The sequence below is a fragment of the Megalobrama amblycephala genome, linkage group LG16 (genome assembly GCF_018812025.1).
Source record: "Megalobrama amblycephala isolate DHTTF-2021 linkage group LG16, ASM1881202v1, whole genome shotgun sequence".
Classification (NCBI taxonomy): Eukaryota; Metazoa; Chordata; class Actinopteri; order Cypriniformes; family Xenocyprididae; genus Megalobrama; species Megalobrama amblycephala.
The window spans coordinates 792566-853513 of NC_063059.1; the positions used below are offsets into that span (position 1 = coordinate 792566).

Sequence of the window (60948 nt, forward strand, 5' to 3'; positions counted from 1 at the left end):
AACAACCAATCAGAGCCAGGAGGAGTGTCTTAGCAGTGTCAATCAATCAAGCTCGCGTGCGCGCTGATCACACTCATAGACAGTAAAAGAAATGGACACAGCGACCCCATTGGAACTCAATTGAGACAAGTGAAGCCCATTTTTAGCGATTTTTAGCACTTCCGTTTCTGACGCGCAGACTCAAACTAAGCTTGATGACGTCAGCAACCTGTCTGACAGATGTAAATCTTCTAGTAGCTGTGCGTGCAAACTGCCATCGTTAATCTTGCAGAGACGGCGAGCTTGAGCGGGGAGTTCTTTGGCGTGAGTGAGCAGGAGTAAGTATTCTGATTAATTATTTTGTATAGTATTTTAAAATGTAACGCCAGTACGCCATATTAAGTTAATGCATACTATTGCCTGCGAGCTTTTCCTCCTGTCTCTACGGTAATTTCTCTACTGTGCGACAGAGAGTCGAGTGGTTATGACGCAATCGTTAGCCTATTTTTACAAAAACTGTTTCTACGGGGCCATAATGTAACATAGAAGGTAATGGAGCCCTTTATACATTGTCGTGTATCTTTAGAAATAAATAATGGACAAATTGAGTCTTTAAACGCCTCAGATGTAAAGTTATTTGCTGTCAAAGTGACGCCAAAATGAATGGGAGTCAATGGGATGCTAACGCAAGTGAAGTTCTGCTACAAGATGGCGGCACGCGGCCGACTTCAACTTCCGGTCGACTTCCTTGGGCACTGATCACACTCCTCTCATGCACAGTGTACAGGCGTCAAATTCAAGATTACCGGTGTGCCGCAGCTTTGCTTATGGCGAAATAAAACGATGTTATATGCAAAGGACCACCCTGAAATCTACAAGAAACCATGCCATACATAATTTGTCAGTCCTGTTTTGAAATTATCTTAGTTGTGTAGTTCTTAAAAAATTAAACAAATCAAGCAGGGATACTTACTTGTCAAGCAGAAATGTGGCTGACTCTGCATCGGTTTTTAATCCGTTCAGGACACGTAGCTCCCTCCACCTCGGAAAAGCCGCTCCGATATTTACCCTCGTTTTATTTCGGGCTCTATCTAATTCTTTCTTTTTGGCATTTTTATCATCGTCATCTGTCTTTTTCCGTTTACCCGTCTTTATTTTATGAGCAGGTGCCACTCGAGGAATTGGCAGTTTGGATTGTTTTTCCGCCATAAGCAAAGCTGCGGCACACCGGTAATCTTGAAGCCTGTATGCGCTGGCGCTGTGCATGGGAGGGGTGAGATCACGTCCCCCCCACATTTCAAAATCTAAGTTTTGTCCCCCTCACTATTTCCCAATGTCAGATTTTGTTTTGCATTGCCTGCCTATCTCTGCCGATTTCAGAGTCTCCAAATTAATCCATTCTGCAACTTTTAAATGCATAATTAAATTTTTAAAAAACGAAATTATAGGCTTAAGTGCAGGTTCCGAAAGTTGGTCGTTTTTTGTCGCTATGGTTACACACACACGCACGCACCGTAAATTGCGCTCTTTTATATAGCAAAAGTGGGAGACAGAGAGCAAAATAAGTAGACTAGCACCAATTAAGTTTTCGTGCACTATATTCAAAGTCATCTGAAGCCATTCCATGGCTTCATGTGAGGGACAGAAGAAATATACATCGATAAGTTCACGGTCAGAAACTCGTCTTCCCTCCGCTACAGCTGTCAATCATGCAGCACTCACACAGCGCGTCGCGTTCGGTAACGACAGTCAGGTAAAACGGTAAAACTCTCCAATATGATATATTCCCATTATAATACTTGATATGTAGATAAAGGGCTGTGGATTTGCATAAAATGACTTTATCTTGCTGGAGTTTATTGCTGTTTCTGAACGATGTCAATCATCATACTGGCTACAGGATGTCTGTTAGATCGCACAACACAAGGACTATGAATTCGTGTCACACGCACAATAACTGGAATTTAAAAATGAAAGAAACATATGATTAATAAACTGTTAGATACAGTCAGATGTACACAGGGATTCTCTTTGTACCGTGAAGTTTTCAATGCGCAGCACAACTGCGCGCTCTGACTCAATATTGCTTCAAGCGCATCATTCTGCACCCGGGATGTGCATTAGCGGTTTTTTGCTGTTGTTTTGAAGCGTTTCATATTATCATGGTTTTGCACACTGAAAGATTATTAATAGCCTATTTTGTTCTGTCGTATCTATCTTGTTGCCCCATTAAAAAGCTGCACAATACATTTAAAATAAGCGTCTTTTAATGTTACATTAAATACATATAATTATTTACATATAAATCTAATTTCATAATACAAATAGTAATTTTAAACTTTTTATTAACATTTGGATTTATAAAATTACTGTGCAAAGTTTTTAGGCTAGAATATTTTTTGCTGCTGAATTATATACTCGCCTAGTTTACTTATTTATTTATTGGTCAGCTTATGAATATATTTGTATTCATTTGTTATTTTTCTCTATAATGAGATGTTGTGTTTAGTGCATTCTGGATTGGTTAACAAATCAAAGATACAGGCTCCCACAAATAAATTAATTCAACAAAGGTAACCTCTTTTGCTACATATTTTTAATGGTTTAAATGTGTACTCTACATGTTTGACCACTTATGAACTATCATTTAGCCTACTATATGTTGTGTACATGACTAATGTGCCCAACCATCACCAATAAATAAATTAGCCTACTTTTAGAGCACAAAATTGTTTACAAGAGAACAAATTTCTTTATTGATCTAGTCACATAATTTTGCTCTCAGAATACACCAGATTTATGCATTTAAATTTAAAATGTACAAAATTTTCCTTCGGGGGCATGCCCCCGGACCCCCCTAGAGGAACCGATGTCTACCCACCACAGTCTCACAAAATCCTGTGGGAAACACTGCAATCCGTTCCCAAAAGTCATTAGAAATTAGCATTTAAGTGCTTATATATATATATATATATATATATATATATATATATATATGATTATAATGTTATATATAATCATATATATATATATATATATATATATATATATATATATATATATGAATGATTATAACGGGGAATTTCCCGGATCCCCCCCCCGGCATTTACTGTCCCCCCCAGGTTCAAAATCGCTCCTACGCCCCTGGGTTTAACAAATATGTTACCTACAGCAGCTTTAAATATCTTGATCAAAAGATGGAGCACAAGTAGGCTATAGGTCAAATATCTACTTTGATTTCTGATTTCTGTCATTATAAGTCAACTGTAAAATAAACCATTCTGTTTAAATCATGTGGTCAGAAATGTCCATCCCTTAACAGTGCTGTCAGAAAGATCAAACCATTACTTTATATTCTGTTAGTCTGATAGTCATGAGGAACACGGTACACAGATTACACTTCCTGAGAAAGATCCATGTAGTAGCAAACTCTTGATGTCATTTGTGAATATCACAGAAAATGTGGAATTGGCAATTCAGAGCCCTGATGCCTTCAATTTCACCACTAGAGGGAAGTGTTTATAATTCACAAGCAGCAGTCTGAAGGGGTATTACTTGAGATGTTCAAACTCTACTTAAACACAACACTGTTTAATGGCAGAAAGCTTTATTTACAATAAATTATTGTTGCTGTTTTTAATTAACCATAACCAATTAACATACTCCATTCAAACATTGCTGGACCAGGAAAAGTCATGTTAATGTGTAAACATCCTCATCCTTAATCCCACTGTACAGAAATTCTCCATAAAATTCAATAGTGTTTTATTAAACTAATAAGCATTAGGGACTTAGTGACTAGAATATGATGCCCTACTGCTGTAAAGCATCCATGCGGCAGGTGACGTCACAGAGTACCGTACTGCGGCTGCAGCATCATTACCGCAGAGAGAGAGAGAGAGAGAGAGAGAGAGGAAAAGACAAGCAGCATTACAATGCGTTTGCCATTCTAGTCCTTTACACTCCCTCTCTCTCTCACACACACACAGGTGAGAGTAAATACGATAAGTGGGAGTGGTGCGTGTGTTTAACTGGCAGAGCAGCTTTGCAGAGACCGTCACATCATCATCACACACACACACACACACACACACACTCCTCACTGCAGCGTTACGCCGAGGTGAGTGACTTTACATGACTCTCATCACACCTGACAACACATTTATGATCCAGCTTTTGAAAACAAACTCTAATGCTGTTATTACGCGTTATTAACTATTATTACAACTATTGCTACAAGTCACAGCAACAACAACTATGACACAGAGTGATTATGTCTGAAAGAGAAGTTTAATAACGGCGTAGATAAGTCTTAACACGATAATGTTGCGAGTATTTTCCTCTCGTGCACGTTTGAACTGTTATTACACGTGTGCGCGTTCACATTTTTTGGTAAAAAGCAGTGCATCAAAAGGGTCCAGATGAAATGATGTTTAATGTTTCTGCTGTTGCCTGGATATGGCTTTAAAGTTGACATTACTGTTATTGTTCTCATCAGATGACTGTTGTTAAGGAATGTCAGTTTTGTTTATGGTTTCTTTGTGTCATCTTGGCTTCACACTGTAGATGAAACTTATTATATTCAATATGCATGCATACTAGTCCTGTAAATTGATTTACCAGGTATCCTAATAACATCTTTTATTTAAGACTGAATATGACTGAATAGATCTGAGTAAAAAAATAAAATCATGGTGTTATTTGTAATCTTTCACTTTATACAGTGAGACTATATAGTCTTTTTATGCGATTAATAATTGACCATAATGATAACATTTTAAGGCAACCCAGTTGTTGTATTAGTTTCCATGTTATGAGCAGGAGTGTGAATGTTTTCCATGCTGCTGACACGAGTTAGTGAGCGATCAGTCGTGTTGAACCTGTGTGCGGGACGTGCTCCAGATTGTTCCCTCGGGGCATTACTGCTTCACATGCTGGAGTTTACCTTTACTTGCCCTTGAGCTTCACATTATCACTCAGCACACTGAAGCATGGTTCGTTTCATCCTATAGCACTCTCTTCACGCACAGTTTCCCTTACAGAGGTCAGGTGACCCCTGATGTGAATACTGCCAGGGAACAATAAACTTCTGATGATTTAATATGGTAACACAAAAGACTGATTTAAATAATATAAGGGCCATTCTACAGAATTGGTTCAAATTCAGAGTTGGGAAATATTGTAAGTTCTGGAATATTTTTCCTCCCCTCAAATTTGTCACTACCGAAACACAATAATAAATCATTTAATAAGAAGATTTATTAAGATTTTGTTCACATCTACCTTGTAAATATATTTTTTTGCTATCTTTTTAAAAAAAGTTTTCACAGGTAAATCAATAACAATTGTAACAATATTTCAAGTGTAATTTCTGAGATTTGTTGTATTTTGAATCCAATCTTTCTTTGTAAAACTCATAAAGTTTATCAAACTGATTTCAAAGTGAAGTATTTATTAGTTTGAATAAACATTGAACCAAACACTATAATAACATCTTATACTTTATTTCTGACAAAACATCCCATGTTTCGGTAGTGACAGTAATGTGTTGGTAGTGACACATCACATTACAAATACTAATACTATATACTAATGATTTACATGACTGTAGTAAAATTTTGTTTATTTCCACCCAAAAAATGATTATATGTTCCCTTTTGTCACTACTGAAACAATGAGGACATGTTTCGGTTGTGACTGTTTCGGTAGTGACAATTTTAGATATTTTAGATATTTTTAGATTTTAGATAATTTTAGATATTTTATTTATTACTAGCACAGTTCTGAACAGTTGAACACACGTAAAAACTAAATTTTATGGAATAGCACCCAAAAAAGTTTGTTTAATTGCAGAAAAAGGTGTTTGGCAGTTCCTTAAAGTTGCACACAGATTTTAAGACTTTTGAACACATTTAACTTAATTTAAGAATGATGATCTATCTACTATAAAAGAGAGGCGATGAGAGGAATATTTCCTGATCAGAAATGTAGAAGTGTGTTAAAGTGTTAGTTCACCCAAAAATGAAAATTATGTCATTATTGACTCACCCTCATGTTGATCCACACCCGTAAGACCTCCGTTCATCTTCGGAACACAGTTTAAGATATTTTAGATTTAGTCCGAGAGCTTTCTGTCCCTCCAATTAAAATGTATGTACGGTATACTGTCCATGTCCAGAAAGGTGATAAAAACATCATCAAAGTAGTACATGTGACATCAGTTAGAAGTTTTTGAAGCATCGAAAATACATTTTGGTCCAAAAATAACAAAAACTACGACTTTATTCAGCATTGAATTCTCTTCCGGAATCCTTTCCATTGAATTGATTCCATTGAACTGATTCCATTGAACTGATTCCATTGAATTGATTCCATTGAATTGATTCCATTGAATTGATTCCATTGAATCCTTTCATCTGTCGGCGTTGGTAATGCACTTTTACGTCGCCGTGGTTGTTTTTGGCGATTAGGACATCCGCGACATTTTGAAGCATCGAAAATACATTTTGGTCCAAAAATAACAAAAACTGCGACTTTATTCAGCATTGTATTCTCTTCTGTTGTCAATCTGCATTCACGACTCCGCATCTTCTTCTTTCCTGTTTTACGGCGGTTGGCATCCAGCTTATTGGTGCATTACCGCCCCCTTCTGCTCCGGAGTGTGGTTCACGACTCCGCAGTGACGCTGCTGATGTAAGACGCTGCTGACGTGTTATCCGGTGCGCCCGAGCTTCGTTTCCAGTCTGAGGGAGACGCACGCTGTATTCAAGCTATTCTACATTGTTTGTATTTTGGTATTGCTATATTTTTTTAAATGGTGCGTAAGTGTGCATGTCGCGGATGTCCTAATCGCCAAAAACAACCACGGCGACGTAAAAGTGCATTACCAACGGCAACAGATGAAAGGATTCAATGGAATCAGTTCAATAGAATCAATTCAATGGAATCAATTCAATGGAATCAATTCAATTGAAAGGATTCCGGAAGAGAAGAAAATGCTGAATAAAGTCGTAGTTTTTGTTATTTTTGATGCTTCAAAAAATTCTAACTGACCCACTGATGTGTTCTGAAGATGAACGAAGGTCTTACGGGTTTGGAACGACATGAGAGTGAGTCATTAATGACACAATTTTCATTTTTTGGGTGAACTAACCCTTTAACATCAGTCTCAGACAATGGACTCAAACACACACTGTTTCGGTAGTGACATGAACATGCGGGACACTTTTTTTTTTACATAAAGTTTCATGATTTAAAAATATATATATTTTTAAACTTCACTTTAAAAACAAAAAACAAAAATATATTTTTAAAAACAACAATGAAAAAAAATGCAAAAATAATTTCAGTATCATTTTCAAAAAAATGTAGGGGTTTGGGACAGCCACCTCTAAATTGAAAGTACCCAATAAATTATGATTTTTTATATATTAAGCTTACTGATGTTTTAAATATTGTTGGATTCAATAGATAATAGTAGAATCTTAATAAACATCTAAAATCTGAATACTTCTAAATGTGTTTTTTAGATAATTTTAGATATTTTATTTATTACTAGCACAGTTCTGAACAGTTGAACACACGTAAAAACTAAATTTTATGGAATAGCACCCAAAAAAGTTTGTTTAATTGCAGAAAAAGGTGTTTGGCAGTTCCTTAAAGTTGCACACAGATTTTAAGACTTTTGAACACATTTAACTTAATTTAAGAATGATGATCTATCTACTATAAAAGAGAGGCGATGAGAGGAATATTTCCTGATCAGAAATGTAGAAGTGTGTTAAAGTGTTAGTTCACCCAAAAATGAAAATTATGTCATTATTGACTCACCCTCATGTTGATCCACACCCGTAAGACCTCCGTTCATCTTCGGAACACAGTTTAAGATATTTTAGATTTAGTCCGAGAGCTTTCTGTCCCTCCAATTAAAATGTATGTACGGTATACTGTCCATGTCCAGAAAGGTGATAAAAACATCATCAAAGTAGTACATGTGACATCAGTGGGTCAGTTAGAAGTTTTTGAAGCATCGAAAATACATTTTGGTCCAAAAATAACAAAAACTACGACTTTATTCAGCATTGAATTCTCTTCCGGAATCCTTTCCATTGAATTGATTCCATTGAACTGATTCCATTGAACTGATTCCATTGAATTGATTCCATTGAACTGATTCCATTGAATTGATTCCATTGAACTGATTCCATTGAACTGATTCCATTGAATTGATTCCATTGAATCCTTTCATCTGTTGGCGTTGGTAATGCACTTTTACGTCGCCGTGGTTGTTTTTGGCGATTAGGACATCCGCGACATTTTGAAGCATCGAAAATACATTTTGGTCCAAAAATAACAAAAACTGCGACTTTATTCAGCATTGTATTCTCTTCTGTTGTCAATCTGCATTCACGACTCCGCATCTTCTTCTTTCCTGTTTTACGGCGGTTGGCATCCAGCTTATTGGTGCATTACCGCCCCCTTCTGCTCCGGAGTGTGGTTCACGACTCCGCAGTGACGCTGCTGATGTAAGACGCTGCTGACGTGTTATCCGGTGCGCCCGAGCTTCGTTTACAGTCTGAGGGAGACGCACGCTGTATTCAAGCTATTCTACATTGTTTGTATTTTGGTATTGCTATATTTTTTTAAATGGTGCGTAAGTGTGCATGTCGCGGATGTCCTAATCGCCAAAAACAACCACGGCGACGTAAAAGTGCATTACCAACGCCAACAGATGAAAGGATTCAATGGAATCAGTTCAATAGAATCAATTCAATGGAATCAATTCAATGGAATCAATTCAATTGAAAGGATTCCGGAAGAGAAGAAAATGCTGAATAAAGTCGTAGTTTTTGTTATTTTTGATGCTTCAAAAAATTCTAACTGACCCACTGATGTGTTCTGAAGATGAATGAAGGTCTTACGGGTTTGGAACGACATGAGAGTGAGTCATTAATGACACAATTTTCATTTTTTGGGTGAACTAACCCTTTAACATCAGTCTCAGACAATGGACTCAAACACACACTGTTTCGGTAGTGACATGAACATGCGGGACACTTTTTTTTTTACATAAAGTTTCATGATTTAAAAATATATATATTTTTAAACTTCACTTTAAAAACAAAAAACAAAAATATATTTTTAAAAACAACAATGAAAAAAAATGCAAAAATAATTTCAGTATCATTTTCAAAAAAATGTAGGGGTTTGGGACAGCCACCTCTAAATTGAAAGTACCCAATAAATTATGATTTTTTATATATTAAGCTTACTGATGTTTTAAATATTGTTGGATTCAATAGATAATAGTAGAATCTTAATAAACATCTAAAATCTGAATACTTCTAAATGTGTTTTTTAGATAATTTTAGATATTAATAGATATTTTTGGTTGTGGGACAGCAGTTTGCATCAGTTCTGCAGAACGGCCCATATCTGTCAGATCTCATGCTCACATCTGCCCAGCTGTCATTACTGGACATGAGAATCACAGAGGTAGTTATTAAAACGCCAGTGTGTATCATTCATGTTTATTTGGTTTCACATGATGAAATTGTTATCAATAGTATCACATTACAGTCCCAAAAATTAACAATGGAATACACACGTCACCAAATCCAGCGCCGCGGAGCCATACATTCCTGTGGCGTTATTTGATAGGCCCTTTAAAGACACAGGCCAGCATTATCATGCATCATTTGATCTGTTGTTGTGTGTCCATTGTGCTCCGTCAGTGTGTAAGGAAGCACCTCACCCTGTTGTCTTCCCCCAGCAGCTCATAGCGAGGCTGTGTGGCCCTCCGCATGGATATGAAGAGTATGAGAGAGTATATGGGCTGGTTGTACTACCAGTACCTGCTGATCACAGGCATCTATGTGCTGGAGCCGTGGGAACAGTCCATCTTCAACACGGTCCTCTTTACTATGGTGGCCATGGTCATTTACACCTCCTATGTGTTTGTGCCGATTCACGTGCGGCTGGCGCTGGAGTTCTTCTTTGAGCTGGTGCGAGGGCAACCGGAGAGCACAGTGGCCCTCATGAACCAAAGATGAAGGAAAGACCTTTTCATTGATCTGCTGTGTCACTCTTGTTTATTTTTCTACTCAGGAACAAACAAGCCAGATGAAATGAGAAGGTGTTGGCTAAAGCCATGTTCAACGCCTTCGAGTCTTCCGTATCGGATTCCTGGACTCCTGCCCCGTCATGAGAATAATGTATGCAAAGTTTTGGATGGATTGCCAGTACTGAGGCTTTGCATGATATCACCCGCCACATAAGGACACTTTGGCCCTACTTTGCGATTAATGTTTATGATATAATATGGAAATCATCATTTTGACTCTATATTTGGCGTCCCTGATTGGACTGAGATTATTTGCCCCAGTGCAAATTAAATGTTGTTGAATCCCCCAACCCCCCCCCAAAAAAAAACATTTATTATTGCATATTTTATATTCTGAAAATTTTGTAATCACCTATGCAATGTGAATGCTTTACATGAAGGTATATGCAGGTTTATTTTTAAATGCACTTGATCAGGAATCAGTGGAGGGCATTAGTGCACTCTTGTGTTGATCAGTCCTTTGCTCTGGTGGTGGGATTGTCTTCCATCATTTCTACAGTCTCTGCCGCTGATGCAGAAATGCATGATATGCACATTAATGTTTGCATGGAATCTGTGGCCCGCAGGTCTGGAATAACCGGCATTCACACATTTATAGGCACTTGAACGATCATTTATTAAATACTTTTGGTTAATAAGTTACAGTTTATATTAGGTGTCTTTAACTACTATGTACTGAGGTAAAAAAAAAAAATGTTAGGTAAAATGTGCTTATTGTGTTGATGTATTGCAAAACACGTATTAAGGTTAGGACATGTTTGGTAAGTTTAAGGGTTAAGGTTTAAGGGAAGGTCAACAGTAGATGTAATTACAGAAATTAATTACAGCTGTAACTTCATGCAGGTATTGTAAAAATGAGTGCAACATATCAGATGATCCATTTAAATGTTAGTACATAGTAGTGAAAGACACTTAGGCCCCGTTTACACTAGTGCGTTTTAGATTTAAAAAACAAAAGTTTTGCTACAGTTACGCCTGGATAATGGAGACTTTTGAAAACGATGGCATGGCTGCTCACATTCACTCCGAATATCCTTGACGAACGTGTAAACAATAACATGGAGACTGAACTGCAATCTTTGCTGGCTTTGTTGTCATTTTTAGAAGCTATTGTGCAGTTAAAGGGTTAGTTCACCCAAAAATGAAAATAATGTCATTTATTATTCACCCTCATGTCGTTCCACACCCGTAAGACCTTTGTTAATCTTCAGAACACAAATTAAGATATTTTTGATGAAATCCGATGACTCAGTGAGGCCTCTATTGACAGCAAGATAATTAACACTTTCAGATGCACAGAAAGCAACTAAAGACATATTTAAAACAGATCATGTGACTGCAGTGGTTCAACCTTAATGTTATGAAGCGACGAGAATACTTTCTGTGTGCCAAAAAAAACAACTTTATTCAACAATATCTAGTGATTTCAAAACACTGCTTCATGTAGTTTTAAGAATCTTTTGTTTCAAATCAGTGGTTCAGAGCATGTATCAAACTGCCAAAGTCACGCCCCCCAGTGGTGAACCATTGAAATTTAGAAACAATTATGATGTAACAAAGCCTCATTTACTGAAATCACGTGACTTAGGCACTCTGAATTCAAAACAAAAGATTCGTAAAGCTTCAAAGCTTCCTAAAGCAGTGTTTTGAAATCGCCCTATCGTTATTTTGTTTTTTGGCGCACAAAAAGTATTCTTGTCGCTTCATAACATTAAAGTTGAACCACTGTAGTCACATGAACTATCTTTCTGTGCATCTGAAAGTGTTAATTATCTTGCTGTCAATAGAGGCCTCACTGAGCCATCGGATTTCATCAAAAATATCTTAATTTGTGTTCTGAAGATTAATGAAGGTCTTACAGGTGTGGAACGACATGAGGGAGAGTAATTAATGACTGAATTTTCATTTTTGGGTGAACTAACCCTTTAACTCTGCAGTTTTTTAATACCGCAGCTGCCTACATGCACAAGAGGCAACTGTTTACACTTGTACGCTCATGCCCAGTGTGCATGATCAGTCATGTGTTTTCGGCCATGTTGTGTAGATGGAGATTGTTAGTGTCAATGGGGCCTTAAAGGATTAGTTCACTTTCAAATAAAATTTCCTGATAATTTACTCACCCTCATGTCATCCAAGATGTTCATGTCTTTCTTCAGTGGAAAAGAAATGAAGGTTTTTGATGAAATCATTCCAGGATTTTTCTCCATATAGTGGACTTCACTGGCCTCCAAACAGTTGAAGGTCCAAATGTCAGTTTCAGTGCAGCTTCAAAGGGCTTTAAACGACACCAGACGAGGAATAAGGGTCTTATCTAGCGGAACGATTGGTTATTTTCGCATTTGTATATGCTTTATAAACACAAATGATCACCTCGCACGTGCTTCCATTTTCCGTATTCTTCAGAAAGTTTACGCTGTATGTCCTACGCCTTCCCTATTCTACTTACGGAATGAACGCGGCGCCAGTTTAGGTTTTTTTCCGTATCACAATATTGGATGAAATGGGGGTGAGTAAATTATCAGGAAAATTTTATTTGAAAGTGAACTAATCCTATAATATAAAGTGTGAGCGGTTAATGTTTTCAGCAGCACATAAGAATGTTGTTCTCTCAGCTCTGCTTAAAAACACATATTACCATGTTTAAATTCATCCCACCTACTTATCCTTAAATCTAGCACAGAAAAATTATGCCTAATTATGCCTTCAGTTACCAAAATACATTTTTACTTAATTTGTGTCTTATTTTGATACTATATGTTCACTAGTTAACTTTAAGTGACGTTTTTGTATTCTTAACTGTATTGTGTCAATGTGATGTCTTAACATGTCTCTGAAATAATGACAATGAAATAGTGTTGAGTGACACATTTTATATCAGTATGTATTTTTCAGGAATAAACAAATTTCACAAAATATCCGTCCCTGTAATACTTTTACGATGTAAAACTTCCTTGGCAAAAAAGGGGGCATTTGTTTATATATATTTATAATAGTAAAGCATGGAAGGAGCCAAACTGGTTTTCCAAGTCTAACGTTATGGGTGCCCTGAAGGCTTATCTAATATCACTCCAACAATCCGGTTTTCCCACCTGGCTTTCTAAAGACTCCAGCACACCTGACAGCCGGATCTGAACTCTCTCCAAGGCATTCTAGGACACGCTTTTCTTTTTGCAGCGAGATCTTCACTGTGTGAATCAGCAAATATCATATATCCACCAACACCTTTGTGTTAAACTGAGGATGAATTACTGGTAACGTTTGAGGACAGGCAGCAGAGAATGACTATTACTACTAATCAGTTTTCTCTCTTCTCTTTAACTGTTCTTTCCTTCTTCACTTCTCTACTTCTACACCTGCATCTGCGTTTCTTCTAGGATGTTGCAATAGTCTTTTTCTAACAGAGCTGGTGTCATAACACATGTAAGCTTTCACAAAAAGCATGATTAATAACAAAACGATGATAGATAATAATACAATAATGGTAACACTTTACTTAAAGCCTTTATGGATAATGCATTACTAAAGTTATTCATAATGTACGTTATAATGCATTATCACTGCAAAATAGACTACTAACTTTAACAACAATTATACATATATCCAACTTTGTCCGTATACATATACATAAAGCAAAATATACTAATAGCAAATTGTCATCAAATGTAAAATTATCCTATCGCCCAGCTCCAAACTGCTCAATGTTTGGCATTGAGATATACATTAACAATATAAACAGTGTTGTGAAAAGTGCTATACAAATAAATTGACCTGAACAAGACTGAAAGACTATTTTAGTGAATTGTTAACTGATGATTTCAGCCCTCAACACAAGACTAGCAACCTGAACATTGCATGTGTTGCTTATGACTTTATGACCTTATGATCTGATTATGGCATCTCACTGAGCATTTTATATTGCAATTTATATAGTCGCTGACGAATCAGATGGAGACGGTGGGCGCTGCCACATCCCTCAGCAGGGAGACATTAACAGCCTATATTGTTATCCAGGATAATAGTGTTTGTTCTAGGCTTCACATTGTTAAATGACTAATGAAATAACACAGAGAACAGCCTATGTTTGCTGAATATAATTCTTTCTCACTGTGCTTGGACATATAGTGCATTCAGACCGCTTTCATTTTTCATATTTTGTTATGTTGTAACCATATGCTAAAATGCTTACATTATTTCACATCAGTCTACACTTTAAAACCCAAAATGACAAAAGCAAAATCAGATGTGTGATAACGGCACGTGGTGTTTTAATCGGTCTCTTTTGTCCACATTCAACCACTTCTGTCCTGATTTCTGCTTGAAAAGTGGACAAGCTCAAAACTTTTTACACCCTGTTTACACCTGTATTTAGCGTTGTCTACATGTGATCTGATCTACCAAAATGCATCTTAATACCAGGTGTAAACAGGGCCGATATTGTGCCAGAACGCCCACCACACACCAGCTGATTGGTGGAGAGGAAACCAATCAGTATATGGGGATGATTAGGAGGCCATGATGATGGACAGAGGCTAATGGACAAGTTTGGCAAGGATGCCGGGGCTACACCCCTTCTCTTTCCAAAAGACATCCTGGGATTTTTAATGACCACAGACAGTCAGGACCTCGGTTTAACATCTCATTCGAAGGATGATGCTTTTTTTTTAAAGGTGCCGTAGAACGTCTTTTCAAAAGATGTAATATAAGTCTAAGGTGTCCCTGAATGTGTCTGTGAAGTTTCAGCTCAAAATACCCCATAGATTTTTTTTAATTACTTTTTTTAACTGCCTATTTTGGGGCATCATTAACTATGCACCGATTCAGGCTGCGGCCCCTTTAAATCTCGCACTCCGTGCCCTCCCGAGCTCTCGACTATAATACAGTACATAAACAAAGTTCACACAGCTAATATAACCCTCAAAGGGATCTTTACAAGATGTTCATCATGCATACTGCATGCATACATCGGATCATGTGAGTATTGTATTTATTTGGATGTTTACATTTGATTCTGAATGAGTTTGATAGTGCTCCGTGGCTAAAGCTAACATTACACACTGTTGGAGAGATTTATAAAGAATGAAGTTGTGTTTATGAATTATACAGACTGCAAGTGTTTAAAAATGAAAATAGCGACGGCTCTTGTCTCCGTGAATACAGTAATAAACGATGGTAACTTTAACCACATTTAACAGTACATTAGCAACATGCTAACAAAACATTTAGAAAGACAATTTACAAATATCACTAAAAATATCATGTTATCATGGATCATGTCAGTTATTATCGCTCCATCTGCCATTTTTCGCTGTTGTTCTTGCTTGCTTACCTAGTCTGATGATTCAGCTGTGCACAGATCCAGACGTTAATACTGGCTGCCCTTGTGTAATGCCTTGAACATGAGCTGGCATATGCAAATATTGGGGGCGTACATATTAATGATCCCGACTGTTACGTAACAGTCTGTGTTATGTTGAGATTTGAGATGAGATTTATATAAGAAGGAGGAAACAATGAAGTTTGAAACTCAATGTATGTCATTTCCATGTACTGAACTCTTGTTATTCAACTATGCCGAGGTAAATTCAATTTTTGATTCTAGGGCACCGTTAACAGTACCAAGGTGTTAGGACCCACACAGACCACAGGGTGTGCCTCGCTAACACCTCTTCCAGCAGCAAACTAGTTTTCCCAGGATCTATCCAGATACTGACCCAGCTCAACCCTGTTAAGCTTCATTGGGTGACCAGTCTTGGGCTACAGAGTGATAGCTGCTTGCAAAGGTTGCACATGTATAAAGACAGCCTAGTCACCAACACTGGCAGGGAGTTCTTAGCATACTCAACCTACACCAACTCCAAGAAGAGGGCTTATAGGAGGTCAAGCATTGGACCATTCCCTTGAGATCCTGGTTCGCATCCTCAATCTGGTTGTTGGGCTATGGGTGGAATCCTGATGACAGACTAGCACCAATCTACCAACAGATTTTCCTCCAGAAATGAGACTGGGGTCCCAGATGGCAGGTCAGTCTGGAGGAATGGCCCCATTGAAGGAGTGCTTATAATCATGAGGGGATTTTCAGAAAGAACCGCTCTGATATCCTTCTCTACCATGAACGGTCAAACCAGATCAGGCATAGCAAGGATAGGAGCAAAGGTAATATGGGACTGTAACTTTTCGAAAGCAGTCTGGTGGCTGCAGACAAGCAAAAAAACATTGTCAGCCAGAACCATAACACTTAATATTCAAAGGGGGCAGGGGTAGCTCTTCTTAAAGGTTATGTCACTGAGCCCTTGATAATTGATGAAGGGAAGCAAGGAGCCATCCTTCTTTTCCAAGAAGAAGAACCCCGCCACGGAAGGACGAATGATGCCGACTGCTAAGACTCTGAGAACAGGCTATTTTCATCTGAAAAATTATTAGCAGCTGCACTGAACGATTTTAAACAAATATAAACCCTACTTGATTAAACAGACCCAAACACTAATGTACTGTTCTTTCCTGTTGTAAATGAAATTACAATGAGCTGAATTCAGACGTGCCCTGAACTCTATTCATCTGACCGTCTACAGGGAATAAAAACACAGCATTCCCACCCACTCTGTTCCTCGTTCAGTGTTGACTCAAGGCAAACCTTTGAAAGAATGTGTTTAATGAGTAAAACACTGAAGGGTTTGGAGCAGACCAGAATAACAAATAGGTGCTTTAAGGCCACCAGGTAGATTTATCTGTATATAACTAAATTTTGTTTTCCATTTGATGAATTAAATTTTAGACTCATCTGAGGTGCTTCATCATTCTCATCTTTCATACAGTAATCCAGAAGCTAAAAAATTAAGCTACAAACTTTCAGATTGTAGCAGACTGGTGAACAGATGTAATAGTTATCAATTACATGTTCTCAGTGTGATAAATAACCCTGTAAAATCCATCAAACAAAGGTGTTTGTTGCATAAGATAAATCTCGACAATTCATTATGTCCTGCAGAGAAGGAATTTGAATGTGTAGGGAGTGGCATTATCCGACCACAATAAACTAAAACCTGGTTAATAAAAATCCATATCTGACATGAGAACATGCTTCACTGCAGCTGAGTCACAGCTGTCAACGTCTTCAGAGGTGAGCAAACAGACGTCACAGAAGTCACATAAATCAGTTCCACACACATCCCACTACAAAGACGTGTATCTGTTCCCTGAATTACCAAAAACAAAGATCATTTAGAATAAAATGTCACAATCAGCTTAAAGGGAAATATATATAATTGATTATGATTAATTATCATCTGTTGGTATGATTACAATCATCTGTTCATCCAGCTAACATTCAGTGTAATCATCTATCAATCGTTCTTATCCTGGCCGTGGAAAATAACTTTCTTACAGTACTATCAGTATTAGAGGCTGTGTCGCGCTGTGGATGCTATTAAGAGCTCACGACGCAGGAGAATTCAGAATCACGGTCTTTAATAAATCCATGTCAGAGAAACACAAGGAGAACACGCAAACACATCCACTAACAATGACGAGACCTGACAAAGAACTGAATCAAACAGCGAATATATAAATAGAACAAATGAGGGAACTAATGAGCTAATTAATTAGCAACAGGTGACCTGCATGAGAAAGACACAGACTTGAAAACTAGGTCACGAGAACAGAAACAAACACAAAGAAGTGAACACAGAACGCAGGTGAATGTACACAAAAGTTTGTCCATTGTTTAAAGGGAGAGAATTCAATCCTATAGAGTCTAGTCTTTCCTGTGGCATGTTTTGCATGTTATGTGGCCCATGGCATCCCTTTGATGTAACCAGTTTCCTAATGTCAACTGGGGAGTGCAACTTAATGTTGCAACAGAAACTATGGACTCTCTCTTTTCTAGCACTTTAGACACAGTTGCTCCTTTATGTCTCTAGGCTGTGTCTCAGTCTCCACCAGGCTAGAGTAAATAAAAACATGGTTACAAGGTGAGTATAATTTAAGTTAATTTTTTAAATACCTCCTGACCAATCAGCCAAACTAATAGCAGCTGCTGCTCAGTTTGCATACTGCTGCTCTCCTACTCTGTCCTGAACTCTTTCCTTGCTGCATTAAAGCACGTCCCCCACACCCGAAGCTACAATGGCAGGCACAAGGCGTTCAAGACTGATGTCTAGTGTGGCGGATCCATCTACAGCACGAGCAGTTGGCATGCCTAGTTCAGCACTCTCAAGCTCAGCAGCTTTTGCACTCCCTGTGATGGCAGTTGCCATTTTTGTTTGGGCTGCACACACGTCGCCTGTTTCTCCCAAGCTCCCAAGGCGGTGGCAGCATTCTCCTCTGAACTGTTTTCCCTGACACCTCTGTTATGGCTACGGAGACAGTTTCTGAATTCACTGTTACCTGACAGCTATGTTATGGCCACGAAGGCCGACCCTTAACTTTCTGTTTGCCCGGAAATGACCGCGGAGATCTTCCCTGAACTCCCTTCATGCACTGTTATGACCACAGAGGCCATTACTGAACTCTGTCCTGGTCACCTGTTTCACCCTGGCAGCCCACTCTGCCCTGGATACCTGCTCCTCCCTTTCTGCCCTGGTCACCTGCTCCACCCTGGCTGCCCGCTCTGCCCTGGTCACCTGCTCCACCCTGGCCGCCCACTCTGCCTTGGTCACCTGCTCTGGCTGCCCACTCCACCCTGGTCACCTGCTCCACCCTTTCCGCCCACTCTGCCTGCTCCACCCTGGCCGCCCGCTCTGGCCACTCGCTCTGGCCACCTGCTTCTCACTGGCCACCTATTCTGCCTGCTCCACACTGGCTGCACGCTCTGCCTTTGTCACCTGCTCTGGCTGCCCACTCCACCATGATCACCTGCTCCACCCTGGCTGCCCTCTCTGCCTGCTCCGCCCTGGTCACCTGCTCCACCCTGTTTGCCTGCTCCACCCTGGCCGCCCGCTCTGGCCACTCGCTCTGGCCACCTGCTTCTCACTGGCCACCTATTCTGCCTGCTCCACACTGGCTGCACGCTCTGCCTTTGTCACCTGCTCTGGCTGCCCACTCCACCATGATCACCTGCTCCACCCTGGCTGCCCTCTCTGCCTGCTCCGCCCTGGTCACCTGCTCCACCCTGTTTGCCTGCTCCACCCTGGCCGCCCACTCTGGCCACCTGCTTCACACTGGCCACCTACTCTGCCTGCTCCACCCTGTTCGCCCGCCCTGCTCGCCTGCTCCACCCGCCCGCTCTTCCTGCTCCACCCTGGCCGCCCGCTCTGCCCTGTTCGTCCGCTCCACCCTGACCGCCCGCTCTACCCTGGTCACCTGCTCCACCCTGTTAGCCTGCTCCACCCTGGTCACCCGCTCCACCCTGTTAGCCTGCTCCACCCTGGTCACCCGCTCCACCCTGTTAGCCTGATCCACCCTGGCCGCCCACTCTGCCTTGGTCACCTGCTCTGGCTGCCCACTCCACCCTGGTCACCTGCTCCACCCTTTCCGCCCACTCTGCCTGCTCCACCCTGGCCGCCCGCTCTGGCCACTCGCTCTGGCCACCTGCTTCTCACTGGCCACCTATTCTGCCTGCTCCACACTGGCTGCACGCTCTGCCTTTGTCACCTGCTCTGGCTGCCCACTCCACCATGATCACCTGCTCCACCCTGGCTGCCCTCTCTGCCTGCTCCGCCCTGGTCACCTGCTCCACCCTGTTTGCCTGCTCCACCCTGGCCGCCCGCTCTGGCCACTCGCTCTGGCCACCTGCTTCTCACTGGCCACCTATTCTGCCTGCTCCACACTGGCTGCACGCTCTGCCTTTGTCACCTGCTCTGGCTGCCCACTCCACCATGATCACCTGCTCCACCCTGGCTGCCCTCTCTGCCTGCTCCGCCCTGGTCACCTGCTCCACCCTGTTTGCCTGCTCCACCCTGGCCGCCCGCTCTGGCCACTCGCTCTGGCCACCTGCTTCTCACTGGCCACCTATTCTGCCTGCTCCACACTGGCTGCACGCTCTGCCTTTGTCACCTGCTCTGGCTGCCCACTCCACCATGATCACCTGCTCCACCCTGGCTGCCCTCTCTGCCTGCTCCGCCCTGGTCACCTGCTCCACCCTGTTTGCCTGCTCCACCCTGGCCGCCCACTCTGGCCACCTGCTTCACACTGGCCACCTACTCTGCCTGCTCCACCCTGTTCGCCCGCCCTGCTCGCCTGCTCCACCCGCCCGCTCTGCCTGCTCCACCTGCTCCACCCTGGCCGCCCGCTCTGCCCTGTTCGTCTGCTCCACCCTGACCGCCCGCTCTACCCTGGTCACCTGCTCCACCCTGTTAGCCTGCTCCACCCTGGTCACCCGCTCCACCCTGTTAGCCTGCTCCACCCTGGTCACCCGCTCCACCCTGTTAGCCTGATCCACCCTGGTCACCTGCTCCACCCTGTTTGCCCGCTCCATCCTGGCCGCCGCTCTGCCCTGGTCACCTGCTCTACCCTGGCCACCCGCCCACTCTGCCTGCTCGACCCTGGCCACCCGCTCTGCCCTGGTCACCTGCTCCACTCTGTTCGCCCGCTCCACCCTGGCCGCCTGCTCCACCCTGGTCACCTACTCTGCCCACCTGCTCTGCCTGCTCCACCCTGGCTGCCCGCTCTGCCCTGGTGCCCTGCTCAACCTGTGTCTCCTGGTCCACTTACTCTCACATACAGTTCTTTGTAGTTTTCCCCTTGATTTCCCCAATTGTGTTTCGTTACCTCACCTCATTATCTTGTTAAGCTTGTTTGCCCCTGTGTATAGCCCTTGTGTTACTCTTGTGCTTGGTCAGTCGATGTTTGGAGTTTCATGTATTTGGATGTTCCTGTGTTTGGGGTTCCTTATGTTTCCCTATTTTGGACTTGTTTTAGTTTGTTTATTGAATATTCTCTTTTGCACTTAGATCCTCGCCTTTGCCTGCTCACTCTGAACGTTACAGTGAGGGCCAGATGTACAACATATGAGATGGCATCTGCAGAGGATCAATTCCCCCTGTATTCATACTGATGGGGGTCAATGCTGTTATCGAATTTCCTTTTTATTTGGTCCATCATCAACCTCTCAAAGCAATTCATGACAATCTGAATTAGTGCTACAGGGTGACAGTCATCCAGGCTAAGGTCTCTGGAACAAGGATAATTGTGGCAGATTTAAAGCATGATACCTTTGCTTGGGAGAGCAGGATGTTGAGTTAATAACTCTGGGAGCTGGTGTGCACACTCGCAGTCTCTCATAACCCGGACTGGGGTGTTGTCTGGCCTGCAGCCTTGTGGGGTTTGTCCTGTGTGGCTCCGTTAGGAGGCTGCTCACCCAATTAAATGAATCATATATTTTATTTTTTCAGTTTAATTTAGAGTTAAATTAAAAATAAAACTAGAAAACTTTAGAATCAAATCTATGCATATATCAAATCAAAATTCATATCAAAACAAGTATTTCAAAATATTCCCACCCCTATTAAGATGTTAAGATGAAAACTCAAAATACGGAATCTAAGACTGACTGTGGTCAACAAAATAAATGTTTGTTCCTGGTCTTACTTTTCTTTCCCCTCCTGTTTCTCACCAGGATTTGGTTGTGGGAGGATCCTGCTCTGAAGGAAATCTTTTCTGCCACATTGTTCCCTGAGGAGCCTGAGTGCAGCAAAGGGCTGTACTGTTGAGGATGAGGATCTGTGGCTTCCTGGTGGTGAAGTACCTTCGGGTAAGGCCTGCATTCAGGTAGTTGTGCCAACACCTCTTCAAAATACTGTCTTAATCACTGCACATGTAGAAGTATCTGGTCGTTTTGGGGTTAACAAAACAATTTTTATTGGCCTCAGAAAAATAAATAAAAGGAATTGCATTAAACATGTAGGACAAGCCAAAACATCTATTCTTAGCTGGTCAAATGGCTAAAGAACATTTCTGAACAAAAGAAAATGAAGTGTTTGATAGAAACAGGTTCTTGCTTTTTGTCCAGGTGATTAGAATTGGGTCTGTTGCCTCTTCCCAATTATCCTTTCTGTACAAAATTTCCAGGTCCATATACTGTAGTACACCAGTTTTCTGACCAAAATTACCTGATTTCAACTCCTGAGTGGAAAAGACTCACCCAGCTGTGTCATGTTGAAATGTTAAAATCTTTCTACGCTCACTCCGCTGTGGTCGGAGAAGACTCCAGTAACCGTTTCTGTGGCTTCTTCTGTGACAGAAGTTGAAGATGTTATAGCTCCTGAGGATTGTATTTTGAAGCCTTGTCTTAACTCTGAAACACTCAATTTTGTACAGCATTTGCCAACTCAAGTTGAACTGCTAGATTTCATTTCAGATTCCTCTTTACACACTCATTTGATATAGATGTTGGCTATGTAAAACCTATGCGGCAGTGATTTTACCATGTTTCTTTGGATAAACAATGCCACCTTGAGTCTGAAAATATATATATATATGGTTGAAAACAACAAAAACCTTCATTTTCAAGCTGGGCTTTGTCTTGTTTACTAATGGGAAACATGTAATTTTGTACTGACTATTGAAAAGTGAATAACGTAAAAAAAAAATAAAACTGCCTACCACTACTGTGCAATTCCCTAAATATTGTGTTATCATGAAAACCCATTACAGCACTTGATAATGTTCAAGTGAAAATGGTCATCAAATTGCAAGCATTTGTTTTTTCTTGGCAATCTTGTGTGTTTAAGTCAGTCACTTTGTTTAATGAATATTCACAGGGTGAATTCAATCTACTTTTCTCTTGCAGCATAAAAGAAGTCATTAGGTTTTGAATGACAAAGTAAATGACAGCATTTTTGTTTTTGTTCAACCACCTGTCATATATAGACAGCAGCTGGGTTCAAATATTTTATTCTCTCTGTGGATCTGCATCAGCTTATCAGGCAATACAATTCTCTTAAGACACAGAGTAAAGACCTCGATAATTCATCCTGTATGTGTGGCTACTTTCATCCTTTACAATCATCTGACACCTGATGCTAGTTCATAAGTTCACGAATCAGTCATCATATCGGCCCCCTCTCCACCGGTGGCGTCATTCAGGCTCAGATCCTCCAACATCTCGGCCAGAGAGATCCTGGGAGCGGCATCATCATCCGTGTCACTTTCCACAGGGATCTTTGAGGCATCTGTACAGGGAACATGATTCTGATAAGAGTACAGTGAGAATATGAATTCAAGAGATGTACGGTCAGGGCTGGTGTGTTTCATCACCTCTGAAGATGTTGACGTTCTTCCTCAGAAGCTCATCTTCCTCCAGGTCCTCCAGGAACTCATTGTATTGTCTATAAAAACAATCATCACCATCAAACAGGCAACAAAAGCTGATTCAGGAAGAATAATGATTGATTTCCATTCTGACACAAACATGGCGTTTCAATTATATTTGAAGTTTTGTTATACCTCATATAAATATTCTTGATCATTTCAACACCACAGGAAAAACTCATTCTCATTACTGTAATGTGTCCAAGTTCAATTCAAATTAAATTCTCCTCACTGCAATATTTTCATGTATTGTTGTAGAGAGTTTGTCAACTTTTGTAGTAGATCAGCATTTAACAACTACAACCATGATTTATTAAAGCTTCATTAAATGTGTTCAGGCGTCACTGACCTCTCGTCGTCGGTGTCGGCAGCGTCTCTCTCGCGCTCCAGCTCCCTCAGCTTCCACACTCTGTTCCTCGCTCTCCTCATGCGGTCGTAACTCTTCTTGATCAGCACCTGAACACCAGCAGCTCACGGTTAACACTCCTGCTAGCAACATCACGCTCAAGAATTACAAGAGTTGATGTAGATCTTTGGGTAAAAGAGTGATAAAATGATTGAAAAATTCTGCCCTAACGTATACTGATTCTTGAGATAAGGGACAAAACATGTCCTATACACAAAAGCCCTCTTTATGTTAAAAATAAATAAATTCATCAAAATGAAAATACTTAATGTTACATCTAAAGGAAATCTGGATACTCAGGACTTTCATTGCTTTCATTTTTTAAATAATTTTGTTTGTATTATTTTAAATACATGCTCTATACTTGGAAACACATGTAATTTAACCTGTCCCCAGCATGAGGTCACAATGTAAAATTGCCAAACAGTGTGTTTAAAAATGCAACAAATTCAAAAATATACATTTAAATTGAAAGGAAGAGATCTGTATTATATCAAACAATACAAAAAGTAAGTCTTGAATTATATTTTCCATTAAAAATGCCTATCAAAGTTGTGTCCTCACTTTGCATCAACTCCATCAGGATTTTTTATAATTGTGAATAAATCAGGCAATGTCATGGTCATCTTTAACTCTGAGGACCCCGTTCCTTTGCCCTGCTCATTGATGATCTCACAGTAGGACACACAGTGCTGGAAGTTTTAAACTTTTTTATATTTTATACAAACAATGTTGAAGTCTCTGCGGTCACAGCTTTAACATGTCAACTCCGTCATCCTGGTGTAATAGTTTGTGTAAATGGTTGTGGGATAAATCTTGGCATTTCTGATTGGCATTTATTGCTCCACTGAACACCACATGGTTAAGGTGGAAAAATATCTGTTTTGTCAGCTCCGTCAGGTTTAATGTCTGATGCTTGATAAGTGCTCTCAACAAGTCTATATAATGTGATTTAATATGCATTTTGCATATGGGGAATTCTTCTAATGTTGTTTATTTACATATAGTATATTTTGCCCCAGCTGGACCTGTGTCAACACCATCAGTATTTGTCAGTATGTGTCGACACCGTCAGGTGAAGGTTTTTGTTAATGAATGAAAAAAAGAATAAGACATTTCTTTCAAAATTGTGTTAAAATATTAAAAGATCAACTGAACTACGTGATATAATGTCTGATTTACCGAAGAACATTGGTTATATACGTTTAATATTAAAAGGTTAGAGAATTAAGGAATTTGAAACAAATTAGTTCTGAAGTGAATAAATGTGCATTTTTAGAAAAAAAACATTTTCAGAAAAACCTGTTCCCTTACATGGATCATTAGTTGAGACCGTAGTCCACAAATATATCCGTTTAAAAATAATGTATAAATAAAAACTAACTTCTCAAACATGTTTTGTCCCTTATCTTAAGCATCAGTGGTATGTGTTATGTTCAAATATCAAGGATGAAGTTTTTTGAATATTTTTCAGCACATACAGTCGAGGTTTCACTTCTGCTCACCAGTGCTGCATTTATTTGATCAAAAATATGGCAAAAATTGTGAAATATTATTACAATGTAAAATAACTGTTTTCTATGTGAATATATTATAAACTATAATTTATATCCTGTGATCAAAGCTGAATTTTCAGCATCATTACTCCAGTCTTCAGTGTCACATGATCCTTCAGAAATCATTCTGATATGATGATTTGATGCTCAAGAATCATTTATAATTATTATCAAAGTTGAAAACAGTTGTGCTGCTTCCTATTATTGTGGAAATTTATTTTCCAGGATTTTTTGATAAATAGAAAAGTTAAAAAGAACAGCATTTATTTGAAATAAAAATAATTTTAAATGTCTTTACTAGCTGTGTTTCCATTACCCTTTAAATTGCGCAAATTAAAATTGCAAATTGGAAATACGCTAAAAAACACGTCAATTTCACAAAAACTCAAAATATAATCGCAAAAAAGTTTTATGCTCACATGAGATGGTTTTTCAGGCAATTCAAAATAGGATTATTTCGAAAACTGCAATGGAAACAGTTTTTTCCGCATTTACAGGTCACCTGACATATGTAGAAGTGGATCATTCTTTAAAGAGGGTGCGGTATATTTGGACAGAAGACGAGAGTTCTTCATTAAACTCATAAAAGACAAAAGTATTACGAGAATACTACATTCTAAACAACAAAGAAATGCCACAATTTGATTTGATCAAGAACTCGAAGCAGATAGGAGGGAGAAACACCCAGAAACTCCTCATACGTGGTTGATATCTGTAATGGAAACGCAGCTATTGTCACTTGATTAATTTAAAGTATTAATTTCTTTCTGACCCCCAAATGCCTGAGAGTGATGTTGTCTCATTTAATCAATGCCATTAAGAACGGTTTAAAACACTTTCTTAGGCTGCTGTATTTGTACTGGCCCTGCAGAGCACATGTGCATGTGATGAAGAGTGATGATGAAGATCTTACCACATCAGGAACATGGTGAGGGTTCATTTTATTGAGGAACTCATCATTGATATTGGCATTGGCGAAATCAAAGCTGAGGTACAGAAACAAAAGCGTGTTACGATCAATGTATCTGGATGTTTTGTGTATCGGTTCAGTGAAGAGAAGCATGTAAACTGACCCCATCACCAGGTCTCCGATGTTCAGCAGGTGACCCAGGAACGTCCTGCAGTGATACTGATGACTGGAGTCCATCTCTGACGTCTTCTGAACCCAAACCTCAGCCAGCGTGTGCTGCAAACACACACATCACTGCGTCTTCAGGCATTTTTAAGTCCATTCACTAACCCAAGTCCCTAAATCATGGTTGTTTTTATATGTGAAATACTTTTAGTTCACTGAGCTGAATCGATAACTTGTAGTAACAGAGAATGGGCCGCAGTTGCTGCAGGAAAGCACTGGACAGGTGTGTGTTGGAGATTCTCACTCCGATATCTACACAAGCTTACCTTATTGGACGTGAGACCAGCGCCCGCTCCTAACCTCTGGCCTCTGATAATGTCGATGTCCATGATGATGAACTCTTCTAGCTGACGCGGGCTGCACAGGCTGTTGAACGGGTGACGCCAGTATGTGTTTCCATCCACCTCAGCAACTGGAAGCCAATAAATACAGCGTCTCGGTTACTCCATCCTCTACAGTCAAAGAACTGGCCATTATGCTTGACAGAAAAGTATTATTCCTGTCTTCCTGTCTTTATAGTTGGGCAGTAACTCACCCTGCAGGGTGTTGGGGTCTATCAGGTGTATGGAGCTGGTGACCCGGACGCAGACGCACACCTGACCCATGTTGCCCAGACTCTGAGCGAGCCGAGGAGACAGACAAACCACGTTGTCCTGCAAGACACACGCTCACAGTGAGAGGATGAAGAGACACAAACAGGAAACATAAATTATAAATTAATTACTGCATAAATTATAAATTAAACATAAGCCTTATTAAAGCAATTGTCTCTGTTGCCTGTGTTCTTTGATGAACACTAATGACAGACATCACAGTAACTGGTTTATTAGGCTACTGTCACTTTAAGAGCTGCCGCTGCCGAACAAGACGCGGCAAGACGCATATCTCATTTTTTCACAACTCTTTAAGTTCATTTAAAGTTGTTATTTAACTCATTTAAGGCTACTCTTAAAACTCAACAAAATAGGCATAATCTCTGTGTTATTGTTTGTTCAAGAGTGAAAGGAAACTTGATATTGGTGCGCATCTTTCTGTCTTTTCTTTTCTGTGAGTCGTGTGTGTCAAATGCAGTGCACTTTATTAAAAAGTAATTAGTTATAGTTACTAGTTATTTCTCACAAATAGAAACTGAGTTAATAGCTGATTTACATTATTGTAAAAGTAACTAATTACCAGGTAAAGTAACTATTGTTTTACTTAAAAATAAAAAATAAAAATAAAAAGTCAAAATAACTTGGATGCCCCATTTCTCTGTACTGTAGCCTACATGTTGGTAGCCATTAAAGAAAACGTATTTAGTTTAATACATGTTTAAATAAGCCTTTTATCATGTTTTTAAAATTTAATCTGTTTGATTATGAAAAGTGAACAGCATGAGTAAGATGCATCATAAGATGCCCCATATATCAGGAGACATGCAGTGGGTCAGACATGATTTTGACCACTTCATTAAGTTTTGTTTTGTAGAAAGCCTCTCTTTAAAGTGAATTTCGTTTTGTAAAAATTGTATCTTAATTTTAATCAATGTTTCATCAACCAATTGCCTGTATTTAATAAATAAGAAGCAAATATAGCAGACAATATTATCATGACATGGAGGCGCCGGCGCGATCACTTGCGCGTGAACTGGAGCTCGTCTTAAATGAACCGAAACTCAGTGGCTGCTTGCCTCACAGTCACAGAAATGAGAAATATATCTATAGAAAGCTTGAAATATCTACTTACATTACAGGACAGAAGGCGGCATCTTGCTTTTAAAATACTCCTTCTGATGATTATACTGTACTTCCTGACTGTGCTACATTAAAGACTACACATATATATATATTTATGAAGACGCACTCATATTACGTATGAATGGGAAAAACCACAACACGCAATATGGCAGAATAGATCCCGCCTTCTAAATAAAAGAGCCAATCGCTGATTGATTAATTGCCGAGTGAACAGACTTTCCTTGAAAGAGACTTTGGCTACATACATTCAGTCTCTTCAAACAACAAATCATTCCAGGTTTGTTCTAAATCACTGAGCGTCTCTCTGACACAAAACTAGGTCCGGCACCTTCATATGGGTGGAGATGGGATTCATAGATGTACGGTTAAATTATGGATGGTGTATACATGGAGGAGGAAATTGCACTTCATTTTTATATTTTGCTAGTATGTTTGTATAGTGTCATTTAGAGAATGAGTTCACATCCCTGTGGACTCACTGACCAACAGTGAGCAGAGCGAGCTCTCCTGACCTTCACACTGTCCATGTCTGGATCTCACCTTACACACAGGAACGATCTCCACCGAGAAGGTGCTTTTGTAGTTATAGGTGTTGGAGTGAACATCATGAGAGATCAGCCGCTGAGACGCCTTCGACCTTCAGAAACAACATCCACTGTCAGTTCAACAGATCAAAAGAACCTCACAAGCCATCAGCTCTCTCTCTCAACTCCCATAATGCTTCACTTCAATTCTGACACACTGATTCTGTCGAGTGAACCGCTCGTTTGGAATTCAAGTGTGCTTAAAATCTTCTGTGAATTTAAATCACTAAACTGAAAAGGCGTGAGTTATAAGAATTATAGGAACTGTAGAATATTTCTTGAGTATGACTGTGAATTGTGTTGGACTCAGACCTGCAGGGAACGGTGCACTGCAGGAAGTCCACCATCTTCTGCGCATGCTGCTTAGAGCCGTAGTAGAAATCAATGCCCTCTGAAAACACACACAGGAAAGATGAAGAAGGGTTAAATAACAGACACATGACTGGCCCAGAAACTCTTCATGCAGCACTGAGGATGATGGGAAACACACCATGAATCTCTTTGATGCGCACGGTGTTCTGATGCAGCTTGTGCTTCAAAATCAGCTGCTCCAGGTAGTAGAACGTCTTCTTGTGGACAGTCTGAAGGAAAAAACAAGATAAACAATAATGAAGACGGATTAAATAATAAACAGAAGACACTGATGGAGAGACTCAGGAAGAAGTTACAACTTTTGGACGTTTCTGAATGGTTAGTGGATAAATTGATGTAGTTGCTGTGGAGTTGATTCAACTCATCCACTAGCATGTGCCGTCATGTTCATCTTTTGTGTTGAATTGACCCTCGTTTGTGAAGCAGTCCGGCGTAAAATGACGGCATGTCAACAACACTCTACTACAACAACTCTTCCTCTTCTCTAAAGCAGCCCAACATGGCCCCGCCCCCTTTGTTGCGTGTTCCCGGGGGCGGGGTTTATGTAAATTTTAGGGTTTGTGATGTCACTAACCCAGGAAAAAGCGTGTTGTAGTCCCTACCAGCCGTTTAAAAAGCAATTTCTGCAAAAGAAAATATCTCCTTTGCATTGAACTTTGAGTGTCGTAACTTTGCAGATGTTGTTTATGATCAAACAGCAACATTACACACTAACTAAAGTTAAAAAAGTCAAATCATAATCGAGGACCCCTTCAATGTTGTATTAAATATTTCAGGACAGTTTGATGTTGTCAAAATAAAAGTCCTGCCTCCAACTCTGCTAATAACTAAAAATGGTTATATCAGTGGATATTAATCCTGTGTTGCATCCCTCACGTACCTTTTGCTTGTTAGTTTTATAATATATTTTCATGGCGAGAAAAATTTATGGTAACGATACCAGGTTTTTATAATTTATTTTTGCTAAAAACTCAAACTATATTTGGTTTGACTTTGTTAAAAATCTCTTCAAAACAAGTTTCTCACAGGGTTAAAACCAGCACGATGTAATAAAACATGCTTCAATGATAAAGAGTTTTGACAGAAAGAACATGTTGGTGGATCTTCTCCTAGTATTAAGAACTAGTGTGTCACTCTGGAATGGCCTAACGGGTACAAACAATCTGCTCCCATCGGTCTGAGAGCTGACGGAAACCTCGCTCACCTTCTGCCTGACTTGCACCACTGCCTTCCAGAAGTCTTTGGCTTCCACTCGATGGCAGTCGTCACACATCTGAGCCTGAATGACGAACTCCACCACGAACACCTGCTGCAGGATGGCTCCGTTCAGGACCTGCGGGCACACGGGTCTCAGTGAAACACAGCTCTGACTGGAGACCTGGATTGACCGCAGACTCCTACAGTACCTCTTTCTGGATGGTCAGCTTCACCTTGATTCTTTTAGAGTGGGGTTCTGTCCATAGGAAGCCAGCATCGATGAGCCTCACCTGCATGGGAACGAATCAAACGCAGTGTGAACTCAGCGTCACCTGCAGCTGTCCCTGATCAGGTGACTGTGTAAGTTACCAACCTTTGTCATGGAAGCCTTCAGTTTCTTGAGGCACAGAGCCAGAAGCTCCCTGGACTCCAGAGCGCACTGAACCCACGTGCCCGGAGGCTGCAGGTACCTGCCGAACACAAGAAAACCTCATCCAGACATGATCTCACAGTCAGACCCAGCGCTCAGGGCTTCAGTGTCATCTTCTCAATCCATAATCAGCTCCAAAAAAAGATTGAGGAACAACGCTTCAATCTGCCGCTACGAGTCTCAAACGTTTTTTCACGAACAAATGACAAGTAACACGCTCCTCTTTTGCACCAGGGTCATTCTGTGTCAAATCAACCAAATTTCAGAAACTTCCCCAGCTCAAAGTTTTGATTTTGTTAAAAAAATTTCTGTAGAAAGACAAACATAAATAGTGATGAAAGCCAACATATTAAACATCACAGATGTATATTTACTGAGTAATGCACTAGAGGAGGGTCAAAATGACCATTTTCACCTGAAGCCAATTTACAGGTGTGTTAAAATGACTTTATAAAGACAGCAGCATCATTATTTTATTTTTTACACAGAGATTGGTAGATCTATAAGTGAAATCTGTTGACTTTATCAATCTGTGTTTCATTATACGCCAACAGTGACAGTTCAAAAATGGGAAAAAAGCACTTCTTGTGTCATTTTCCTCAAGTTTGCATGTCTGTAACTCAAGAAGTATTAAAGATATCTTAATATCCTTTTAGATTCTGGTTCTTAACAAACTTTCCTTTTGGTGTCTTAATTTTAAAGGCCCTCTAGTCAAAGATTCAATGACACATTCATAAACAACTGCCTCATTCTTGAATGAATCGTCCGTTTGAATGAATCGTTTGAATGAATGACTCGCTCATTAAGACAGTCACCTGCCGCCACCTACTGGCAGTTTAGTGTCATGTTTAAAAGCATCAACATTTCTTATTTGTATATTAAAAAAAAAGAAATCAATCTCATAACATTATTTCATGCAGTTGTAATTTTTCAGTGTAAATTATTTAATTTGACTGGTCACAGCCCTATAGTATCTTATTACACATTTAATTTACTGAACAAATTTAAGAGTTTGAAGAATCATAACATTAGGGGGGAAAGCCCTTTATAAAAGGTAAAAAGAAAAATGGGGTAAATATCACAAATATGCAGATTTAAAGTCAAAGCCGAGTGAACACTGAGGAGAATATTGATTCACAATTATACTTACAACACAAAAATCCTATTTTTGCAGGACAAGCAACTTTTTTACTCGGATGAGTGAATGACAAGGCTTTTTAGTTTTTGTGCTCCTAAATTTTTGCTGGTGCTCCTGACTTTTTCCTAACCAGTGCTATTTCAAACTGTGTAAAAATAAAATAATGATGCTGCCATCTTTATGAAGTCATTTTTACACCCCTCTGATTTGGCTCCAGGTGAAAACGGTCATTTTGACCACTATTTTTGTTTGTCTTTCTACAGAAAAAAATGTGAACAAAAATCAACAATTTGAGAAGAGGACCTCTGATTAAGTTGACACGGAATGACCCGCCATACTGTGTGAAAAGTGGAGTGAAAGTGGTTTGTGCACCTATAGAGGCAAGGGCGGCACTGTTCTGAGATCAGAGAATTTCGGCCAATCAGGAGAGCTTATTTGAGCATCCAAACAATGGGGCGGGGCGACACATGTGCAATGTGAACGATCAATGCTGTTTGGCTACTCTCACGTGACAGTATCACAGAAATATTAAGTGCTAGATCTAGTACAGTACTGTTCCTTCACCTGCTTTTAATGATGTAAATTCTGCCTAATCTAATGTCCCCCACACTTTGACATTCATCAGTTGAGAGTGTATTTCTCAGGTGAGCTCCTCGAGAGGGTCACAGTTGTGAGGCGTACCGTTCACACTGCCTGCAGAAGTGGATTGAGACCTGTTTGGGGATCCCTTCAGAGATGTCCACTTGAGTCCTCAGGCAGGACACACACATGTTGGCGGGGTTTGGAGGGATGGGAACACCGCACGTGCAGCAGAGACTGCAGAGAAATGAGACACACATCTCCAGTAAACAGCACTATTTGGGCTGTCACTACTATAAGGAGTCAGGAGAATCAGTGTAATGATACTCACATGTTGCCGTGGCTGCTGGAGGGCGGCTCCTGCATGTACTCCATGACTACAACAACAGAGAAAACACTTTAACAGACCAAACTCTAAGCTGTCATCAATACAGATGACGATATCACGCCTGATTATATTGAGACTGTCAGTATAAACACACACACACACTAGCTCAATACTCACTGTGGCGGAGGATCAGCGATAACCGATTCAATCACATCAATATTTCCTCACATGCACATGTGTCTGCGCTGATGTCCCCTGCTGATGACGCCACGACACGCTGTCAGAATGACAGGACCCCTGATTGCTGCCCGACATACGCCTGAATGTAAGTGCGAGTGTGATCATTTTCACCGCAGAATCACACAGAGTTCACATTAAACACCAGTAAAGCAGAAACACAGGTAATTATCGGGAAATGTCATTCAATCAAGCCTGGAGATAGTGATGAAGGCGATTTATACAATGAAAACAATCGTGGAAATGAAACTTTAGAGTGTCAGGATTCATAACAGGTTATTTAGTGTTTTAATGGGAATCTTAAAATTAAAAAAAGCATCCAAATGCATTGTTGTACAGCAAAAACAATAATATTATGAAATATTATTACAATTCAAAATAGCTGTTTTCTATGTGAATATTTGAAGACTTCAGATGCAAAAGTGCCGTCTGAAATTTTCTTCTAAAATGAGCATTTTAATCAAGCTTGTATGTTTATGTTCGGTTATTTCACTTTAATGGCAATGAAAAGGACCTATTAATTGCCATTAAAGTGAAATTACTGAACCTAAACATACGAGCTTGATAAAAATACTCATTTTAGGAGAAAATTTCAGACGGCACTTAGAGGCTTTTGCATTTATTCCTGTGATCAAAGCTGAATTTTCAGCATCATTACTCCAGTCTTCAGTGTCACGTGATCTTTCAGAAATCATTCTAATGATGATTTATTATCAATGTTGGAAACAGTTGTGCTATTTTATAACCTGTGATACTTTATCAGGATTCTTTGATGAATAAAAAGTTTATTCAAAATATAGTAATATAGGCAGTAATTTTTTTTCTTTCTTTTTTGTGAAAGAAATTAATACGTTTATTCAGCACGGATGTGTTAAATTGATAAAAAGTGATAGTAAATATTTATTTTGTTAGAAAATATTTATATTTTAAATAAATGCTGTTCTTTTTAGCCTTTTATATTCATCAATGAATCCTGAAAAAAGTATTACAGGTTATAAAATAATATTAAGCAGCACAACTGTGTCCAACATTGATAATAAATCATCATATCAGAATGATTTCTGAAGGATCATGTGACACTGAAGACTGGAGTAATGATGCTGGAATAAATTACATTTTAAAGTATATTAAAATAGAAAACCAAAATTATAAATTGTAATAATATTTCATAATATTATTGTTTTTTCTGTATTTATTATGAAATATCTATATTATAAAACCTGTAAGTTGCTTTGGATAAAAGCGTCTGCCAAATGAATAAATGTAAATGAAATAAAAGCAGCCTTAATGAGCATAAGAGACTTCTTTCAAAAACATTAAAAAAAACAAATTTTTGACAGGAAGTGTATATATAGAGAGAGTAATTGAGCATGCATTGCACAGTGACTTACTTTAAATTATACTCCATTTGCAAGTAATTGTTCACTTACTTAAAATTGTACTTCCACACCCCTAGTATATTTTCGAGTAACTGCACATGCAATTCCAGTGAATTACTGAGAATTACACCTGCACACCCCTATAGTGTATTTTCAGGTAATTATGTGTGTAACTACAGTGACTTACTTAAACTTACAGCCTCACTCCCCCAGTAAAATTTGCAGTAATTTTTACAGTGACTTACTTAAAGTTATATTCAAATGAAGCCTCCAGTGGGAGGGAACTCATGTGATCAGTCCTGCGTTCACAGAGTTTGACACAACACTCTTGTTCCTGATCCCAGCGGAGAACTTTCCAGTGTTTCCTGCAGAGATGCCAGTGGGATTGTGCCCTCTTTGCCTCCGCATGTATGCCAGGCCTAGCCAGCACCTGGTGGTGTGGCACCACGTCAAAAATAAGGAGGAAAGAAAGCTTTTGCTTTCGCTGGAGTCTGGACGTGTGAACGTGCGTGAGGGCCCTGTCCCCTGCCGGGCTGCGGGAAACTAACGAGTCGTTTGGACCGACACATTCAAACCCACAGCGACCTTTCCATGATGGCCAGGATGGATGTGGTGTTGAGCTGCAAGCGTAAAAAGGTCTTATCGCAGCTGAGTGCACTGAGGGCATCTAACCCTGACGTACCCATGGTCTCCAGTCTCGATTTGGAGGAAGACCTCAAGTTGGAAGACACTTCGATGTCTTTGGAGGAAGAGGAAAGTGAAGAGGAGCAGTGTGTCAATGCTGCGTGTACGAGCCAGACAGATCAGCTGAAATCACAGATTTCTGACCTGAATCTCCAGCTGGACACGCTGACAGAAGCCCTGCAAAATGTCACCCGCCGGTACCTCCGGCTGAAGAGGCGGTCAGCTGGCAACAGTTCGACGAGAATTAAGCAGGAAACCCAAAGACTCCTCTTGTCTCCCGGGCCGGAGGAAGAGAGGGACGAAACTTCTGCCCCTGCAAGAGCCCCGAGCGAACCGTACGAGGAGCTCTCCGTCAGCCGGGGGAGGAAATCACGCGTCACGCTGAGCCTCTGAGTGAGTATGAGGGTTCGACTCTTTCAACTTGGTGTTTAGTTGGCAGTGTTGGGGTAACGCATTACAAGTAACTTAAGTTACGCAATCAGATTACTTTCTCAAGTAACTAATAAAGTAACACATTACTTTTTCAATTTACAACAAAAGTAAATTGAAAAAAGTTGGTTATGTGATAAAATAAGTGACACAAGTTACTTTTCCTCATGTATTGACTAACAGCTCTGCTGTCCTCATGTAGAGAGGAATAAAAGTCAGAGGTGTGTGTCGCTGTGTGAACGTGATGTTATTGCAGTTCTAGATCAGGGCTTTATGGATTTAATCTCACTTTATTAATCAATGTTTTTGCTGCTGACCTTCAATGATCCAATTCAACCATACTAATTATCAAAAATGACTTTAGATTAGATTTAGAAATGTATCCATTCTTCTTTAATCAGCTGAAAGGTTTGTTTGAGCTGCGCCCTCTCCTGTACAGGAGTAAATATGCATTTCCTTCAGCCTGAGGCTGATTCATTTCACTTTTAGTGTGAGAGTCTTAACATTTGACAAAAATATATAAATTTTTTTGTTGTTATTAAAAAATAAACAAGCAAGCCCAGTCCAGATGAAAAAAGTGACGCAAAAGTAATGTAACGCATTACTTTCATAAAATATACCCCTAGTATATTTTCGAGTAATTGCACGTGCAATTCCAGTGAATTACTGAGAATTACACCTGCTCACCCCTACTAGTGTATTTTCAAGTAATTATGTGTGTAACTACAGTGACTTAAACTTACAGCCTCACTCCCATAGTAAACTTTGCAGTATTTTTTACAGTGAAGTTATATTCAAATTAAAGATAAAGTCATTTTAATGTAATGCATTACTTTTCCAAAAAAATAACTAAGTAACGCAATTAGTTACTTTTTTTTTTGGGAGTAATGCAATATTGTAATGCATTACTTTTAAAAGTAACTTTCCTAACACTGACCGCTGGTATCAGGAGGACCTGACCTTTCCAACAAGCTGAAATTGATATGTTGGATTTACTTTACTTTTTTATGTCATCAGGTTCCACATAACTGGGTTATGTTGCGTTTAATTAACATTATTTATTATTTATAATTTTGTTACATAAGGTTAATTTAATGCCATTTAGTTTAGTCTGGTTAGCATTCTTAATTTTGTCCAAAACTATAAAGCTCAATTATCCTAAAATTAATATCAAACAAAAATTAAAACAAGTAACCCAGTTTAATTGATTAGTTTGTTTAGTGAATGCATTCAAGAACAATATTACAAATGTAATCTAACCAGAATAACTTTTACAGAACTCTAAAGACTCTTATTTTTAGGTGTTAGGTCCATGGCATGCCCAAAATAGTTTTTATTATTATTATTATTATTATTATTATTATTAATAAAGGGGTCCTATAACGCCCCTTCCTCAAGATGTAATATAAGTCTCTGATGTCTCCAGAATGTGTCTGTGAAGTTTCAAAATCCCTCACAGATCATTTATTATAGCTTGTCAAATTTGCCCCTATTTGGGTGTGAGCAAAAACATGCAGTTTTTGTGTGTGTCCCTTTAAATGCAAATGAGCTGCTGCTCCCGCCCCCTTTCCAGAAGAGGGCGGAGCTTTAACAGTTCACGCTTAAATGAAAATGAATTTTAAAATCATTGTAAAATCAATGTATCACAGGTGAGTGTCCGTATTCAACCCCACCTGAATAAGTTGCTGGAGGGACATTGCTTTGGATGCCCACCCTACTCAGCTAGTGTCAATAGTGTTTGTGTACTGTCGCACGTGGGGCTCGAACCCAGGTCCTCGTGATCAATCAGCATGGGTTGCACTTAGACCAGAGTAGACCACTTTCCCATCAGGCTTCCTAACCGCTCCTGTTGATTTCTGTGTGCAGGTGGATCTCATCTCTCCACAAAGCACAGATGAAAGAGCCGACTCTACCTCTACATTCAAAATGTGGCCCAGTTTATGGACTATATTGCCAAAACACTGCCTTTCCAAACCTCTTCTAGTTGGGCTTCTGTGTTTTCTGATATTTTTTTTGTATTATTTCGGCAAATCCCATTACTTCAGTGTTATTTTTTTTCACCATTTGTTCAATATTAAGAATGTTTTGTTTTAATTAATTTTTAATTGTTTGTGTGATTTGGTGTTTTAATAAAATGTTTGCATGGTTTGAAATTTACACCTCTTGTCTGTCATCTTTCCCCCCACAGTTAGGATATGTATTGTATTTATTATAGGGGTATTATTCATACCACATTTTAATGCTATTTATAATTGGAAATCTCCTCTTTAAATAAAAAGGTAAATATTTATTAACTAGTGTTAAAAAATTATAAATAATAATTCATTCATAATTAATAAAATTGTAATGAAATCATTCAAAGACAGTGACAGTGTAATAACAACATAGTCACTTTGTAATATGACTGTAAAGTTTAGCACATGTAAGACGTGCCCTTGCCCGAGATTGTATGAATCCTTTAGGAATTTTTTTGACAAGGGAGAAACAAGGGCAAAATATAGCTGGCTCCACCGCCAACCCTGTGGCTTAAGGTATAATTTAAATCAAACAATGCTTTTACATGATATGAGACACTTTCTGTTTCCCTTTTTTTTCATACTTCTTACTTTAATCCCTCGCTATGGCAACACTGATCATGATATCCTATAATTGTTCGCAATTTAGCATCTTCAGTGTCTTTGTTTCATGTTGACAGAGTTTGGTGGCGATTGCATGAATCTCCTACGATGAGTACTTAAAAAATTGAGAGCCTGATTATTCAAAAAATCCACATTTAAACCAAAATATCTAACTTTCTGTTGGCCGGAGCTAATGAGTGTAAATTAGAAAGTTGTCCGGCTTGATGAGAACAATATGTTTACCGAGTTTAGTAACTGTAGATAAAACTAACCTCCCAACTTTTGTCAAAAGGTGGCGCTATAGAGCCCCTCCTCCCGCCCATCGCTAAGGCTTTGCCCATGTCTACTGACCGATATCTGTCAAGTGTGTTTCGAGTTTCATGCAATTTGAAGCATTCTAAGAGATAAAAAACACCCAAGAATATTAAAAAAGTTTGACGTTTCCATGGAAACAGTATTTAAGATATCAAGAATTCTCATATTCTGAATATTCTGATCTAAACTAAGTATTACACCCTTTGATGCTTAAAACACCAACAAGTGACATTTCACTGGAAGTTTTCCAGCTGGCTTATATTATTGAATTTGCAGAAGTTTTTAAAGGGGTCATGAACTGCGTTGTTTTATTGTTTTATAATGTTTCCTGGGGTGCATTTATAATGTTAGTATGCTTTTTACATCCAAAATTGTCATAATTAATGAATAAAAGGCATTTTTCCTACCCTGATTTCAGCCCTCTGGTTTGAACGCTCTGTTTTAAGGGGCGTGTCTCTGTGAGACTTCAGTGTAAACGCCCACTGCTGTGATTGGCTGACATCTTTGCCTATGAAATATCCAAGTATTACTCTCTCGAAAACTTTTAGCGCGTTTTTACTATTACAGCTCTCAAGGTTAACCTATCGTGAAAAGTGTTGCATTACATTTAGATCTGGCCATATATTTAGATTGTGGCATGAAAGGTTGCAGTGATGAACACTGTAGTCGATCACAGACATGTTGTTGAGCTCATGAAAGCAGTGATCTCGTCATTGCAACTCAATTTCTGCACACTAACGAATGCTTTTGTCATAACTAACAGTGAAAACACTATATAACTAAGAGATTTGTTGAATAAAACGGGAGTTTTGCACGTCAGTCACTGATAAACTCGCGCTGTTTGATTGACAGCTTCAGCGCGCGCTGCTCCAATGATTGCAATGGGAGCTTTCTTTGATCACTTTCTTTATATAATTTAATCACCGTTAAATAACAGATTATTTTCATGCTACTAAGAGAAACAAGGTGAAGTTGAGCGTTTAGTCGCTGGTTTGATTTACTGACACACAGACAAAGATCATCTGACTGTACATGAATCATTAATATCAGATCAGGCATTAGAATGAACACAGTTACTGACATGTTGTTGCATTACTGTCGAGTCCAGGCACTGCACAATATTTAAATCCTCAATGGCATGTTTATTGGTAGCTCGATCTGGTTTAGCACCATGTAGGCCTATGTTACTTAGGCTACCTGTTCTATTGCATGTCATGTGCAAATTGGTGGGCGGGGCTAAACAGGCAGTGATGAAGTAGGCGTTGATCTTCTTCTGCGGAGGCGGTGCTTGCTGCCCTTTGACGTCATAGATCACCACTTTGTAAATCCTGTCGTTTGCTAGGTCTGGTGTCAATTAAAGCAGCTTTTATTGGACTAACAAGGAAGTTTACAGGATATTCTTAAAGTATGATGACCTCTTATATGTTAAAAGCTCAAGGAAAAGTTGATTTCTCAGTTCATCACCCCTTTAAGCACGATCCATGCATATTTTGTTAATTTATTTATTAATTCGGTAGGCAGCTGCATAATAATAGAAATGATGTAATGTACAATCCATTTCCTTTTTTTTTCAGGTAAACTTTGACTCACAGTTTTGTGGTTTCTGTTGTTTTAATCATCAACTCTTCTAGCACAAAGTTCGGACTTTTATTTTGACAGGCAGCTTGATTGAGTGTATTTCACAAACAGAGGTACTGGCTTGACTTGGGTCTCTCTGGCATCTGGTTGTCAAACATGCACGCGCAAACACAAGAGAGCGCTGCACCGAGCTGCGAGCACGCGCGTTGCGCGCACACACTACGCGGAACACCTGCACGCGCTGCCGCGTCGGAGGAGCGCTGAACACACACGCCATTTATTTAAAGAGGAGAGCGTTGCATCTGCTTATTATTTTCTAAAGCGAAAACATCTCATCTGCTAATCGTCTTCGAAGGGGAAGTATCAAGCTTGACAGATGTGTGCTGTCACCCGCGCGGAGTGTGCGCCGGTGGAGGAGCGCCTCTGATGCGCTGCGGGTCAGTGTGTGTGTGCGCGCTCGCCGGAGGAGAGCATGAGTCTGCTGGCGCTGCTGGCTCGAGTCATGCGCTGTCTGCTGCTGCGGCCCGAGGCTCTGCTGCTGCTGTGCGTCAGTCTGGCCCTCTGGAGCTTCCTCTTCCACACGGATGAGGTCAAGACCATCGTGCAGTCCAGCCGCGACGCGGTGAACCTGATGAAGGGCAAGGTGGCGGAGATGATGCAGAGCGAGCGCGCGGCGCTGGACGAGGAGTTCTCGAAGACATGGCAGTACCGGAGCAGCGGCGCAGCGGTGTACTCCATCCAGGGCAGGAGGGACCATATGGAGGACAGGTTCGGCATCCTCGCGGACACGCTCAACAAGAGCCATCCGACCATCTTCGGCGTCTTCGATGGGCATGGTGGAGAGGTAAACATCTGTCTGTCTGCTGACATCTGGATTGTGTCAGTGGTGAGAGCCACACCAGATACATGCAAACTCTCATTAGGATGGTTTCTTGGACATAGGGGTCTAAGATAATACCATATAGCCTTTGAAGCAGCTGGATGTGTCTGATTCAGTAGTCTGGTCTTGATATTATAATTGAGGAGCATCACTGTGCCATATTTGTTTTTGAGGGATTCACTGACAGTTTTGATGCTGAATACTCAGTGTTTATGGAAATATTGACAAAATAACCTTTATCTGTGAATAACAGAACATGTTTCAGAGAAAGTAAAGTATTATTTGTACACACTATATTACAAAAAGTACTAAATATTCCCAGGTAAAAAATAAAGTATACTTGAAAGCACTAAAAAATAGCAACTTAAATAAAAGTACATTTGTAGTACATTCTTAATTTTGGGCTTAATAAAATTTGTAAATGTTGTATGCTATAAATGCACTAATTAAAGTATATTTGTACTTCAGTAGTACAGTGCACTTGAAAAAGTATACCACTAATACTTAATTTGATTTTTAGTGCAAAAATACCACACAAATATAGACAGTTTTATTAGTGTGTTTCTTAAAAGTGTGCTTTGAATGCTTTAAAAATTAGTTCAGTCTTAGTAGACTTTTATATAGCAATCCTATGTTTAAATTAAATTGATTTTATTAAAAATATGAGCACATTTTCCCAACTGTTGTACTTAAGTACACTTACTATAAATGCACTAATTAGCACTGACACTTAAATTGATTTTAAGTGTATCAGATAAAATAAACCAAATATACAGAAGTGTTTTATTAGTGCATTACTTAAAAGTGTGCTATATTTCAGTGGATTTTTATATGTACTGCCACTAAGTTCTGTTTTAATGGATTTTCATGAAAATACAGTAGAAATTTATTAATTACAGTAAAACACGATTAACATATACTTAACTACATATACTACTACATATAAAGGCAATATTAACCTAGTTATGATACATGAAAATATGTGGGCAATACATTATAAATACATTTTGTATTTATTTTATAGTATTTTAAATAATTCATAAGTCTATTTTCTATGTCTGATGAGTATATTTAAAAGTGCACTACAAGTGGAAACTAAATATATTTGTTTAATACAGAGATAGTATATTAAAAGCACATTTTAGTTCATATTTCATGCTGTCTCAAAATAGCACATGAGGACACTGAGATGTTCTTAAGATTATCTTCAGAAGTACTAAAGAAGAGCTTTTAGTATATTAAGTACAACATTAGTGTGTGAAAATAGAGCACTTTAAGTACATTATGGAAGTGTAGTGAAATAGAGTGTATTTCAGTGCACGTTTCTCACCTGGGTTGTAGGGATGGTTTGGACGCCTCATTGCATCAAGCGTTGTGTATGTTTGTGGCGTTTGATTTGAGGAGAAAAGAGCAGCTGTTCTGGGTTCAGTGTGGCTCACACTCTGGTTTCTCTCTAGAGCTGATTTGTGTAAGTCAGTGTGATGTTGATTTCTCTTTCTTTCATACGGGTCAGTGACGTGTCGGGTCATTTTTTTTGTCCAAAGGCCTTAATAATAATAAAAAACAAAGATATGACATCCAAAGTATATAAAGTAGTACAACTAGATCTCTTTTATTGAATACATAAGGTTTTAATTATATTTTGCTTCATATAAATGTATTTTAAAGATTTTGAAGTGTCAAAAGGTCATTCGGTTTAACCGTCCAAAGGCCAATACAGCCATTTCATTAGTGATTAAAATATCTTAAACTGTAATAAATGTATATATTTTTTATTCTGGCATGATTTTATAACATCATATATCAACATAGTGCAAAATGGTGTTAAAATAATGTGTAGAAGTCGTTGATTTGTTATGAGAAAGAATGTCCGGAAAAATGACTTTCATTGATGTCATTCGGAGTAACCAATATAATAATATAATTAATATAATATAATATTGGAGTAACCAATAACCAACATGTGACAGGATCATTCAGACACCTGCACAGGATCACATGGTCGTGAAGCAAAGTAACAAACTCTCTCTTAACTATTTGATAAATTCATGTTTTCTCTTGATCAAACGCATGTCCCGAAACATCAGGTCATTCGGTGCAACCGTTATAAAACATGGAAAATGTTGGAATATTTTAAAAACTTGTACTAAATATAAAATGTTTGATTGTCCCTTTGCTAGCTAGCTAGCTCAGCCTGTTAGCATTGTTTGAAAATATCGTCATTCGGTGTAACCAAAAGTGTCATTCGGTAAAACTGAAATTTTGGTTAAACCGAATGACTTTTTTTGTCCATCTTGTATAAAAAGACAAAAGCAGTGTTGATTGATTCTAAAAAACACATAATCTTATTGTTAACACTTAATAAATCTTCAAAATTAATTACATTTCCATTTTTTTATTTTTTATTAGCAGGTATCTGCCCGGTTTCTGCCCTTTTATCATGATTTAGTCGTTTATTTGATATAATTTTTCTTGTACATAAGTGATTTGTGGTGAAAAGTGGTTGGTCTCATTTACTAAATGATAAAGTTGAAAAAGTTGTGTCCTTTGTCCTGAACTGAACACAGGTAAAATTGATTGTCTGTTTTTCAGTGTGTTGCTTATGCTTTTTCACAAGTGGCACAGCTGGAATAGTCACATGTAACCATGTCAATCGGAATAAATTTGCCAAATCAGATTAAAATTTCCTTCTGATTATAAGGAGTAGTTTAAAACCATTCAATAAGACATGTAAACACTTGATCGGATTGAAACCTGAAACTGGAAAGTTCTGCATGATGTAGAAATGACGTAATGACACGTGACTCGCAGAGCGAGATGTTGTTGAATATAGTGTCATAAATGACTGAAATTCTCCATCGTCTGTGAAGTGCAGCAGGAACACGTCCTGATAGGGCTGTCAAATTAAAACTATGATTTCGAATCTTCATCGAATTTAAAATAAAAATCCACATTCGAATGCAAAAATGGTGCCAAATCTGAAACTTCGAATATATGGTTCAGCACAAGAATATGCAGCTGCCCCAAACAAAACTCTTGCATTTCTTTAAAAAGATTTGAGACTATAGACATGACCAGGTATTTTTGTGAGAAATGAAGATCCTCCTAATATTATCTTCCTGAACAAAACCTGGTCCAGTCCAGTGACCTCAGGTAATTACGTATGCGTTACTGAAGGTGTAGATGAGCTGATGAATGTACTCATTCAGCCTACTCGTTACAGTTTATCAATATTTGTGTGAATTTCCCCCATTATAAGCAGAGATTTTAGGCCTTGCAAGTGTCTGGGTGAATGTGTGGGTGAGTGTACGTGTGAACGCTTGTGTTTAGATGAGCATGTGTGAGCTTTGATGAGGTGTGGGCGAGCGTCTGGAGGAGAATGGAGATGAGTGTGGTTGAGCGAAAACTGGATGCCCAATTCCCATTTGTTGACTATCCCATTTACACTATACAGTGGCAGAACAACCCAGGGACGTGCTGACCCGGCTATTTAAAATGCTATTTTATCATAAACATCTTTATTGTTTTTAAAAGTGACACATCATAAAAATCTGACTTTTTCCATGTTTAAGTGTTATAATCGGGTCCCTGCCTCATCTACCAACCCAGAAAACATGAAAAAACGCTTTCATGAGCGCCATCCTTGTTCAGTGTTTTCATGAACAAAGACTTTCACAGTCTTCTGCAGGTCTTGTGCTGTGATCCTTGGGTTCTTTCTCAGGAGGGTCTGTTGTGATCTTTGTATGATGACCGCTCCTACAGAGAGGAGCAACAGTCCAGAATCTTCTAAATCTGTAAATGGTGTGGATTCACGAACACTTAAGCAGTCTTAAGCAGTGCTTTTGTAGCCTGTTTCAGCTTTGTGCATTTCTGTAATGTGTTTTAAGGGTCCTGTGAATGCTTTTGGGATTGAGGCATGGTTCACATATTTGTCTGCAATTGTGAGTTCAATGAAGAACAGACCACAGTTTATTTTAGATAACCCATGGGTACTTTGAGTCAGATAAAATTCACTGTCGAACGCCTGCAGGGATCACATACACACCCAGCCATGTATCAGAGTTGTTGCTCTAAGTTAAAGGCTCTCACAAAAAGATTGATTCTACCTAAAAGAGAAAGCAGAACGCCTCGATCACATCCTCCCTCACTGACCTACATCACTAGGTGAAAATATTTGCATAATGCTGTGTTGAGACACTGTGTGATTCAATGCAAAAGCAAAAGCAGTACTTTATCTGGCCTTCCGTAAGTGGATGCAATTAGGAATCAGTGATTAAAGGGAACCCCTGGTGTTGAGACTTGTATGGCTCAATATAATGTAAATGATGTCTCTTACTGAAATATGTGCTAGAAACCCAGGAAAGATTTTCGTTATTTAAAGAATCCATGACATATTTGGGCATTTGGTTAAAGCGTACGCAGTGAAGACTTACATCACTTCTCTTGTTGACCTTCGACTGAAAATTACAAGATTTATTTACAACACTGTTCCAGAACAGTACAACCCAAATATTCATGTGTGTGCAGCGTATTTTTTTAACAGAGGACAGTTTCCTGAACCTGGGAGAGTACAAGACCGGCTTTTTTCAAAAAAATAAATGGGTCAATTCCAGCATTGCAAAGGCAATCTGATGCTTCTGAATCAGAGATTAAGACACAAATAGAGTTTATGCAATAAATTGCCTACCCTACTTTCAAATTTTAAAGTTTTAAGTCTCAAAGTTATAGGTGAGGACCTATTGCTATCCCAAACAAACAGTGCGCGCTTGAGCGAGATCTCTTTGTGAGAATGACACACAAGCACATATGTGACCCTGGACCACAAAACCAGTCATAAGGGTCAATTTTTTGAAATTGAGATTTATATATCGTCTGAAAGTTGAATAAATACACTTTCCATTCATGTATGGGAAAATATTTGGCCGAGATACAACTATTTGAAAATCTAGAATCGCCTTTTAAAGGATTAGTTCACTTTCAAATAAACTTTTCCTGATAATTTACTCTCCTCCATGTCATCCAAGATGTTCATGTCTTTCTTTCTTCAGTGGAAAAGAAATGAAGGTTTTTGAGGAAATCATTACAGGATTTTTCTCCATATAGTGGACTTTACTGGAGCCCAAACAGTTGAAGGTCAAAATTACAGTTTCAGTGCAGCTTCAAAAAGCTTTAAACGATACCAGACGAGGAATAAGAGAAAATCTAATGAAACGATCGGACATTTTCAGAAAAAAATACAACTGTATATGCTTTATAAACACAAATGATCGCCTTCCAAGTGCTTCCACTTTCCGTATTCTTCAAAAAGCTTACGCTGTATGTCCTACACTTTCCCTATTCAACTTACTGAACGAACGCAGCACCAGTTTCATTTTTAGAGTAGGGAAGGCGTAGGACATACAGCGTAAGCTTATTGAAGAATACAAAAGTGCTGTTTTGGCAGAAGCACTTGGAAGGCGATAATTTGTGTTTATAAAGCATATACATTTACATTTTTTTAGAAAATGGCCGATGGTTTCGCTAGAAAAGACTCTTATTCCTCGTCTGGTATCATTTAAAGCTCTTTGAAGCTGCACTGAAACTGACAACCATCTGGAGTCCAGTGAAGTCCACTATATGGAGAAAAATCCTGGAATGATTTCATCAAAAACCTATATTTCTTTTCGAATGAAGAAAGAAAGACATGAACATCTTGGATGATGTGGAGGAGAGTAAATTATCAGGAAAAGTTTATTTGAAAGTGAACTAATCCTTTAAGTCCTTAGCAATGCATATCCACTCACAAAAATACATTTCTGATATATTTACTGTAGAAAATTTACAAAATATCTTCATGGAATATGATCTTTACTTACTATCCTAATTCTTTTTGGCATAAAAGATAAATCGATCATTTTGACCCATACAGTGTATTGTTGGCTATTGCTACAAATATCCAGGGTCACAAATGTGTTCCAAAACACAACTGGTCAAGGTCACATGTGGCTGAATCAGTGCGAGTTTCTCTGTCATTTGAGAGTGTTTAACCATCTCTGCTGATCTGGAAAACTTTACTATACAATAGTAGGCCAATATATTTATTTTATCATTTCTTCAAGTTAAAGGTGCCGTAGAACGTTTTTTTAAAAGATGTAATATAAGTCTAAGGTGTCCCCTGAATGTGTCTGTGAAGTTTCAGCTCAAAATACCCCAAAATAATAATTTTTTTTAACTGCCTATTTTGGGGCATCATTAAATATGCGCCGATTCAGGGCTACTGGCCCTTTAATTCTCGTGCTCTCCACCCCCCGAGCTCGCGACTGCCTTAAACAGCATAAACAAAGTTCACACAGCTAATATAACCCTCAAAATGGATCTTTACAAAGTGTTCGTCATGCAGCATGTCTAATCGCGTAAGTACAGTGTTTATTTTGATGTTTACATTTGATTCTGAATGAGTTTGATAGTGCTCCGTGGCTAAAGCTAACATTACACACTGTTGGAGAGATTTATAAAGAATGAAGTTGTGTTTATGAATTATACAGACTGCAAGTGTTTAAAAATGAAAATAGCGACGGCTCTTGTCTCCGTGAATACAGTAATAAACGATGGTAACTTTAACCACATTTAACAGTACATTAGCAACATGCTAACGAAACATTTAGAAAGACAATTTACAAATATCACTAAAAATATCATCATGGATCATGTCAGTTATTATTGCTCCATCTGCCATTTTTCACTGTTGTTCTTGCTTGCTTACCTAGTCTGATGATTCAGCTGTGCACAGATCCAGACGTTAATACTGGCTGCCCTTGTCTAATGCCTTGAACATGAGCTGGCATATGCAAATATTGGGGGTGTACATATTAATGATCCCGACTGTTGCGTAACAGTCAGTGTTATGTTGAGATTCGCCTGTTCTTCGGAGGTCTTTTAAACAAATGAGATTTATATAAGAAGGAGGAAACAATGGAGTTTGAGACTCACTGTATGTCATTTCCATGTACTGAACTCTTGTTATTCAACTATGCCAAGATAAATTCAATATTTAATTCTAGGGCACCTTTAAAGTAAACATTTTATTTTATTATTTTGCCAGTTAGTAGTGAAGACCTTTGAGATTCGGAGAGATTCCTTCTTTCAGAGCAGCTCTTGAGGTGACGTTCACATGGAGGGTCTTCGTATATAAGATGGTAGATGCTAAAACACCACGAGCGTCTCGCATGCTTGAGTATGTGTAGTGTACAAAACTGAGGCACTCGAAGACAGACTTCTCAAACTAAGACATGCTCTGTTATTGTGTCTTATTTTTCATCCACACATCTGTGTTTCCCTGAAGATGGAGCAGTGTTTCTGCTGAGCACATGTTTGGACGCTGCCGTCTGATGGAATTCTCCAGACTCTGGAGAAGGTGATGCACAGCTGGATTTGAGCCATAAACTAAAACTTTTTTCCAACAGACTGTAAAATAAAACTTAAAGTGAATTAACCTGTGCTAATTTAAATTAAACGTGTGCGAGCTAAGTGTTGTCCTAACTGCTGTTCACTCGGATCAGAGTAGATTCTGCCGCTCACACTTTTCCAGGACAGGAAGATCATGCCAATAGTGATTTGTGTGTGTGTGTGTGTGTGTGTGTGCTGACTGCTTCTGATTACTGTTGTTTGAGATGTACAAAAAAGATCTCAGTCAGTTTTTAATCAGGCAGTGAAAGGAAAGCCACAGCAGGAGTGGCTCCAGCACATCTCATGAGCTGATAAATACAATCATATGGGCAGAATATTTCCAGTTCAGACAGGATGGACATCCTTTGATCAAGATCAATAACATGTGAAGAGTTGAAGTGCTTTGTGCTTTGAAATCCTTCTAGTGGGTTGGGAAACATTTAAGGGAATAGTTCACTCCAAAATGAAAATGGAAATCTCATCACCCTCACGTTGTATTGAATCCTTCACTAGAGTTAACGAGTTAGTGATGTTTTGCATTGGTGAGTTTTGCAAGGACAAAGTGTCTCGTCCTGAATACTAATCTAGTTGTTCGCAATTGTAAGGAAAAGCAGATGCAAATACAGGCGTGTGGAAGCTCACTCACGCCAGAGCTTCTGTCATGTGTGTTACGACTGAAGTCACGTGACCGTAAATCTATTAAAATATTTAGATGCAGGAAAAGATCTGACAGCAGATGCAAAAACGCTGGTAACAAACCTATTTGCTTCAAACCTTCTGCTCTATGAGCTGACTGCCCGTGCAGGAACAAATACAACAACAGATAACTATAAAACACTTTGATATTAATAGTGTAAATGATTTCTGTTCAGTTTTACACTGGTTCTGACTGCCTGCTTTAGTTGTGGCACCATTTCCACCCCATCCAACTATTGTCCTCCAGTTAGTTTATCAAGCAGACAGTAGTGTCAGTGAAGAGCATATGAGATCAAACATAAGTGAAATCATGTGAAGTAAGGTAAATCTATTAGAAAATATATTTTGAGATGTAATTTTGTCATGTCGGGCTGTTTAACCGTTTGAGATGCAAGTAGAATATCGAGGGAAGCCTGGTAAGTTATGACATTTTGATTTTTTAAACTAAATGCACAGATGATTGATTCACAGTAATAACATTAACATGCATGACGAAAATAAAAAGGGTCAGTTTTGATGCTGACTTAAAGAAGAACAATAAGGCAGCAAAAGGGGGACCAACACAATTTTAGGAAGGTGGTCATAATATTATGCCTGATCGGTGTATATAGATATACTGAAACGTTCCCGCTCATGTTTTCAAGTTCAGTTGAGTTTCTGTGTGTAGAAAATGTCCTCGTTCTTAGATTACAGTGTCATTCGATGGAAGTGATGTTCAGAGGGGATTTGATGACCACAAGTTCAATTAAACCACCAAAATATGAGGAAAATATTAAAAATAATTTACAAATGAGGGAAGAACAAAACAATAAACAAGTTTAAGGTATTTATCTGACAAAATTATTTGGCAAAAAAGAGGCAGCTACAGGTTTTATTTTATTATGCACAAAAATTGCATGTAAAAAACAAAAGCTGACAGGAAAAAGCATACATTGACTACAACATTAGGGGTGTAACGGTCCACAGAAGTTATGCTTATTGTACTGCTTATTAATAGTTAGTAAGGTTTATGATGTAGAATATGATCATGCAGAATAAGGCATTAATATTTGCTTTATAAGTACTGATAAACAGCCAATATCCTAGTCATATGCATGATAATAAGCAACTAGTTCATAGTTGTGCATTAGTTTGCTCCACCTAAACTATATTTAAACATTTAAAGCTTAAGCTCAACCCTCCTATACTTCATTTTCACGCACAGTTGACACACGTGTGCCTTTAGAGGACTTGTTTTCAAGCGCTCAGGTAATTTGCACATGCGTTGTTCTTCTGCTCTTTTTCCTGTTGTGGTGTTAGCAAACGGCGTTGCATTACTGTGTGCGCCCCCTTCTGGATTGGAGTGTGGATAGGGTTAGATACATTTACGGTTACATCCGTACTACAACATAATCAGTTATTAATATTTTATTGGTTCTCTCTCGTTTTTGCATGCGTTCATAATTTCTTTGTTGGAGAGCCTGGTCAAAAATTATGTCGACACATTTTGTCATGTTTCATTGCGTTATTATCACAAATCACAAACAACTGACTCCGAGCACAACTGCTTACAAACTCTTCATTCACCGGCTGTGTGAAATAGTCTGATATGAATATAGCAGTGCATCCAGCATCTCTCCATCCGCCCGCTCGATTCACACACTGCACAGACTCGAGTCCAGGTCACTGATGCACGCGTGATTAATATTCCTGTGAGGTTTGTCAGCGCAGGAGGCACACGAGTCCGGGAGTCTTCTCTGCACTGACGGATGATCTCGTGTTTTTATCAGGGTTCATACTGACATGAATACACTTCTCAAACCCTGTGGGCTCTTGAGGCCTGTTCACACCAAGATGAATTTACATCACAAATATGCATGAACATTAACACTGAGAAGAAAACTGGTCTACCAATGAGAGCCGTGCTTTTGCTCGTGTGACCGGAGCCACTGCAGTTACATAAAACAAGACTTGGTGGCGCTCATGAACAAACTGTTTCGCTGAGTAACAATTTGTTTCCATTCAGAGTTGTGAATTTACCTTATGCACAAAATTTAAATATGGCATAAAACATTTGCGAATAAAACATGTCTATCCCATGTGTTAACAAATAAGAGAACAAAATCATCACTTCCTGTGAAACTGCCACAAAATATCTGTAATAAAAACAGGCTCTTTTTTCCTCCATCATAAATGAGTTTCGTCTCAGAGCGGCAGACGAAACACAATAAATGCTGTCATTTTCTCTTACGTTCGTCATCACGCAAATCATTCCGATGACAGACTTTGACTTTCAGAACCAACATTTGAGATGCCATTGGTCCACTGGTTAGTCCAGTTGTCCAATCACAGCCTCTGCTGAGGCAAAGTCACATGAGGGTTTTTTATTATTCAATCTTATCAGGTAAAAAAAAGTATCTGCATCAATCGAGCACAAGTTTTTTATGCAAATTTTCAGAATATATGTGTATTCTGTAGGGCGTTCACACCAGATGCAACTTGCGTGAATAAATCGCGCAATTCGCGGTAGTTGGATGCTTGAACATTTTGAGTTTACTCGCTTCATTAGTGCATGAAATTCGCTTCATTCGCATGTGAAATTCGAATAAGCTCAATTTGCTGGCTTTAGCTAGCTTGTTGTCTCAATAAAGACCAGATTGTCTGACCTCCTCACTTACTTTCTTCCAAGCAAGATCCTTTTTATTCCTGTTTCTATAAATGTATGAAGATGTACAGCGACAATGATTTTGTCCTCCATTATTGTTTCGGATTTCTGCCTCTGCTCGCTACGTCACGTCACTACTAGAGCAAGCTCCTGATTGGTTAACGTGGCACGAATTTTCACAAGTTCAGATTTTTCAACTTGTGCGATTACACGCGGCAAGCGCCCGAAACACTCAATTCGCGCCGCAGGATGTCTATTCGCATCTTTGCATTGACATAACATTGATCGCGCTTAATGCTTCATTCGCGTCTGGTGTGAACGCGCCATTAGTGTTTCCATGCTGCCTTGTAATGTGAAATCCCAAAATGCGCACAAAAATAGGTGGATGGAAACATAGCTAGTATAACTAGCAGAAGAAGAATCTGAAAGCAACAGTGGAGATGGATATGAACTACTTCCACGCTCTACTTGTCACGGCTCGCGCAATTTTGGTACCAACTAGAGGTCGACCGATTGATCGATTTTTGGCATTTTTTAATTAATTTAATTTAAATACTTAATTTTCTGTGTTTCACTGCCTGTCAAAGTAAACCTCTTTTGGTCGTAAGCATGGAAAGATGCGTTCAGCATGTGCACATCTAGTGAAGTGCTGTTTTCAAGAGCTCAAGTCACTTACACATGCGCTGTTGTCCCCGGACGTCTGTGGACCCTCTGATGACAAAAACCTAAACTTTAAAAAGCAACCCTAAGTATTGAATTATTGGTTATATAGCGATTGTAAAAAAAACTTCATTCAGTGATTGTTTTATACCTGAAATTCTGCCATTCAATAGTTCCACTGACTTTAAAGGCACAATATGTCATTTTTAACTGCATCTGATTATGCTATTTTAGCTACTTGACAAAATTTTTCTCTGAGGCATGATAAAAGCATGATACTCACGGAAAATCAGGAAAATGAGATTCAAACAATGAGACTAAACGTGTTGAACTGTATTAGTTTTCTGTCGATGAATGACTGTATCCAAACAGTTGCTCGTCTGTATAAAATATATTAACGGTCTTTGGTGTTTTCATGGTTTCTACAAAATAAAACTGGAAACTGAGTGTAACGCAGGTATGATGTTATTGATAGGCGCCGCACGGACACAGCCGGTGTCCTGGTTAAAATTGATTATTTCTCTGGATTTAAACATTCTTGGGAACATCTGGGATAATGTACAACAAAATATATAACATTGTTCTAGTGGTTTTTGGATACATTAATCCAAAAATCTTACATATTGTGCCTTTAACAAAACTGCTGTTATGTCAGAACTTTAAATATTTAGAGATATGATGAACACAAAACGAACAGACAGTTAAATGCACGCGCACAAGAGTCTGTTCATAAATGGATGTGAAGTCCCCTGAAGTGTCAAAGTTTTGTTGAAGAATGTGAAATGTGTTTGTCTCTCAGGCAGCTGCAGAGTACGCCAAGTCTCATCTTCCCATCATGTTGCGGCAGCAGCTCCAGCGCTATGAGAAGCAGAAAGAAAACAGCGCTCTTACTCATAAGTCCATCCTCAAGCAGCAGATACTCAACATGGACAAAGAGATCCTGGAGAAACTGTCGGCCTCCTATGATGAAGCAGGTGAGAGCTCATGGTACAACCATTAGACCTTCGACCTGAGAACCACACATTACATATGATGAGGTTGTTGCGCAGTGTGTGAATCATTAGTCGCGTCATACTGTGTGCCGTAACTGACAGTACTCAGTAGAGCTGCATGATTCTGGATAAACTGAGATAAAATTCTGGATAAAATGTTTTTGTTTTTTTAATGGAGATCATGATTCTCCCACAATTCTGAATAGACAACTAAACTAAATAATGTACTTTACAAAACAAAAAATGTAATTTACTAGAGGTTCTGACAATGTCTGTTTAAAAAAATATTTAATTAAATTGAACAAATTCTTTTTTTTTAAATCGGTTGAATGAATGATTCAATGACTCACTCATAAAGATTTCACTTATTTGTAGAGATGTTCCGATACCCCTTTTCCATTCCCGATACCGATTCCGATACCTGAGCTCAGGGTATTGGCCGATACCGAGTACTGATCCGATACCTGGGTGCAGGGCTCTGAACCGGTTCAAGGAACGAAAACGAAAACCAGAAACGAACGAGATTTTGACCGGAACGTAAGCAGAAATGGAAACTGAATCAGATTTAATCGTTTTGAACAGAAACACTAATTTGAAATGGCCATTAACCAGCTAATAATGTTATTTTTTCGTTCTATTTAATATTTTGATTTGGCAGTCAACCAATCACGAATTTAGGCTGACGAATTCACGCTGATGCGCTCAGGCTCAGCTGTCATGTCATCATAGGTTAGGTAAGTTACAATGGCAATAGTTTTTCCAATGATATGTGTCACCATTAAAGGTGCTAAAGAGGATGTTTTGTTTTATACATTTTTGCAATATTACTTGAAACTGTCTTTACTAACTGATAAAAGACTATTTATTAGGTGCACTGAAAGGAATAATATTAATATACATCATCCGTGCACGAGGTAGGGCCTTAAAAACATCAGCCAATCGTTTACGTGATCATCGCGTAAACGATTGGTCCTCTGGCTTGTCAATCACTGCCGTGACGTTCCTTGTGAGAGACGAGCGCGGCTGCGCTTCAGTAACTTTCCACACTCCACAGGCGCCGCATGCAATGTTTTTGTCAGGAGACAGGAGTAACAACTGCAGATTATGAGTTACCTGCTGTGAGTCCGACATAATGAATCCACTAACACGACACAGCGAATGCCGGTGGTAAACACTCGTGTTCCAATACTTGTGCACGAGTTTTGGGAGGCGTTCCTTTGAAATGAGCTGTGAAGGACGGGGGTTGTTCTTACGCATGCACTCATTTCAAAAACTCACCCTAGTGAAAAAAATCAACCAAACATATAAAACTTTACACTGCTCAATTCAATTCTGTAATACAATCTGCCGTCCTGTGACCACCGCCTGACTGTGCTGTTATGTGAAGAATGATGTCGATAATGCGAGTGAAGTAAAAAGCTTACATAATAAATAGCCTAATAGTTTAGCATTCGTCTCGAAAATGGAAACAGTGCCGAATGAGAAAGGTAGGCTTCAGATTCACTTTAAATTAATTCGTTTAGCATCTTATTTAGTTTTATTTCTAATAAATAACCCTGTTTTTCACTTCTTCGCTGCTCTAAACAGTGGTTGCTTATGGCAACACAGCACAACTTCCTGTGTTTGCATTCTGAGCCGCAAAGAAGAATTGATTTCCGATTTGCTGCGTTAAGCAAAGATAGCGGGCACAACTAGATATTGTTTAAGAAAATGGTATCGGATCGGTACATGAGTTTAATTACTCGCCAATACCGATGCTAGAATTTTTTCTGGTATCGGTGGTATATCCGATACTAGTATCGGAATCGGAACAACCCTACTTATTTCATTACTGGATGAATCAGTGTTTTTGAACGAATCTCTTGAATGAATGATTCAAAAACAAATACATTTTTTAACAGTCACTTGTCGCCACCTACTGGTGTAACGTGTAGTGTCAAATGTCAAATTACTTTCAAAAGGTGATTTACTCTATTTTGATTGCTACAGTAGACATCAGTGTTTATATCTGAACTATAAACTTTTATCCCAGTTCTTCTGTGATCATATGAATAACTGTAACACAGAAATAATGATCCTGTGTGGTTGAAAAGGCTGTTTCATACCTATACATGACAACTGCTCTCCCTGGGCCAGAATACAGATCTGAAGGTTCGCTGTGATCAGACTTGTCAAAGGTTTAATACACATCCGAATCGCTGTCACATAAATAAATGTGTATATATATATATATACACCTGATCACCTGGACAGATCTTATCTTACTCCAATGGAGAAGCTAACAGCTGATTCTGAGCTTTCTGAACAACTAAAACATGAACTAGAACATAAATCCAATACCTGTTACCAATTAAAGGACAAAATAATAATAATAATCACGATAGAGATAGAAGGCTAAGGGTAATGTCAGCTCAGAGGATCACTCACGTGCGGTTTGTGTCTCACTCAGGTACCACGTGTCTGGTGGCTCTGCTGTCTGAGAAGGACTTGACTGTCGCTAATGTTGGCGATTCGAGGGCAGTGCTGTGTGATAAAGACGGTAATGCCGTCCCGCTGTCACATGACCACAAACCCTACCAGGTCAAAGAGCGAAAGAGAATCAAGAAAGGAGGTGAGTAGCAGCCCACTGCAGTCACGCGAACACAAACAAAAAACTACACACAAAATTGCTTCTTTTTTCTTATTTTTTATTAAACAGTGGTTTATGGAACAAATTGTCTCTCTTGCACAAGCTTTCTTGCACATTACTATAATATTAACGGATACAATTAACAACAGAGCCCAAAATATTAAATTCAGTTGCTATTCATTTTTCAATATAATATTCAATGCTCAAATAATAAAATAATAAAACAAGTAAATTGCACATAAGGCAGGTTTTGCATTAGCTTTTAAATCTAATTATAAAGTTAATTTTCTACTCCGGTTCTCTTTTGAAATATAATCATTTACACAGTGGCTGTCGTAACTTGTTTTCATGACCAATTTCTTTGAACATATTAAATAATGAATACATTACTAACAGGTAAAGTAACTATAGTAAATATATAAGCTAATATAGTGCATATATTTATTGAAAAGAGTTCATTTCTCTAGTGAACTAACATGCTGTGGACACTGAATGACTTGCCTGAGGTGAATGTGATGCTACGTGAGATTATTCTCAAGCTGTTTTATTGATGTCTTTCTGTGCATAGATCGTCTGTTCTTCTTCACAATGGACAAACCTTATTTTTTATTAAATATTTCAGTCTCATACAACAGCTCTTCTCTGATGATGTGCACAATAATCCCTTCCCTCCATCAACCTGTCAATCACATGAGATTCTGTCAATCAGCTTACAATCAGTTTAACTCTTTCCCTGCCAGCATTTTCTTTAAAAGTTGCCAGCCAGCGCAAGCATTTTTGATAATTTTTTACAAAACTTTCACGGCCCCCAGAATATGTACACAGTCAATATATCAAAAGAAAGAACAGAGCCCCTGATTTTAAACAAAAATTATTCAAGCTTCATTTGTTCTGTTTTATCAACACTTGAATGTGAATTAAAAAAGCAACATTTTGAACAGAAAGCTGACAAAATAATGTTCCCTTTCAGTCAGTCACGTTCGATGTCACGTCGTAACTGAACCGACGAATTGGGATCTCGCTTGAGAGACCAATCCACTTTGACCAACCTACGAAACAGACAGTGTCTTTTAAAACACCTTCTTGAATTATTTCATTGAATGCTTGGCCTTCTTTAATCCCTCAGTAATCAGCTTCTCTGATTTAGGTGGCTTCATCAGTTTCAACGGCTCCTGGCGTGTACAAGGCGTTCTCGCCATGTCTCGTTCACTTGGTGACTATCCGCTAAAGAAGCTGAAAGTGCTGATCCCTGACCCTGATGTGCTGACCTTCGACTTGGAAAAGCTGCAGCCTCAGTTCATGATTCTGGCCTCAGATGGACTCTGGGACGCCTTTAGCAGCGAGGAAGCCGTGCACTTCATCAAAGAGCGTCTGGATGAGCCTCACTTCGGTGCGAAGAGCATCGTCCTGCAGTCCTTCTACCGCGGCTGTCCAGACAACATCACCGTGATGGTGGTCAAGTTCAGAAAGAGAGGCTCCAAAGCTGCTGGCTAGTGAAGACGGCTCAGCTCTCACATGCAATCATGCAATGCAAACCAATATTTGAATGACTTGATGAGCGATTATCATTATGCATAACTTTAATGTTAGATAAAAATGATAAAAGACTATTTTGTGGAGAAGCAACAATTTGTCTTTAAATTGAATGGTGCAGATTTAAGCAATCACTTCTTCGTTAAAGGTACAGTTCCCCCATGGAACAGAAAAATAGAATTTTTGAAGAATCTCTACACAGGTGCAACAAATATCATCATTATCCCTCTCTCCGATGGACTGAGCTGGAAAGTTGTCATTTCATCTGTTTTTATCTGTCAGGTTGGTTTTAATTTCTCATGTAATATTTTCAATAATTAACAGTAGGTTGTGTTAAGAAGTAACCCAGCTCATACATATGGTGTGTAAATCATGAATCATGGAGAAACAGGTAAACTGTGATAGTGATAATGTCTGTCAAGTAACCTCCGCTGCAGCTCTCGAATGCACTGTATTCAAATACAAGCTCTTTATTTCTGTGCTAGTGCAAACTTTTCTGCTGAATGCACTCTTTGCCCCATACAGCAAATCAATGGATGCTTGAATATAATACAGATAAATACACACAAATGTTGTCACGTAATGCACAGAGACGAGAAGGTAAGATCCAAGCGCAGCTTTTAATAGGACAATCCAAAATCGTATTCCAGAAACAGGCAAGGGTCAAACTCAACAGAACAGTCCACACTGAACAGTAAACCAGGAATACAAAGTGCACATAACACACATTAACAATCCACAAACAAAGGCAGAAACAACTCAGTATAAATAGACAGACACTAATGACAAAACTCAAGACAGCTGGTGCAATGAAGGGATAATGAGTCCGGGAAGTGGTTATGGGAAATGAAGTCCAAAAGTGAAAACAAGAGTCCGGGTTGGAGTGCCCTCTAGTGGCTGATTAGGGCACTCCCACTAGTGATCATGACAAATGTAAAGAATAAATGTTAATTTCTCTTCTTTGAACTGGTGCAGCACATTCAATGCGCTAACAAAACTTGTCAGAATCTGAACATTTACTGAAATTTGGCGGAGGGGGGAATTATCAGTGAATAAATAAAATGTGTATCTGTTTCTCACACAAAGCATCATGTGACATGTTGACCTCAGTCGATTCTTCATTCCAAACTCATTTCATAAGTTACAGAAGTGGTCATATTAAACATGCAGTGAAGTGACGTGTGTTTCCGTTTATATCGAGACATTTATACCAAGCAAAAGTTTCATTTGTTTAAGCCTATAACTGTCAGTGGTGTACGTGGTGATCGTTTCAGAAACACATCAGCACACACTGTTACACTTTATTTAAAGTGTCTTTATTACAGTGTAATTATAGTTAATTAATGGGTTTTGGTTTAGGGTTAATTGCATGTAATTATGCATACATGTAACAAGGACACTGTAAAATAAAGTGTTTCCAAACTACTTTACTAAAACATATTTCAGGTATATCTGACTTTCACAGCCTTGACTTGACTCTGTATGATCATTGGACGATTTTAATCCAAGTATGTTGCCTTATTTTAATGAACATGCTTTTCTATCTCTCTCTATCATGAGTTTATTTGCCAGAAGTGTTGTGTTGTCCAGAATTTGTGTTTACAGTGTCCGGAGGTTCATATTAAATGTCAGTGTGTTATTTTACATATTGATGTCTCTCTGAGACGAAGAATAACAAAATGAATGTTTATATTAAATATTAACACAAGTTGATGCAATATCGGTCAATGGAGCCAGACTTTCAGCTTCAAAATCATCATCAAATAATGTCATGACGCTTCTGGAAATCAGGCTCCATTGACTGATATTATTCCTGTGCATGTGTTTATCAATTATGGCAATTGGTGAGACATGCATATTTAATAAAAATAAAGAATGACTCTCAATCAATTGTTGTGTTTAAGATTGTTTAATTTACTGTGTAATGGGTATTTTAAATATAAAAAAATCATGGATAATAAATATTTTATTAAAAATGTTTAAAGGTTGTATTTTATCATTTATAGAGAGATAACAGAGAAAGAGAACATGAGCACAGCTTTGAGGGAAGCACAGGTCATTTTGTTATTTCTAACAAAGTTTGTTTTTTTCAACAGAGAACTTCAGGATGTTCAGTGAAAACATTGGTGTGTGAATCTCATCAATTTTTTCGTCTTTGTTTGAATTTCTCTCAGGCTTTTCTCAGTTGCTGACAGAGCATTAGTTATGGAAACTAAGGCTTCATCTCCAACTTTTGCATAATGTACAGGCTGTATGTAATGTGCCTTTTATGTGCTCCATTGAATCGTGTCTGATGTTTCTATTTCATTGTTCCAGACTGCCAGAGATGGTCAATACATGGTGGAAGGAGTCTCGTCTCGTGCATCACATGTATAATCTCATATCAATTCAGTCACATGTGACTTCAACTGGTGACATGTCAGAAGCTATATCAGCTTCCAAATACATCACGGTCGGTCTCTTTGTCATTCTTGCGGAGAGATCCTGTTTGAGTGCGCACAGCTTTTTGGATTGGCATATGCTCCCCGCAGTAGCTGTGTGTCAATAAAGCAAAGATATGCAATTTTGCATTGGAGTTTATTGGATTTGCCTTTGGATTATCATCTTGGAGATTGGATTGGATTGGATTGTTTCAGAACCATTGGTTATCCAGGGTCTTCACAAACACGGTGTTCTGGTCTCTGGAGTTGAGTGTTGTGTTAACCAGGGTTCTTGTTTTCACCGCGTGTGCATACCCATAGAGTACCTCAGGGATGACGTGTTTTTGTAGGCAAAACCCGGAAGCGAGTTAGCATTTTAGGACTTTCGTTCCATCACCCTTAAGTCTATGGGTTTTTTGAATGGGTTTTTGCTAAATCACCTGAAATAAGGTCTGTGGTTAACAAAGCCTCAAAATATTTTCACGTTTTGATCTATGACATAAAACACACCAGTTATAAGCTTCATGATTTTTTTTAAAACCTTTATTGTGTCTTAAAAACGCCGTTTGCTAACAAGTTGCTAAAAGGGACTACTTCCTTTGACAGGGACTGTAGACGTCATCATGACAAACGGGACATTTGGACAGCATTTCTCATGAAAAAGTGGATAAGTATTAATACATAGTGCAGATCATAATCAGTGAGCATGTTTTTAAATAACGTAGTTTTTTAAATACAGTTTGAGGAAGCTTGGTGGTGACGACGTTGATCCGCGACCATGGTGTGCTGTAGTCCGTTTATAGCCTACTTTTATATCTGACCACTTTATTTAGGCTTCAAAATCTATAAATGTTGTGTTAACTTGTAAAGATTATCTTGATAGACAAAATGTGTAAGTGTCATAACCCTTTGTTTGTTACGGTGGTATCCCCAGAGAAGACGAGGAAGGCAGGAGTAGGAACAATAACATAGTTTAATAACATAAAGCAGTCAGGATACACGGAAACACTAGTAACATAAA

General features: G+C 39.0%; 3 protein-coding genes and 1 long non-coding RNA gene across 9 annotated transcripts; 3 read left to right on the forward strand and 1 right to left on the reverse strand.

Moving 5' to 3' along the window:
• Positions 1-3923: 3923 nt before the first annotated feature.
• sptssb (serine palmitoyltransferase, small subunit B) lies at positions 3924-10413 on the forward strand. 3 transcript variants are annotated; one of them, XM_048162008.1, is made up of 3 exons: positions 3924-4099; positions 9752-9983; positions 10087-10413. In XM_048162008.1, the coding sequence occupies exons 2-3, from the start codon at positions 9783-9785 to the stop codon at positions 10108-10110; spliced, it is 225 nt and encodes a 74-aa protein (XP_048017965.1). In that variant the 5' UTR covers positions 3924-4099; positions 9752-9782; the 3' UTR covers positions 10111-10413. The 3 variants fall into 3 exon arrangements, with proteins under 3 accessions (XP_048017965.1, XP_048017964.1, XP_048017963.1); XM_048162007.1 differs by having other exon boundaries at positions 3935-4099; positions 9755-10413; XM_048162006.1 differs by having other exon boundaries at positions 3939-4099; positions 9752-10413.
• Positions 10414-22872: 12459 nt separating this feature from the next.
• nmd3 (NMD3 ribosome export adaptor) lies at positions 22873-33119 on the reverse strand. The gene is made up of 16 exons (XM_048161151.1): positions 32986-33119; positions 32812-32857; positions 32583-32717; positions 30707-30803; positions 30543-30623; positions 30341-30469; positions 29255-29345; positions 29077-29155; positions 28721-28817; positions 26980-27097; positions 26711-26856; positions 26383-26495; positions 26223-26295; positions 23697-23803; positions 23294-23364; positions 22873-23208 (listed from the first exon to the last, which is right to left on the reverse strand). Exons 2-16 carry the CDS (start codon positions 32853-32855, stop codon positions 23072-23074), a joined length of 1518 nt encoding a protein of 505 aa, XP_048017108.1. The 5' UTR covers positions 32856-32857; positions 32986-33119; the 3' UTR covers positions 22873-23071.
• Positions 32999-37692, forward strand: LOC125248981. Of its 4 annotated transcripts, none has more exons than XR_007180462.1 (3): positions 32999-33133; positions 34769-35501; positions 37404-37692. It is a non-coding gene; the product is annotated as an uncharacterized LOC125248981 (long non-coding RNA). The 4 variants fall into 4 exon arrangements; XR_007180464.1 differs by having other exon boundaries at positions 33053-33133; positions 34736-35501; XR_007180463.1 differs by having other exon boundaries at positions 33118-33209; positions 34736-35501.
• Positions 37693-40157: 2465 nt separating this feature from the next.
• Positions 40158-59397, forward strand: ppm1lb (protein phosphatase, Mg2+/Mn2+ dependent, 1Lb). Its single transcript, XM_048161581.1, has 4 exons — positions 40158-40892; positions 53153-53327; positions 55795-55956; positions 57122-59397. Exons 1-4 carry the CDS (start codon positions 40521-40523, stop codon positions 57466-57468), a joined length of 1056 nt encoding a protein of 351 aa, XP_048017538.1. The 5' UTR covers positions 40158-40520; the 3' UTR covers positions 57469-59397.
• The last annotated feature ends 1551 nt before the right edge of the window (positions 59398-60948 follow it).

Bases quoted from the DNA above. Each gene is read 5' to 3' on its own strand.
- sptssb (XM_048162007.1), top strand. From the start codon at position 9,783: ATGGATATGAAGAGTATGAGAGAGTATATGGGCTGGTTGTACTACCAG.
- nmd3 (XM_048161151.1), bottom strand. From the start codon at position 32,855: ATGGAGTACATGCAGGAGCCGCCCTCCAGCAGCCACGGCAACAT. The intron at 30,624-30,706 runs GTTGGTAACTTA...GTTCCCATGCAG, and splicing joins TGAAGGCTTCCATGACAAAG to GTGAGGCTCATCGATGCTGG. The intron at 23,209-23,293 runs GTGATGAAACAC...TTCCCTGTACAG, and splicing joins GAACGTCAACATCTTCAGAG to ATGCCTCAAAGATCCCTGTG.
- ppm1lb (XM_048161581.1), top strand. From the start codon at position 40,521: ATGAGTCTGCTGGCGCTGCTGGCTCGAGTCATGCGCTGTCTGCTGCTG. The intron at 40,893-53,152 runs GTAAACATCTGT...TTTGTCTCTCAG, and splicing joins TCGATGGGCATGGTGGAGAG to GCAGCTGCAGAGTACGCCAA. The intron at 53,328-55,794 runs GTGAGAGCTCAT...TGTCTCACTCAG, and splicing joins GGCCTCCTATGATGAAGCAG to GTACCACGTGTCTGGTGGCT.